Source organism: Aulonocara sp. 'chitande type north' Nkhata Bay, linkage group LG6 (assembly GCF_057382095.1).
Source record: "Aulonocara sp. 'chitande type north' Nkhata Bay isolate Kocher_YH1m ecotype deep benthic linkage group LG6, A_spYH_male_GT1.1, whole genome shotgun sequence".
NCBI classification, from domain to species: Eukaryota; Metazoa; Chordata; class Actinopteri; order Cichliformes; family Cichlidae; genus Aulonocara; species Aulonocara sp. 'chitande type north' Nkhata Bay.
This window is the reverse complement of record NC_141349.1, coordinates 12,426,394-12,497,150: the sequence shown is the minus strand read 5'-3', so window position 1 is coordinate 12,497,150 and position 70,757 is coordinate 12,426,394. Positions and strand designations below refer to the sequence as shown.

General features: G+C 41.3%; 5 protein-coding genes across 5 annotated transcripts; all 5 read left to right on the top strand.

Moving 5' to 3' along the window:
* The first annotated feature begins 12,640 nt into the window (after positions 1-12,640).
* Positions 12,641-16,019, top strand: LOC147327364 (zinc finger BED domain-containing protein 4-like). Its single transcript, XM_086297393.1, has 4 exons — positions 12,641-12,649; positions 12,878-13,068; positions 14,075-15,459; positions 15,601-16,019. The coding sequence occupies exons 1-4, from the start codon at positions 12,641-12,643 to the stop codon at positions 16,017-16,019; spliced, it is 2,004 nt and encodes a 667-aa protein (XP_086153519.1).
* Positions 16,020-22,280: 6,261 nt separating this feature from the next.
* LOC147327363 (uncharacterized) lies at positions 22,281-23,441 on the top strand. Its single transcript, XM_086294988.1, has 3 exons — positions 22,281-22,518; positions 22,823-23,113; positions 23,197-23,441. The coding sequence occupies exons 1-3, from the start codon at positions 22,464-22,466 to the stop codon at positions 23,439-23,441; spliced, it is 591 nt and encodes a 196-aa protein (XP_086151114.1). The 5' UTR covers positions 22,281-22,463.
* An 8,846-nt stretch (positions 23,442-32,287) lies between these two features.
* On the top strand, positions 32,288-47,671 carry LOC147327362 (uncharacterized). Its single transcript, XM_086294987.1, has 7 exons — positions 32,288-35,467; positions 35,725-36,020; positions 36,101-36,332; positions 36,438-36,542; positions 36,649-36,867; positions 45,695-46,033; positions 46,293-47,671. The coding sequence occupies exons 1-7, from the start codon at positions 35,413-35,415 to the stop codon at positions 46,646-46,648; spliced, it is 1,602 nt and encodes a 533-aa protein (XP_086151113.1). The 5' UTR covers positions 32,288-35,412; the 3' UTR covers positions 46,649-47,671.
* Positions 47,672-51,591: 3,920 nt separating this feature from the next.
* Positions 51,592-57,759, top strand: LOC147327361 (B-cell receptor CD22-like). Its single transcript, XM_086294985.1, has 9 exons — positions 51,592-51,718; positions 54,012-54,317; positions 54,392-54,625; positions 54,713-54,775; positions 55,011-55,223; positions 55,328-55,666; positions 56,527-56,872; positions 56,949-57,006; positions 57,127-57,759. Exons 1-9 carry the CDS (start codon positions 51,664-51,666, stop codon positions 57,259-57,261), a joined length of 1,749 nt encoding a protein of 582 aa, XP_086151111.1. The 5' UTR covers positions 51,592-51,663; the 3' UTR covers positions 57,262-57,759.
* A 4,113-nt stretch (positions 57,760-61,872) lies between these two features.
* On the top strand, positions 61,873-66,858 carry LOC147327360 (B-cell receptor CD22-like). Its single transcript, XM_086294986.1, has 7 exons — positions 61,873-61,927; positions 64,234-64,539; positions 64,614-64,847; positions 64,937-65,041; positions 65,228-65,440; positions 65,543-65,884; positions 66,509-66,858. The coding sequence occupies exons 1-7, from the start codon at positions 61,873-61,875 to the stop codon at positions 66,856-66,858; spliced, it is 1,605 nt and encodes a 534-aa protein (XP_086151112.1).
* Positions 66,859-70,757: the final 3,899 nt, after the last annotated feature.

Sequence of the window (70,757 nt, the reverse complement as noted above, 5' to 3'; positions counted from 1 at the left end):
ATTTCCTCTGCTCACTGTGACTTGCAGGCAACCTAACAGGAATTGTTTTCTTTGTGTATGTAACCAGTTGAAGGTCAGGTGGTTGTAGTGGCGTATCACTGAAGTGCTCTTTGTAGATGTGGTTAGGCAAGATAGAAACTGCAGAACCTGTGTACACAATCAGTTCAATGTCCTTAGCTGATGAGATAGGTGTGCTCACATTTATGCTGCATTGCAATCCTTTTGATGCATGCGAAGGATCTGTTAAGTAGAGGACTGTGAGTTGTGGTAAATGGACTTCCCATACATCTTTTTTCTTGGATGAGCAGCAGACACGAGCAAAATGTCCAATTTTATGACACATTTTACATGTAGCTTTGGCAGCAGGACACTGACGAAAGTTGGCTAAATGACTGTTTGAACCACATCTAAAACAGTTCTTAGTGGGTGTGGTTGCATGAGATGGCTTTGCAGGTTGAGCATTGGATTTGTGTTTCTCACTCACGCTCCTGCATGGAGTGTGAGTGAGACTGCACAGCTTGGACTGGAGTACTGCTGTCTGCAGCTATGGATTTAGCTTGTTGAACTGCAGATTCCATTTGTGTTCCCAGTGTAACAGCTTTATCTAGAGTCAAATCGGGTTCAAGCAAATTTCTTTCTCTTATGCTGGGGCTAGACACATGTTCAACTAGCTGTTCACGGATCATTTCTTCTGTCCTGTCATCAAACAAACATTTAGAAGCAAGGTCACGCAAGCTCGCCACATACTGGATAGCAGTCTTATGTGAAGCTTGTGTTCGCTTTCTGAAAGCATGTTTTTCCACAACAACATTTACCTTGGGTGAAAAGTGTTGTTCTAGGGCAGTAACAGCAGAGGCGGAAGTATCACCTGTATTTGGCATTGAGCAGAAAATCCTTTGTCCCTCTGTTCCTAAGCAGTGAAGTAAAGTAGCTCTTCTTCGTGCAAATAATTGTTGAACATACGCATCCACATGTTAAAGGCCAAAGCAGGATCTCCAGGGCAAGGCAAAGCAGTGGAGAGGCGTTTGCAGCCATGATGACAAAAAAACTAAGCAGAAAAAAACATGCACATTGAGTTATCAGTTAGCATCTTAACTTTATTCTAACTCTAAATTTTCCCGACTGCACTTTACTCTTATTTCATGACACCACCCTCTAGTGGTGCAATATGGTATAGTCATTACAGGACACGACACTTGCTTATGTCAGCTGTTAGGGAAAATATTCTAAAACACTTCTTCAGTAAAGACTCAGAGAAGAGAAACACACAGAGTTCTTGCTAGCAAGGGCAGCTCCCTACTGAGAGACTCGCACTAAGAAACTGCCCCGGTCTTTATTTATACTTCAGTGTGTGTGTGTGTGTGTGTGTGTGTGTGTGTTACTGCTGATCAAAGGGTCAAACATCCTTGGTCAGGAAGAGGGTAGCCTCCCCCTCACCCTAGATGGTTCACCCTAGATAACACGGTGAGGAAGTCCTGCAGTTCATCTAAACAAAGAGCACTTAGACTAAAACAAACGTAACTACGTTAATCCTGCCATAAAACAATAAAACCAGGTACAAGCTCTCTCGTGCTCCCAGGACATGGGGGTGCATTCCTGGGGTGCACCCCAAGCCTGCAGCCTGTTAGTGATCACACACAATTAATTATATGCCTCTAAGTATACATGGTTTAATATTTCCTAATACAAATAACTACATGCAGTATTCTACCATATGCAAACTTATATCACTAAAAGATTATACTGACTACTAAATACAATTTTCCATTGACATTCCCTCCTGTTGTCAGTAAAACTTAAAGTGAGATACCAGTTTGTAACATCTTGTTGTACATTTTCTGTCACATCGTCATTAATCACACAAAGTCTTCGTGTTCCAACAGGTCGGGGTCATTATCATCATCATCACTTGTCATGGCTATTTATGCAGCAACAGTAGAAAATATTATGCGGTTAATCATGAGTTTTATACATGGCAATATACACGTTACAAAGACACAAAATAAAAGTAAAAATATCCCAACTCCGATGAGTAGTCTTTTTAGCACCTGTAACCAGGAGCCAGTGTAAAGCCAAGAAAACCAGTCACTTGTATCACTTACATAGTCCTGATTTTGGGCCTGCTGGATCTGTCTTAAAACATTCAGGGCGTCAGTCATGTTTGATGAATGTGCGTCTTCTTTATGTAAACACAGAATGTGTTGTTGAAGAGGACACAAAGTCCCCTTTCTCTGCTAGTATCATAGAGTAGTTCTTCCCTGAGAGTTAGTCCAGGAACATATATATTGTGGGGTATGTTGCCGTGCTGGGTAGATGGGAACAGACATAACAGTCTGTATTTGCCGATTCTGCTTTTGTTCTTTCGTGGATATAACGGTACCTGGCATTGTTCATCCACGGATGAATGTGGTCTTGCGTCATATCCCTTAGGTGAGAGTTGTCGTGTGTCCATCTTCTCTGCCTTCCTCCTGGTTCAGCTGTTTCCGGCACCAGCTGGGGTCCTGTAAAAGTGAGCGTCGTAGTCAAGGTAACCAAGAGGATCCACCTTCCCATGGTTGCACACAGGTCCGTCACGCCTCGCACTTGGTTGCCCTAGAGTTGATCAGAGGCTGGAGGTTGAAGTGCGAGTTTACCCTACGGGGGCTCAATCAGCACTCTCCCCTCACCACTGAAACAACCAAGTGTGAGATTTCTCTATTGTGCTGTCTTGAGGGTGCCGGGGTTTCTTGGGACCTCGACCTCTTTGCAGTGGCTCTGATAAATCCAGGAGGATCTCTCCGCTATTTTGCAGGCAGTTGAAAAGGTCAGAAGCACTTGAATTGGCCTCTATCAACCCCCATCACCTCACTTCAGGCCTTCATCCTGCGGTAGGAATACTTATGACTCTTCTACTGTCCATCCTCTGCAGAAAAACACCTCTGTGGAAAGGGTGCTGGGTTCAGTTATCTTACTGCTGTTGTGATCCCAGCAGTCTTCAGTGTGCCATCGTATGCACAGTATAGTGGCACAGCATTAGGTGTTGTTCATAGGAAACTGCTGTCATCACCACCATGGCTTCCGGTTCCTGGGGTTTCACAGAATCATGATGCCATCCCTAGATTCCCTCTGCGCTGTCGATGGAGCTTGGCACGCTCTCTCCATCCCTCAAGTTTTCATATTCCAACGCTGTGTGGGAAGTCTCCTCTTGATCTCCCGGAAGCTCAGTAGCACAGCTCTCTGTGTGATGTCCGCTGTGCTGAAGATGATCTCTGATCCTCCTGAAGCCTCTCTCCTGGCCTCAGCTCCCATCTTGTGGACGATCCTCTCAGCCACTCCTTCTCGTCATGCATAGTCCTGATTTCTCAGGAGATTACTGCTGCACCTGTATTTCCTTGCTAGGAAGACAAACTATTTGGAGAGTATGTCAACAATCATCAAACCACATTCTTTAGTTCAGTGAACTTCACTTATAGGCCATCAAAGCCTCATCTGAACATGGGTGCACCACTTGCATAGGTTTAATATTTGTAAATAAAACGGCTAATCACACAAATCGCTGCAAAAATTATATAAAACAAAATTTAATGTTAATTCCAAAATTTAATGTTAATTCATTGTTTCATATTAGTCCTGGATCCCTTCTCTTGACACATGGACACTCCCATGAGTCAACTCATCAAAATCAGATTCCTGTCTTAAAGAAAAAGATTAGCTAGATCATATCCCAGGCAACATCAGGGCATCTCCTCCCCTGGAGCAGCACCACCCTGGACCTATAATCCTGCAATAAAAATATTAGTGTGTTTTGCATAACACCTGGCTCTGCCAGGAGCCTGCATACACACCATCATGGCCTGGAAAGCAAAATCTGGAAGTGAAATCAAACTTCACACCTATAAACACCTATAAAGTAATAAAGCATTCAGCACTAGCAGGACAAGTGTCATGTGCAGGTTTTCTCAAATCAGTAAACTACAATTATTACCATAATTTGCCTCAGACATGGATCATCCCATGTACTCAGTCAACAGTAATGTAATCAGTGACTTCTCGTAAGCAAAGTCACTCCACTCATATATTATTTATGGGCTCAAGAGTGGCCAGCAAATGAGCCCATATTAACTATTCCATAACACCGCATCTCTTATTTGTTTGTCTCATGTCACTTGTCCGCTTCTGCCGAATCTTTTACATGTAGTCTCAAAAAACAAACATTAGCAACACACATTGATCATCCTGGTGGGCAGGCGCCAGCCATCCACATTCCAGAGGTGCCATAAAAACACCATAAAGTTAGCCATCCCTAGCTGTAGAAAGAATGTCAGTCACATATAAACCCAGAAATCCTATAGTAAAAAAAAACATTAACTAATCCTCTTATAAATCACATGATCAAACACATGAAAAACTGCAATGCTGTAGAAAAGAAAATGCAAATGTTAGCGCTGCGCAGGCATATGCATACTTTGTCACCGTTACCTCTGTAAGCAACACAAGGTAGTGAATAACACCCCTGGTAGATGCACAGACACAGAAAATGGCATTTCAAAGGTTAAACCATCATGCAACCTCGAATGTTGCTGTCATCTTTCTGCTCCTGTAACAAAAACACATAAATTCATCCACCCTTGTGTCCTGTCTAGGTGGGGGTTAACCTTGAGTCGTGGTCAAGTCCTGTCAGCTTTTACCAGTCAGTCAGTTTGTTTTTTATTTCCATTCATTCATTCATTCTTTCTTTGCTGATAGTGGAAACCATCGTCGCATTTAGTTTCCACTTTCAGCAAAATGACGTCATTTCAAAAGAAAAAGAAAAAGAAGAACTTCTAGATCGGATTACCTCGCTGAATCCTTTTTAGGCAGGGACGCTCATCTAATATTGTCCCAAATAAGTAGCTTTCTCCAGAGCCCATTTTAATGTGGAGAAAACTCACTTGTAACGGCTTTCTCGACAGGTCGTATAGCACTTTCAATTCCCGACGTGCAGATCTGCTTAAAGAAAAGAAATAGTCAAACAAAATCAGTGCCTGTTCAAAAGATAAAAATGAAAAATAACCGAGGTTATCAAACCAAACTTTCAGTGCACTGTGAAAGTATCAAAATAAAAAGGCCTTGTTATAGTCATGACACAAGCTCCTCATCTCAGGAGGGTAAATCACCATTAGCATGGTTCATCATACCATCATACTAATTGGCAGGCTCAACTTCACAACAAAAGAAAAATCATCAGCTAGATTAACTCCAAACCAACCATCAGCTGCACAACACACACATAAGCCTAATGTCTTATTAGCTATGAGTTTAAACACCAGGTCTGTGCTCTTCACTCATTTAAACCACAGATCTATTTTATTCAATTTTCCTTTTTCCCTTCATCATAAAACATGTGACATGCTGTCATGCACTTCACAAAAGAAGTTTGTTCTGACATATTCAGAGTTGTGTATCTAAATACAGGATTCACTCGCACATCAAAACAGGAAACTCAGTGTTTTAGAGTCTCCACTCAACACACAACAAACATCTCATTCACTCGTGCTAGAATTCAGTCACCTTTCATTAATCTAAAACCGATCAACTAATTTGCATATCAGCTATTAACCCACTAAGTTGACAGGACGACAGAAAAGCATGTTCAAAATAGTATCACAAAAGACAATTTCCCTCATACAGTAAATTACTTGCGCTGCATCAATCAAGCAGGAAGCTTCTCCCAATTTACTATATTAACAACTAAATTTATTGTCTGATCACTGGTTGGTCAAACCAGGATCTTTTTTCCCACAAAAGTTAAACTGTTGTCCTGCAACCTAGAGAGTCAATTTTTTGCATTGGATAAATTCAGTATTTGATAACGAGTGTCTGCTAAATTGACACTATTTTAACACTGATGAAAGATAACAAGCTAATTTTCATTGCATGGGTGTTTGTGTTATTAGGCAGGTCTAATGCATGTCTGTGGAGCTGCATATCCAGCAGAGCATGTTCTTAAAAGCTGCCTTTTCTACACACTTCTCTGCTATTATTTAATCATTTCTTAACTAATGTGCTATGAGTCTTCATGAGTCATTTTGTGTTTGGAATTGTTAGTAGGGTTAATTCATGTTCTGCTTGTTTGTGTGATTTTGTATGTTTCTATTTTCACAATGTTTCAGACTCCTTCACAATTTTCCAACTTAAGCAGTCAGTTTTCTTTTCCCCAGGTTTGCTAACCCAAATTTTGATTTCCCACATTAAATAACAGCATTCCTCTGTGTTCTCACCTAGTCTTCTCACTCTGTGTTCCTCTCCCACTTTCAACAGTCCAACAGCCGGCAGTTCTTCAGCTTTGTCCTGTGTCCCACTGTCTCTTCTTGGCATTTTACTCCACAGGTGGCAAATTTCAAACTCCAACAGTTCAGTTCTCCTCAAACGTTTTCTTCACATGCACAGTGAAGTTTCAGCTTGTTTTAGACACAGTGCCATTCATCTGATCAGTCAGGATGATGGGTTTGCTCTTTTTCTCTGATGCTGTTTGTCCACATTGCTGCTGCTTTGCTGGGACTCTTTGCTCAGGACTTGCTGCTGTCTTTATCTGCCATGTTATTGCTCTTTGGAGCTGCATTCTTCAGGGAGGAGTGAGCACTTGCTTGTGAGGTTGAGAGACACATGGCGCTTTAAATAAGTCAGCCAGAAACTTGGCCTGCATGTTTCCAATGATGTTAAACTATAACTTTCTTTCGACCGCTGCATGTGGAAAATTGATTCAGGTCTGCTTTTCACCTGAAAGTAACAAACTAAGACATGTTCATTATTATCATCGCTGCTTAATCAACACACATCTCTCTCTCTCTCTCTCTCTCTCTCTCTCTGTTTTTGTGAACAGTCCTTTCTTAAAAGCAGAAAATAAGATTGTAGTTGTTCTTGGCTGATCAACACAAAACCTTTTTCCTATAATTATTTTTCATCTACAATGTAAATTTTGTCTCTTTTTCACTCTTTTTTTTATATATATATATATTTTTTAAATAGCTGGTGACCTGCAGAATCACCGCTCTCACAATCAAAGGCAATTACTTTTACACAGCGCACAAAAACACTGTGACGTCAGACACATTCACACTCACTTTTTCATCTGCGTAAATAAATCACATGGCTGATGATATGTGCCATGGTGATCCATAAATATGATCACCAGTTTATTTAACTATTTTTCAACCCAACAAAACAAATAAACAAAAACATGATGCTGATGTTATGAACACTCTACACACAAGTCAAGATGCAGGAAAACTGCTCACGGAAACGCTGCACACTCCAATTATCACAGTTATCACAGTTCTGTTTGTGTGAATTATCTGCTTTCATTATTAATACCAGTTTATAGGTTGTTATCCTTTTTATTATTAGTTTGAATGCATTAAAATTAAGTTGTAATTTAGCTTTTTGTTTATTTTACTTTATTCCTCTTGCATTTATATCTATTCAGTCGGGTCTGTTTCCAACCCTTTTTTAAACTACTTCAAACTACTGTGATCTCTAATTTTTGCTGGGTGAGGGATTATTATGTTCTTCCTAGTCTGAACTGCTCTCTTTACCTGAGCTGCTATCCTATTCTGAGTTACTGTCTTCTTTGTTTCTTACAGTCACGTACAAAATGTCCCTCTTTTCCACACCTCCAGCATGTAGTGTTAAAGCCACTGTTTGGTGTGTGTGTGTAGCCTCTACCTCTTGCTCTTCCACTATGCATTCCTCTCTCTTTCTTTTGGATTAGTCCTGCTCCGGCTTGCTGTTTTTCTAGACATTTCTCATCAGGTGTTAATTTTTCTTGTTTATCACCCATTTTCAAAGATTTTGCTGGGCCGTCGCTGGCTTGACTTCAGAGTGGTTTACTGATACGGCCTTCGACTTCACCCTAACGGTGAAGCGGTATCAGTTTTATGAGATGAAACTCAACCGTTCTCCTGTCACCAGCACGTGAGCCTCAGCAAAGAAAACAAAAATGGAAGTAGTTCAGCAGCGTATTGTGCTGTAAAATCAACTTACTTCCAGACACATACACACACATAGACAGTTGCGCGCTAATTTGTCACGAGATAATTTCAGCTACCTCTAAAACTGGTCGAAACATAGTTCCTTTTGCCAAACTTAAACCTAATTTGTCACGAGATAATTTCAGCTACCTCTAAAACTGGTCGAAACATAGTTCCTTTTGCCAAACTTAAACCTAATTTGTCACGAGATAATTTCAGCTACCTCTAAAACTGGTCGAAACACAGTTCCTTTTGGCGAACTTAGACCTTTTTTACCACATTTCTTTAAACTTTTGCGGCCGTCTTATATACCAAAATAGTGTTTCTCACCCCTGACGTCCCACTGGTGATTCAGATCATTGGACTGAATCCCACCGCCGTGGACCAGATTATAACACCGGCCCAGACCCGAATTTAACATCCTGGGGCTCTCTCCTCGTCCAAGAGGGCTGTGCACAGGCTTCGGTGCTGGCTCCCCACGGCGTCAGGAATCAGTGCTGGATCCTGGAACAGAGTCACAGATAACAATTCTGATATTTTCTGCTCCGGCTACGAAGGACCAAATAATGTTAGGGAAAATATTCTAAAACACTTCTTCAGTAAAGACTCAGAGAAGAGAAACACACAGAGTTCTTGCTAGCAAGGGCAGCTCCCTACTGAGAGACTCGCACTAAGAAACTGCCCCGGTCTTTATTTATACTTCAGTGTGTGTGCGTGTGTGTGTGTGTGTGTGTGTGTGTGTGTGTGTGTGTGTGTGTGTGTGTGTGTGTGTGTGTGTGTGTGTGTGTGTGTGTGTGTGTGTTACTGCTGATCAAAGGGTCAAACATCCTTGGTCAGGAAGAGGGTAGCCTCCCCCTCACCCTAGATGGTTCACCCTAGATAACACGGTGAGGAAGTCCTGCAGTTCATCTAAACAAAGAGCACTTAGACTAAAACAAACGTAACTACGTTAATCCTGCCATAAAACAATAAAACCAGGTACAAGCTCTCTCGTGCTCCCAGGACATGGGGGTGCATTCCTGGGGTGCACCCCAAGCCTGCAGCCTGTTAGTGATCACACACAATTAATTATATGCCTCTAAGTATACATGGTTGAATATTTCCTAATACAAATAACTACATGCAGTATTCTACCATATGCAAACTTATATCACTAAAAGATTATACTGACTACTAAATACAATTTTCCATTGACATCAGCCAACCAAAAAAACTGTCATTGAATACTGTTCGCTTCTTCTGCTTTCAACTGGAGTGCATTACCACTGAGTTACTTTGCATCTGCTCTTAATATTTGGCCAGTCACTCACCTAACCAAACTACTGCCAGGGTGAAAATGAATAATACCTTACCACTAAATCAGGGGAGAGCAAATGTAGTTTCACATTGTGTGTGTGTGTGTGTGTGTGTGTGTGTGTGTGTGTGTGTGTGTGTGTGTGTGTGTGTGTAGTGTAGAGTAGAATAGGGCTTTGGAGTTGACGTCACGCCGCAATGCATTGTGGGAGCGCAGCGCCATTTTCGGGGTCTACGAATCAAAAAAACACACTGTGTTGGAACGACGACTACAAGAAAGATGCTTAAAAGCAGCTCAAAAGAGAGTGAACTGTATAGAGACCGATTGCGTCCAGAGGCGAAGCAGCGGTACTTGCAGAAAATAGCGTGCATTGGAAATGTGGACCCGTATGAAATACGGCCGTGGAGTAGAAACCCCGAACACCTTGCGCTACTGACGTAGCCTGACATATTTTCGTACCTTGTCTGTGGAGTCAGCGCGTACAAGTCGTCATTCAAACAAAGGTAAGTCAGCTCGAGTACTGCGTGTGAAATGCGTTTGATTTCCCTGCAAACATTCACATTACTGCAGCATAAATTCATTCATGAGGGGAAATTACAGTGAGAACATGTGGAGGCTGTTAGAGGGATAACAGTGAGTTCAGTGCATTGATGTGACATTGTCCTGAAGGATTTAGTTATTCTTTATGGTTAAAGAAATTGCACTAATTTATTCATATTTATTATAAATAATCCTAATTATACATCTTGCTTCCATGTTTGTATCCTGTGTCACTAAAAATACATTTTATTTTAGTTTTATACATTGATTAATGACCTGCAGAATCTCCTTATCATATTAAGTGATTCATAATTGTCACTTTATGCTTTCCCCATCTCTAAAGTGATGACATCCTTGCATTACATACTTTAGGTTCATTCTCTGCAGGCAGGTTTCTGACAGAGAACAGACAGATTTACACTATAACATGCAGCGATAGACACATAAAGAAATGAAAAATCACATGTATGTGCTAACTTTCTAAACACTTTGTTACATTTATGATAAAGTAGATAAAACACATTTATGTCGGCCATGACTCATTAGTTCTTGTCTTTAAATGAACTTTGTCTGTGTGTGTTTCAGGTCCTGCACTCTCAAAGACTGAATGAACCAGCATTGCAGCCATGGGTCACTGTGAGCATCACAGGGAAGGTTGAAGTCGCCCACTGCAGCTGTATGGCCGGAGTCGCAGAGAACTGCAGCCATGTCGCTGCTCTTCTGTTTAAAGTAGAAGCAACAGTCTTGATCGTGGCACAAGGACTGTTACAGATGAACCTGCTTACTGGGTTTTGCTGGGTAATGTGACCAAGATACAGCCAGAGGTTGGCCATAAGATAGACTTCTCCTCTTCAGCTGCCCAAAAAAAGGCTCTTGATCAAAACATAAACAGACCATCCGTAGTGACAGGTAAAAGAAGCCGTCCTCAAAAAAGGAAAATCCCACCTGCTACTGTGGAGGAGTCTAGATGTATGCCTGTAGTGCACTGCCGTGTAAATAATTTGCATTTACTGAATATGTACTGACTGAGTCCCACTGTTCAAAAGTTGAATAAAGAAACAAACTAATTTTTGCCTCTTTTTATTTTATTTTATTAAAACCACCTTATAGAGCATCACATCAGTAACAGTGTAGAATCCATGTCATTTATAGTTTACAAATGACAAAATGTTTACACAAAATCATGAGTGTTTACATGATATCACCCACTACTAACATTACTTTATTTACTGTATCTTTTGAAAAAATAACAGCACAAGACTTAAGAACATTTAACAGGAGCAGGTTTCATTCTTCCCTGGTTTTATTATCACACTGTTCACCAAACGCAGCAAACCTTCACCATCTTATCCAGGAGGGTCACCTCTTCACCCTCACATGGAAGAAGTAATCTGATTGGCATGGTGGTTTGTTTGAAGCAGGTCCCTCGTGTAGCGCTGGGACCCAGTCACGATGTTTCATCCATTTCATAGGCTGGTTTGCTGCAATAATGCCAAATAATTAGCAACTCTATAAATAGACGGTAGTTCTGCAAAATCACTCAGTAGGATGTTTGTTCTAATTTGCTATGACCTCAGAGTGCATTGAAAATGAAACTAATAGGCTATAAAGAGTGATATGAACATATTTAGAACTTACCGGAATGAAACTGTCTGGAGCACCAACAGATATTTGGAGATGGAAGAGAACTGGAGCTCGTCTCACAGCTGCTATCCAGGCTGGACGCCTTCGTTTGCTAACATCGATACACGAGCTGCCTCATGTTGCTTCCAGGTTGGGAAAGAATGAAAAGATAAACCCTTTTCAAGCTTATTTTCTTGCTGGTCGTGCGATCGAACATTGCAGCCGACCACACAGCAAATACGAACCATGGCTGTTGTGTGTGCCTTCGCTCCCTTTTCACTTGCGCTAGACCCCCAAAATGGCGGATCGGGCCAAAATCCTTTCCACGCCCACCCCCGTGACATCACGCTCCAAAGCCCTATAGAAGAGAAAAGAATGCCTTATTTTCCCTATACAGTTGTACAATGAGATAGAGGGCATCTCCTACTCAGTACAAACATGCTGGGTGGGGACAGTTCTGCAGCACTATATACGCATGGACAGTATTAACAGAGAAAAAATATACAAAGTTTACAAATATACAAACCAGTTTTAAAAAGTAATATGTAATAAATAGTGTTATGTATATACTAGAGATGGCACATACTACTTTTTTATGTCTGAGACCGTTACCGATATCATAAATTTGGATATCTGCCAATACCAATATAAATCCGATGTAGCGTATTTTATAATCAACATAATGTTTTTTTCAAATATGTTGCTGCATTTTGTATAGGTTCATACTGAAGTTTTTAAAAAACAAAACAAAACAAAAAACACTGAAGCTATTCAGCAAAAAATACACTGCACCCAAAATATTTCATAGTTCAGCAATTCTGCTCAATCTAATAAACTTAAACCTACATCATCCTTCCTATTCTGGTATTTTAAAGAGTACTTAGCAGAAATATTAAGCAACCTAACTAATAGGTTTGCCAACTCCCAGCTAGAGTTGGATGTCTCGAGACCGGTCTTGGTCTCGAGACCACTTTTACGTGGTCTTGGTCTCGTCTTGGTCTCGTCTTGGTCTCGACGTACTTTTGTCTTGGTCTTGTCTTGGTCTCGACGTACTTTGGTCTCGGTCTTGTCTTGGTCTCGACGTACTTTGGTCTCGGTCTTGTCTTGGTCTCGCTGTCTTGCTGTCTCAGGTCAACATAGTGGTCGGGAGATTTGGAGTCAACAGTATCCATCACACACAGCGTAACGTTCGATAATGTATCATGTGGAAAAGCTTTATCTCTGAGAGCCGTGCTTAGAGAGTGCTTTGTAGTGAATCAGAATAGTCAACTCCCATTGAGCGAGAGCCGGCTCCTCAATTAATTTCCTTTCGCTGCTCAGCTGTCACACAGCGACACACAGTGGCTCAGCCATGCTCAAATCCCTCCACATTGTGGCATTTTATTATTTCGCCTTTCGCGCCCTTCACACACAACTAAATGCAACCCGTTAGATTGAGTCAGTTACAGAAATTTCAGCGACTTCGTCTGTCATAAAGTTTGCGTTCATAGAACACAAAGAGTTTTTGGTAAATGCAAAAAAGAAGCATTCGGCAAAGTGCAGGTTTTGTAAAGTCTCCTTGACCGAGACAGCCGGGACTACCTCAACCTTCACCAGGCACCTGGAGCGCAAACACCCTCAAAGGTAAGTTAGCCGGTAGCCATCTATCCATCTTCAAACTCTTCTAACTACCTTTCCAACCTCAGATGACCAGGTCATGTTTATGTAATATTGTTATTTATAATGTGTTCTTCAAACATTATAAATTATGTAGGGACAGTTTTTTTGCAACCGTCCCTGCAGACTTAACTTTAACTTAACGTTACGTTACATGCTATGTACAGGTAGCTAGCGCTAGCAGTGGCTATCAGCTACTTAAACAATTTTCATTAACTTTAGGTATTTTGGTGAATTCATTGAGCAGAAATATATCGAAACCATTTCAGTGAGCACTTTAAGGGCTGGTATGGTGCTTTGTTGTGGACTTTAATGGGCATATTTATATGGTTGCTGACTCGTAAGGACGGGCGTTTCAAGAGTGTCCCTATAACATTGCTCGGCTAACAGCAGCGTTCTCGACAGTGAAGACCAGATCAGAGCGGTCTATGGCTCTGGTCCAGATAGCACGGATCGCAAAACTGAGTCCTAAGGTTCTTAAATCGAACTTAAGGACCTTTGACTATGACTTTCTTAGGTGTTTTCTACTATGTTGCCCTACTAAACCAGTCCAGTGTGTAGGGGCTATTTTAGCATTATTAGACACAGTTATTTTGTATTGGTGTAACTTCAGACTTTATTGAGTAGTTCATTTCTTGTCAATACAGCTGTGTCTGATAGCTGACTGGCAGGAGGAGGCTTAATGCAACCTGCAAAGTTAATGCACAGACATTTTGTCTTTTGTAGATTCCATTCAACTGTTTTTCTGTTCTTCTTATTTAAGGTCTTGCAACCCTGAACACTCCAGTATTTTCATTATTACTAGTTGTGCCTAATGATCTATATGTGTCACACTGGATTAGATTAGGTTATTTTGTATGCAAAGGTCTGCCCTCATTGATAGGTTTAAAATTACTGTGCTTGTAAGATACAGTAGTTTTTGTGGTTGAATAGAAACCGATGTTTTACAGATTCCTATTTCCCTGTTTTTTAGGTACTTGGAGTACAAGGCAGGATCTGCAACATCAGTGATAGCGGTCAATCCCACACAGCCTCAATTATCATTGTTTGCTCCAAGCATCCACTTATTTTCCCCAAATTCACCCAGGCAACAGGCCATCACCCAGTCCATCTTCCAGGACCTTATAGTTGGATGCTCTCTCCCCTTGTCTATCATTGAGAATCCACATTTTAGACACTTCCTGAATGTCTTGGATAGCAAATACACTCCTGTGTCTAGAACCACCTTGACAGAGAAGCTGATACCTCACCTTGTCACTAAATTGAAGGGTGACATAATCAAAGCCCTGGAAGTCCAGCCAAATGTAGCAATAACAACAGACCTCTGGTCTGACCGGAGGCTTTGTACTTTCCTGGGAGTTACTGCTCATGCTGCCTGCAAGAACAAGGACTCTTACAGTTTACAATCATTTTTGCTTGACTGTAGGCGTTTCACAGGGAAGCACTGCGGCGAACGAATCGCCTCAGCATTTGACAGAATAGTTGAGGAGTATGGCATTGGCCATAAAATAAGCTACATTCTGACGGATAATGCATCCAATATGAAGCGGGCCTTTAAAGTCAAGATGCCAGAAGTAGAGCACCCTGAAGGTGACAGCAGTGATGACCTCGATGATGAAACAATGTGGGAGGATGCAGAAGGTTCTGATCCATGGTCAACGGGTGAACGTCTTTCTTGCTTCGCCCACTCGCTGCAACTTGTAATCAGTGATGGGATGAAAGAGGTAAAGGCAATAGCTAGAGCCATTGCCAAAGCCAGCAAGTTTACAAACCTGCTGCACAGCAGTAGTAACCACAAAGACTTGTTTGAGGCACACTTTGGCTCCAATAAGTCCATCCCAGCAGGAAACAACACCCGCTGGAATAGCACCTACAGACAGTTAAAGGCTCTGATCACACTTGACCACGGGGCCATCACTGAAATGTGCAGCAATACAGAGAATTTAGTGTTTTCAACCCGAGAGTGGGCTCAGCTGAAAGACCTTTGTGCTTTGCTTGAGCCTTTTTCTGATGCAACAGACCTTACAGAAGGTGATCATCAGGTGACTATTAGCATGGTGGTCCCCACTGTTCTGGACTTGAAGAATCATCTTATAAAGATGGAAGTACAAATGCCCCAGGCCGTAACTATAGTCAGGGCACTGAAAAGATCTTTAGAGAAACGGTTCTCTGGAATTTTCAGGCAGATTTGCATGGACGAAAAGGATCCAGAAGAGCCGTTTAGCCATCGGATCTACTTCCTTGCCACCATGCTCGACCCCCAGTTTGGACTGACCTGGGTAGATTTAGATGTGCAAAATGGTGAAACCGGACCAGCGCTGAAGAGGTTCAGAGATGACCTTAAAAAGTCATTAATAGGTTACTGTATAATAATAATAATTTATTGTTATTGTTGTTTTTGTTGTTCCACTTAATATCACTGTCTTTGGTTTTATAGCATCATTAGAAGCATCCTGTCTAATCCTGTCTTTGTATGTGTGTGTGTGCACCCTTTTCCAGACCTTTTGATCGCAGAGGTAGACAGAGACGGACCTGCAGCACCAACAGAAGAAGACACAGAATTATCAGATAGTGACTCAGCGCCACCCCCAAAACAACGTCTTCTTTCACGCTACAAGGCATTTAGGTTGCAACGCAGCACAAGCCAGGACTCGAGCACTGATGCACAAATAAGCAAGTACCTAGACGGCATAAATGACTCTGACTGTGATGCACTCACCTTTTGGTCAAAAAACAAAGAGTGTTTCCCCAGTCTACACAGTGTTGCCTTGAAGGTCCTCTCTGTCCCTGCCTCTTCTGCCCCAGTTGAGAGGGTTTTTAGTAGAGGAGGCATTCTAATGAGACCCCACCGCGCACGGCTAGGCTATAAGATGTTGCAATCTTTAGTTTTCTTGAAGTGCAATCAATCACTGTTTTAAAATGTGAACTGTTTTCTCTCACTCCTCTCTGAAAATATGCTGTTTGTTCATTATATATTTGTTCATAAGATATTTGTTATTTGTTCATAATGTCTGTGTTCTATTGTTCCTGCCCTACTGAACAACAGGCTTGATTTCATTGGCAGTGTGTTGTAATCTCATGCCACTGAAGACATCAAGATGCCAGAATCTTTTAAGCACTTGTTCTTATTCTTATTAATGCACAATTTGTATTGGTATGTAATATTTGTAGTTTGCATCTGATTCATGTGAGGTGTGCACATGTCTTTATATTGTTTGATTACAGAATTTTACTTAAAATGGTGTTGTTTGACTAAATAAATGTGACCATTGACTTTTAAATAACATCTGCATATCACTTTGTGTTGACAGGCCTTATCCATTTTAGGGAAGTTGGTATCATACAGTGTAATTTGGCTAGTACTACTACAATAGGACATGATGCAATTTCAAGTTTATAATCTTCAGTTTGATGTTACAATTTTATCTATATATAAAGTATAACTGAAACCAGTTACATATTTCATATTTTAGTTGTTGGAGGTGATCGCTGTTTTGTCAGATGACTTTGGGGCCAGTCAGTACCATCATGTCAGCCCTCAAAAGCACACAAAAGTTAGTCTTTTTTTTGTCCCGGTCTTGGTCTCGTCTCGACTCGACTTGGTCTTGGTCTCGGTCTTGGTCTCGATACCCTCTGGTCTTGGTCTTGTCTTGGTCTCGATACCCTCTGGTCTTGGTCTTGTCTTGGTCTTGGATTAGGCGGTCTTGACTACAAGTCTACTCCCAGCAAAAAAAAAAAATAGGGAACCACCCCCCACCTTCCACCTCATAATGCTTAATTGACGTAGTCAACTTTAATTTAATGCACGCGTAAGAAAATGTACAGAAATCAATAATTTTTCTACAATAATTAAATAGATTCAACATCTTTCTTCAACAAAATTGCAGACTGCACAGATGGTATCTTCCCAAAGGAAAAGGTACTACAGCTTGCTAGGTTATAAATTTGACTTAATAGTTCCTATATCAAATAATGAATTTTTATACATTTTACATCAGATGAAAACTTTGGTTGTAGGATTCAGATAATTATTTATGAAAAGCTAGACATGACAATTAGAAAGAAAATTCTGGCCCCCTGGCAAACATTTGCTGATGCACCTGTAGCACTTCCTTTAGGGAAGCAGGCTGAACATGTTGAAACCAGGGTGGAAGCCGTCGTTGATGACGTTTGCTGCTCTGTTGAGGCAGCGGGAGGAATAAATGTCCATCAGGGAGGGGAGAGGGCAGCTGATGATCTTTTGTGCTGTCATGACTACACTCTGAAGCCTCGGTCTATCCAACTCAGTGCAGCTGCCGTACCATACCGTGATGCTGTAAGTTAGCAGGCTCTCAATGCACGAGTGGTAGAGGGTCAGCAGCAGGTTGGAGTTCAGCTTGTACTTCCTGAGGGCCCTCAGGAAGTGCAGGCAACGTTGGGCCTTTTTTTTTTGTTTTTTTTTTATTTTTGCCTGTCCCGTTTGGTTCTTTTGCCATCAGAATTATTGTCTAAAGGCGAGGAAAGATGCCCAACGGATTTACTTTACCAAGTTGACCATCCCAGCCTTGCCGTAATGGTCTATTTGATTCACCTTTTATTGTTTATTTTGTTTTTTTTTTAATTTTCACTTGCTAGTTACGGGACAGACTTTAATGAGGAAAAGAAAAGGGAGAAAGGAAGAGGGGGAAAAAACTGCGGAGAAGAGGGACGGGGATAAAGGGCAAAAAAACCCAAAAACCAACTAAATAAGCAGACACACAAAAAAAAATGCATATATCAATCACCTGGATCGCCTGTTGAGAAAGAAAAAAGAAAACAAGCAGAAGAAAACGAGAGCAATACAATAAACAACATCACGATGATATATGGGAATATAACAGTAAATATTAAATATTAAACATTATTGTGCAGCACGTAATATCAACAGCGCACAGTGTGCTTTGAGGTAGGAGCCAAAAAGGGTGTCGTTTGTGTGTGTGAGCACCCGTGTGTACACCTGTGAGCATGAACACGTTTGTTTTTAAAAGGTTCCTTCATGTAATGATCTGCTAGAGGGTGTGGGGGGGCCACAGCCCCGTCCTCCAGGGCATGAAGCAGGTATGGAGGAGATCAAGACTCCAGACATCCAGAGGCCCCCAGAACACAAGAGACCAAGGAAGACCAACAGAGGGGCAGCCGCGCCACTGTCCCAGAAAGAGCTGAGGAGAGTCCCAGATGAGGGCTCACTCAGCAGCTGCGGAGCAGAAGCCAGGGGGGGTTGCAGTGATGTGCCCGTGAGCTCCGCCGGCAGCCAGCTGCGCCAGAGTGACTGAACCCCAGGCCGAGAGGCCGAGGGCACCCCACCCCCAAAGTGGCCCGAGCGAGCCCCAGGCTCCAGGCCCTGATAAGCAGCCACCAAGGAGTGAGCCGGTGTGTACCTGGGCGCCCACCCCCGGACACAAAGAACCACCAACGCGCTGATGTCTGAGGGCGTCTGCCACTGGCAGGGGAAGTGGTGGTGGGTGATAGGCCTCCATACCTTAGAGGGCCTGAGATGTCCCCAGAGAGGTGGCGTCTGATACCCGACCTGACATATGGACACAGACAAACAGGCACACACAGATACAAACATCCATTCCCACCCTCATGCTCTCATATGCACTTACTCCACACTCAACCAACGTGGAGACAGACATAAAGAGACGCTGTACACACGATCACACTCCCCAAGCGTACTCTAAGAACCTGGTCTAGGTACCTTTGCCCCTGGAGGGGGGAACTGCACCCAGACCCAGGTGGTGTTACCCTTTTTCCCTGTGGTGGCGAGAAGCAGACCGTCCCGACTCCGCAGCAGCAGGGAGGCCCCACATTCCAGACCCCAGTCGGATGGCCAACTCCTCCTCCCGGCCCCCCGCTCCAGCAGGTCGCAGAGAATGGGGGTGAGAGAAGACTCCAAAACCTCCCTCCGCCCACTCATATGTAGTGTTGATGCATGTGTGTTCTAAGGTGCATTTAAAACCCAGGAGGGCATGGAGCTACCTGCCAGAGAGCAGCAGGTAGTCCCTCCTGATAGCCCTCAGTGTCTGTATTTAAAATTGAGAGGTGGGCAACGACGCCAGGGGTGAGGTGTACACCCTGATGGTCTTTTGGAGTCCGTGTAGCGTGCCCACCCCCAAGATCCTATATGTATGTGTTATGAGAGTGTGAGTAATGTGAATGTCTAAGTTGTGAGATAAAATTAAGGCACAAGAAGCCAGAAGGGGACAGAGGGGGGGATGCCTCCCCTGCACCCTGGTGACACACCTTTACCCCAAGGACCTGCATGTGTGGGTGGTTGTGGTGGAACGGGAAGAGGGAGGCAGCTGGAGATGGGGAGGGAAGGAAGGGAGGGGCAAGTGACCCCTCCCTGGGGCCAGCTCCCCCGCTGCCCAGTAGGCACCTCCATACTCCGCAACCCGCCAGGGAAAGGGGACCCAGGCCCATCCGGACCGGGGCCCAGAACAGCAGCGCCGCCCAGCCCCACAGAGCCCGGGACAGCCCACCTGACCCCACCACAGAGAAAACTGCACCCACCCCGTCATCCACTCATCTTCCAGACTACACAAGACAATAGACGCCCAGGCTGAGATCTTCCTCCACCTCTCCTATATCTCCCCCTCCTGCAGAGTGAGTTCCTGAAGAGAGGAGAGCTCCTGCAAGGTGTAACACCCCCCCACCAGTTGAAGAGCCCCCCAGGTGGCTCGATGCACTGGCAGCACCCTGCGCCAGGGCCGGGCCCCCATACACCCACCCGCCCACAACCCCAGCAACATACCAACCAGGACCCAAGCCCCCGAGGCCCAGCCAGGGCCCCAGCCCAGAGACGGAGCGCCCCCAGAACCTCACGCCCGTCCCAGACCCACCCAGGGGCAGCCAGGCTACCAGGTCAGTAACCCACGTCCGTCAGCACAGACCCTCCCCTAGCCATGCTGCACGCAGCCACGAGGAAACCGTCACCTAAGAGCCAACAGAGCCCCTAATAGGCCATGACCGCTACCCCGGGTTGAGCCACCCAAGGAAGATGCTCCTGGGGAACCCCCCGACGAACGTTGGGCCTTCTTGATGACCACTGAGATGTTATCTGTCCAGGAGATGTCAGCAGAGATGAGGACACCAAGGAACCAGAAGGAGTGGACCCTCTCCACACAGTCCCCGTGGATGTAAAGGGGGGTGGGGGGGGGTATGTCAGTGCTGTGCCTCCTGAAGTCAACAATGACCTCTTTGGTTTTCTTAGTGTTCACTGGCATGTTGTTCTCTGAACACCATGCTGCCAGCTTCAGGACTTCCTCTCTGTAGTCTGCCTCCTCTGCCTTTGAGATGAGTCTGACTACTGTGGTGTCATCAGCAAACTTGATGATGAGTTTGTTGTTGTGGGTCGAACTGCAGTGGTGGGTGTAGAGAAAATACAGGAGGGGGCTCAGCACACAGCCCGGTGGGGAGCCAGTGCTCAGTGTGCGATTTGAGGAGACATTAGGGCCAAGTCTTACAGTGTGTGTGTCTGTGTTTGAATCCATTTCTCACCCCAACCACACACCTCACCTCTGTTTTACTGTTCTGATACATGTCCTCCAGCAGCCTCACCCTCTCTGTCCCACTGCTGTCCTCCTCATACAGTACCAAGGTTCCTTTCTTGTCACGCTATGTCCTCTTCTTCTTTTACTAAGATGAATTCCTTCTAAAGAAGGAAGGACATTTTTATATAATAACTTAACGCCATCTGTCATCACCTACAAAACAACAACCTACCTTGTTGTCATGACAGTGATTAGGCATACAAAAACAGCTGTACCATCAATGTTTCTGAATAAAGTTGAAGGATGAGGAGAAGGTTGAGGAGAGCCATGCTTTTAGAACATGTAAGCAGGAAAGCATACATGTTCTTTAAGGTTCACTTCTTTGTTTCATTTAAAAACTTTGATGTCTGCTAATGAAAGTTTCTGGTAAAGGGATGACTGGACACACAAAAAACATCTAAAACATCTATGGATTAAAAGGTCAGATAAAGCAAAGTCCAACTGGAAATGGTACACTATGCACAAGCAGGGCAACAAGTATGTTCTCTACAGACGAAACCAGGGTCGTGGGCGTGTCTGATGGCTTCCCCACACAGGTGATCAAGGATGTGAGAGAAAGTGATGCAAACATTTACTACTGCAACAAGTATAGAAACAACCAAGAACACTGCTGGGACAGGAGAGTTAAACTCATTGTTTCAGTATGATGCTTGCAAACAGTGATTATTTTATGATTATCACACCGATGAATGCATATCCTCTCAGAGCTGAAGGTAAAGGTGATTCCTGCCTAATCACGACCTGAAAACAGCTCCATCTTAGCAGTGATAGAAAATTGAAATTCAGAGAAACGCTAAAGATATTTGAGATAAAATGAATGAAAATTTTGGTTCCCACAAAATATGAATAAAACAGAGTAAAAGAGGGTACAAATATTACTGAACAGTACACACAGCTTTTAGAGGCTCACACTGCTACCATTCATATAATACCCCCCCCCCCCCCTCTCTCTCTCTCTCTCTCTCTCTCGTCCAAACATGGATGAAGTATAGACCCAGTGAAGACATTTGATGTGTTATAAAAAAAAATGTAATCGTTTTTCTTCTTTTTTCTATTTCTGTATACTAATATAGGCCAGTCACTGCATCTTTATCAGTAAATCTGCTTGGTCTGATTTTTTTAAATTTAGACTTTACAAAGGTGAGTATACTAGTAATATATAAAAACACACATGTATTTATTATATATAGCAATAGACTACCTTTACTGCTCATTTACTGAAGTATATTTACAGATGAATGAAATGAAATGATATTTTGAAAAATAAAAATATCACGCCTGTTAGTGGTTCTGGTAAGTTTCTTTTTCTGCACCACAATAACCATTAATGCCGCACCATTGTTGTTACTCTGCCAATAGTAACAACTTTGGGTTTTTTGATGAAAATGTAATGAAATGTGGTCATGTAGCATATTTAATTGGGATGCTTTGTAAATTTTAAAAATAACAAAGACAAGAAGTGTGACAATACACAAAAAACCCCACTATAAATTCAAAAGTAAGAGTCCAATAGCTGCTGCAAACATGCATGCTTCACTAGAGGGCTCTGTTGTGAAAAAAAAATTATCATAAAGGAGGAAGTGACTTTGGTCGTGTTAAAACGTGTTTGTCCTGCAGACACGCTGAAATCAGCTCTGTATTCAGGTTTTCCTCTTAGACAGCTCATGAATTTGAACATTTATTCACATTTCTGATATTTTATAAATTTTGATATTAACAGAAGTCATAGCAAGGACTAAATTATATTCACATAATCAACTTTTTGATTAGAAGAGAAAATCTACAGCAGCCATGTTGTTGGCAGAAGCTGGATGTTTGTTTCTGGGTTTCATTCTGTGTCTGTCAGGTAGGAATAATTTGTTTCTCCTCCTCATGATGACTGTGATGATGTTTCTGGAATCTAGAAAAAGATGCAGAAAGTTACAAGTTTTTCTCAGAAGTTAAATTAAAGTGAATTTCCTAAAAAAAACCTCACTTAAGAGATTTACTGTTAACATGATTTTTTCTTGTTTTGAAGTTCTGAACTGTCAAGTGTATCAAAGCACCAGATTGTGATCCTTCACAGTAACATGCTGTCATCACAGATTAGCACAGAAAAGAAAGTTAGCATAAATGTTCACCATGTTTTCTAATCACATGTTGTGTTAAAGGTGTTCAGGGAAAACCAAACAGCATCTGTGCCTTGAAAGGTTCATCAGTGAATCTGCCCTGCTCACATCAACATCCCACTGCAAGAAATGGCTGGTACACTGGACACGATACTGTCTCCAAGATAATGTTCTCAGTAGAGGAAACACATGTAAAGTACAGCATGTCAGCAGAGAGTAATTTCACTCTAACAATCAATAATCTGACAGAGAGAGATGCAAATTTTTACTGCTGCATTAAAACTGCTGACAGATCAAAGTGCCAACAAAGTGGAATTCATCTCCAAGTTACAGGTACAGTTCTTTTTACAAATGCATCATAAATGAATGAGTTTATGAATGATCAGTGTATTCATGTTGGTCATGTGACCTCTCAGAGCTGCAGGTAAAGGTGATTCCTGCTACAGAGGGACAGACAGTAACACTGATGTGCAGCAGCAGCTGTCCTCTGACTGAAAAGCCTGCAGCCTACATCTGGTACAAGAACAGAGAGTTTCTCTATGAGGACTGGTCTCCCTGGTACCAAGAGCTGCTCAGCAGTGAGGAAGCAGTCACATACTCCTGTGCTGTCAAAGGCTACGAGGATCTCAGAGCCCCTGAAGTCTCTGTGGGTGAGTCATGATGGACGCCTCCTCATCATGTTATGAGATGTTAAACACAAACACTTTACTCTTCAGACTCTAATGAATTTACGGAAAGTTGTTGGTTTTTCTCAGGTTCCATCACAGAGACCTGCTTCAGTGTGACCTATGCTAAAGGGAGAATGTGTTCTTCTCAGCAGACATCAGTGGACGAGTCCTGCTCCATCACATATCCCAGAGGTGAAGTTCTGGACAAACTGCACTTTGAAATTTCATTTTTATTTCTTAATTTATTTGACATGACAGAGATGAACTGGTGGAAAATGTGTTCATCATCTCCCAACAGAAATTCATGTCCAGAGGACTTCTGCTGAACACAGAGGTCACATCAGACTGACCTGTAACAGCAGCTGTTTTCTGACTGAGCCTCTGATTTCCTTTGTGTGGTATGAGAACAGAAAGCCTACAGTGCAGGAGGGAAAACAAATTCAGTTTTCCATCTCTCATCCAGACAGTTTGTCTTGTGCTGTAAAAGGTCTTGAGGATGTGCGCTCTGCTGACGTCTGTGAGTAAACTTACTGTCTCTCAACTTTCAAAGAACTAAAGCTTTTGTTTCTCAAAATATTATCACCCCTTCTTGCAATTAATACTAAGTCTATTAGTCATCACACTAGTAAATCCAAAACGGTTCATTCTGTTCATCTGGACATAGCATTTTCAGTAGGAGAAACGTTTCGTCATTCATCTAAGTGACTTCTTGAGTCTCAGCTCACTGCAGTTTTCCCCAACCTCATAAACTGTACATTTCCACAATGACTGAAACTAGGTCAGTTTCTTGATCATTAATGAGTGATAAATTATTTTGTAAATGTTGGTGATCACATCACAATTCTCAGCTGCAGATCCAAAACTCTGGACTCATCTCCCTCTTCAGATCTGCTCATCTATGATACTAACAGTATTCATCTCCTGACTTCTGCTCAGCTTTTTCAGTCTCAGCCAAGAGTAACTCAGTCTCTCATTTTCCTGAATATATTTCTTTTCCTGATTTATATATTTTTAATGTTATTATTTTATTCTTATAAATTATTTAGTTGATTTTGTATTTTTATCACTAATTATTACAGTAATTTAAAGTACTTTTTAGTTGTTGCGTTGTACTTTGTTGTCAGTTGTTAGCTGACCCACAACATCTGTTATGTTTAAATATATAATATAAATAAACTGATTTGACAAATTCAGTTAAAATATCTGTGTCTTATCGATATTTCAGGTGTTAATGATGATTCCTGCTGGAGTTTGAATTATGTCCACAGCAGAATCTGTGCTCTGGAAGGATCTTCAGTCAACATCTCCAGTAAACACTCACATCCTGACTACCAGCAGATACAGTCTAAATGTTGGTATAAAGTCAAGAGAAATGCTGAGGAGGACATCAGGAGGAACCTGACTGAGGATGCAGATCATGTGGAGTATGATGACAGCATGAAGAACCAACACATCCTCAGATTAAAGAAGCTGAAGAGAGATGACTCAGCAGAATACAGGTTCACCATCACAACAGAAAATGAAGAAGTGAAACAGTCTGATTTTCCTGGAGTTACTCTGACTGTCACAGGTAATTATGGTTTGTCAGTAAGCAAGAGTAAAAATATTATATTTTTCAAAACTACTAGATCTTAATAGGTACATTTTGTGTAACAAAAGAATATGAAGAGCCATCGTTCAACTGTGTCTTACATATGTAATGTAAGTCATCGCACAGATCCAACCAAATGCATGATGCAATCATCAGATTTCTCGAGCCATTCATTTCTTCTGCATATCCATTTTCAGGTTGCAAGGGCCAATCCAAGGTAGTGGCAGTGAATGTAAACAGCAGTAAAACTATAAACATCTAATCTTTACTGCCACTGTTGTGTATTTGTGAATTTTGCTCTATATATGCACTACTCATACAACAGTGATGTTTTAAGTGCTAAAAAAGGAAAATATTGTACTTCTGAGATATCTTGATTAAGGCATAATACATAATGCCTATGGTTAATTTCATCAGTTGGCCAAACCCATGTCTTTGTGAGATAGAGTACTCAGAGAGAGCGCACACAGACACAGCTCCAACATGCAGAGAGACTGAAGCCTGGATTTGAACCAGGTGTGAGGCAACAGTGCTAATCACCTTCTCACCCACTCATAAAATGTTTATGCTATGTTAATGCTGACTTAATTTTATTTCTGAACACTACCTGAGGTAGAAACTCTGCATTTCCTGTATAGCGTCTTCATGTTTTTCACCCATGCATGTTCTGATGTTAGTATGATCAGTTAGGAAAGAAAAAAGAAGAAACTATTTTAGCCAGGCAAAAATGTTTCTGCTATATTATTCTTTATTATAAAATCTGAATTAATTCTAAATAAAAAACACAATGCAGTGATTTGTAAAAATCACACAATATAAAACAGAAAACAAATCAAACATATAAGAATATATTTTTCTTATGAATTTGATGCCAGAAATGTTTCTCAAAAATGTTGGGACAGGGCAAGAGTAAAGCAAATTGGAGGAAGTTTTGCAGCTAATTAGTTTAATTGGCAACAGGTCTGTAATAAGAAATAAAAAGAACATGTACAGGTTCTTACATGTAAAAATGGGCAGAGGTTCACTAACCTGCAAAAAACTGCATGTACAAATTGTGAAAATTTTCAGAATAATGCTGCTCAGTCTGTATCAGAGCCTAGACTCTGATTGTAGAGGTGAAGAAGGTGGCTCGAATGGTGCTTGAGTGTTAGAGATGCAGGGGAGGTGGGTTGTGCGAAGGCATTTGCAAAGGAGAATGACAGATGCGCAATGAAATTTAATGTATGAAGCATGAATGCTGATTGGCCTGGAGAAGGTGACTGGACAAAACCAGTGATGGCACAGTTTGACAGTGTGGGAGAGTGGGAGTGATAAAGCTTAGATTTTGCTGGCAGCACCTGGAAGTGGACAGATGTGAGACCATAGAAACTTATGCATAATGTTCATTCAAATGTAACCTGAGATAAACAACAACACATGGCATATCTGTGCCACTATTTATTCAAAAAAAAATACTAAGCAAAAGGCAGACACTAACTCGCGATAGGGGAAATCCATGAAGTAGTCAGCTTTATTTCTGTACAATTATTATAGATGTTACTGCTACTACCTGCTACTATACTATAATCATAAAATGTTGCTAGTTTTTAACTAACTGCTTCTGCATTTTGGTTTCATTTTAGTTAAAAATAATAATAATAATAATAATACAGTGTATTGTATCATATGTTACAGGGTGGCTGTAACAGGTCACCAACTAACTGGAAGGTTGGTGGTTCAATCCTAGTCTGTCTGCATGCCAAGTATCCTTGGGCAAGATGCTAAACCCATGTTGCTCTCCAATGCATCCATCAGAGTATGAATATATGTGGATGTTAGTTATGAAGCACTGAGAAATGGTAGAAAAAAAAGTGTGAATGGGTGAATGCACAAGTTGTGTAAAGCACTTTGACTGCTCAAAATAGAGTAGAAAAGTGTTATATTGTTATATACCACTTCATTTATCATTTTGTTCTTATTCACAAATCACATTTAATGCATAAGCCACAGAGGAGATTTGCTAAAAAAGAGATTTTTTTGACCAATGTTTCTCTTTCAGAGCTGAGAGTGAAGATGAGTCCTTCTGCAGTGGTGACAGAGGGTCAGAGAGTCACACTGACCTGCAGTACCAGCTGTCCTCTGACTGAGAACACAAACTACATTTGGTACTTGAACAGTCGACCTCTGACCCCGGGAGAGGACCAGAACAAACATCTGATCCTAGACCCAGTCAGCAGGGAGGATGCAGGAAGCTACTCCTGTGCTGTGAAAACCAACAAAGATATCAGCTCTGCTCCAAAGACTCTCACTGTCCAAAGTATCACAGGAACATGGACACCAGCAGCTGCAGGAGTTTCTGCAGCTCTGCTGGGTTTAATACTTCTCACTGTCTGCTGTTTGATCAGGTGAACATCAATGTTTTGTCTCTCACATCAACCAGATTCAATCTCAAGTTCACACACTAACCTGGCCCCACCTGTCTCTATATTCATCCGTTTCACTGACCAGAAAAAAGAGGCCACCAAATGAAACAATGGAGAACTTCACGGTAAAGAAAATACATTTAATAATCTTGCTTCTGTATAGGGACAGTCTTTTCCACATTTAATCCTACCACTCCTCTTTTTCACCACTTAATTTGAAATGTTTGTTCTGTTTTGCATCACTTAAACTTTGATTTCAAGTATGAAAGCTTCTCACCTCCGCTGGCACAGGAGGAACCTGAATACAGTGAAATCTGCTTGTCCAAGAATAAAACAGAGACTCCCTACTCCACTATTCAGCCATTTCAACCACAAGAGCAGGACCATCACCCCTATGATGTCGTGGACTTGAGAAACAAGACTGCTCCTGAGTGAGTATGTTCTGTGGATATAAATCACACTTTAATTGAATGCACTAGTTTTCTTACTTTCAGGCTCAATGAACAGGCTCTGGACACCAAGAAACTTTACAACACATCAACCTAAAGAAGATAAAATATAACAACACATCTGGCTGTACAGGACTTGAGTGAATTTGTTGAGATGTTGGCTTTTTTTTCATGAGTATTTACGTGTTGTGGGTGCTCTTGACAGCATTAATGGATACGCTTATAGGAATTGAAACTAAGTGACTAGGGAGGCTGAGCAGCTCTTGATCTTGAGACGCTCGCTCTCAGGCTCTGCCTCACACCAAATAAGAGGAAGCCTCAAAACCAGTGCTTTTTGTATAGTGTGTAATTAAAAGCACTAGTCTTTCACACATTACAAAATCTCAGTTAAGTCTTGGAATTTTCCATGACTTAACTGAACTGTTTCCCAAAAATGTGCCATTTTAGGAGTTATTACTTTTTAGTATCAAACTGGGAGTCTTGTCTGTGAAGGTTCTCAGTCATCCAGGTCATCGTAGTCAAAGGAGCTTGCAAAGAAAAGCGTCTGGACTTCTTTAAGTTGCTTGAAGACGTTTCACCTCTCATCCGAGAAGCTTCTTCAGTTCTAAGGTCAAATGGTGGAGAGTCCCGGATATAAACCTAGTGGGAGTTTCCCCCCCCCAGAGGGACAAAAGGACCCCTGATGATCCTCTAATTGCCTGAGCCAAGGTGTGAAACTGGGTGTGGGTCCCAATCAGCCAGAGTTTCGGGTGAGTTCATTGTGAAACCTGGCCCGACCTTATCATGCGAATTCCTGAGATCAGATGGCCCAGGATGTGAGTGGGCGTTAAGGCGTCTGGGAAGGGATCTCAAAACTGGATTATAGATGGCAGAGAGTTGGTGTCGTAAACCACCGCCTCTGTTCAAAGATGGTCGCTCACAGTGGACATAGATGGCTTCTTTCACTCCTCTTTCAAACCATCTGTCCTCTCTGTCCAAAATGTGAACATTGGCATCCTCGAAAGAGTGTCCTTTATCCTTAAGATGCAGATGGATTGCTGAGTCTTGTCCTGTGGAGGTGGCTCTTCTGTGTTGTGCCATGCGCTTGTGAAGTGGCTGTTTGGTCTCTCCGATGTAGAGGTCTGGGCATTCCTCGCTGCACTGTACAGCATACACCACATTGTTAAGTCTGTGTTTTGGCGTTTTATCTTTTGGGTGAACCAGTTTTTGTCTGAGCGTGTTGCTGGGTCTGAAATGCACCGGGATGTCGTGCTTGGAGAAAACTCTCCTGAGTTTTTCTGATACACCGGCTACATAGGGGATGACAATGTTGTTGCGTCTGTCCTTCTTATCCTCCCTCGCTGGTGTCTGGTCTTCTTTTCTGTGCCTCTTTGCTGACTTTAAGAACGCCCGTTTAGGATAGCTGCACGTTTTGAGTGCTTCCTTTACATGTGTGTGTTCCTTCTTTTTTCCTTCAGGCTTAGAGGGAACATGTTCTGCCCGGTGGTGTAGGGTCCTAATTACTCCAAGTTTGTGTTCCAGAGGGTGATGGGAGTCAAAGAGGAGGTACTGGTCCGTATGTGTGGACTTCCGGTAAACTTCGATGTTGAGTTTGCCGTTCTCTTCAATGTGCACAGCGCAGTCCAGGAAAGGCAAACAGTCGTCCTTTGTGTCTTCCCTGGTGAACTTGATGTTTTTATCCACAGCGTTAATGTGCGCAGTGAAGGATTCCACTTCTTGTGTCTTGATTTTGACCCAGGTGTCGTCCACATATCTGTACCAGTGGCTGGGTACTCTTCCTTTGAAAGAGCCAAGAGCCTTCCTTTCCACTTCCTCCATGTAAAGGTTGGCTACAATAGGTGGCACGGGGGAGCCCATGGCACAGCCATGTTTTTGTCTGTAAAAGCCTTTGTTGTATTTGAAATATGTAGTGGTGAGGCAGAGGTCTAACAGGGTGCAAATCTGATCGGGTGTGAAGTTGGTCCTGTCCTCCAAGGAGCTGTCTTTTTGTAGTCGTTTTCTGACAGTCTCCACGGTATGCAAGTGAAGAGAGAGACGACATCAAAGGACACCATGGTTTCATCTGGATCCAGGGTAAGTTTCTGGACCTTGTCGGTGAAGTCGGTGGAGTTCTTGATGTGGTGTGGGGTGTTTCCCACGAGAGGAGCAAGGATGGTAGCAAGGTGTTTAGCAATGTTATAAGTGGCTGAGTTTATGCTACTGACTATGGGTCTGAGTGGGACAGCTTCCTTGTGGATTTTAGGAAGTCCGTAGATGCATGGTATGGCATCCCCTGGGTAAAGGCGGTGATATGTAAGGCGGTCAATAATTTTGTCCTTTTCAAAGTCTTGAAGGCAAGCTATAACTTTCTTTTTGTAGCTGCTTGTGGGGTCTCGCTTTAAGGCTTCGTAGGTATTGTTGTCACTGAGGAGAGTAGTGATCTTTGTATAGTAATCTGTAGTGTTTAGGACCACGGTGCATCTTCCCTTATCAGCTGGTAAAACAGTGATGTTGTGGTCTTTGCTCAGGGAAGCGACGGCCTTCTTTTCCTGTATTGTGAGGTTGGATGGAGGGACTTTGGCACTGGAGAGTGTGGCTGAGACTTTCATCCTGATTATTTATTAATCCGTATGGCAGATTCTGTGGCTGTGATGAGGTCCACTATGGGCAACTGTTGTGGAGAAATGGCAAAATTGAGTCCTTTGGCTAATACTCTCTTTTCAGGTTCAGTGAGATTCCTGTCTGAAAAGTTCTTAACCCATTTCTCCTGACTGACTTCAGGTGTATTTTCTTCTCTGGGTTGTGTAGGTTCAGGATGAGGAGTGTGTGTTTTTGAAAGCAAGGTGTGAAATTTCCTGCGTTGTCTTTCTTTTCCTTTAGAGTGTTGGGCCCGCTGAGCCTTGTCCACAAACTTGTAAACCTCTTCTAAGATTGGAGAGGGTAGAAGGGTTTCCAGTTCCTGCAGGGTCTGGCTGATCTTGATCTGGAGGGCATCTATGGACGCTTTTCTTTGCAAGCTCCTTTGAAAAACTGGGAGTCTTATTTAATCTATTTAACTATCATTTACTGTTTTAATCCAAACTGTTGACTAGCAGGTTTGCAAATCAGAGATGTTTTGCCAGGTTATGGTTATGTTATGCAAGCAAGTTACTCTTGTAGACTTTTAGGCATTGCAGAGATGCTACAGAAGAAAGAGACTGGTTACTCCAAGACTGCAGAGTTGACAACAGGATAAGAGGTCATAGAAACACAACTTCCAGGTGGGGGAAAGTCCAACTCCAGTCCTCTAGAGCTACTGTCCTGCAGCTTTTAGATGCATCCTTGTTCTGACACACCTGAATCAAATGAATGGCTTATTACCAGGCCTTTACCAAACTTGATGGCATGCTGAAGAGGTAATCCAATCATTTGATTCAACTGTATTGGAATAGGGATGCATCTAAAAGCTACAGGAGAGTAGCTCTAGAGGACTGGAGTTGGACACACAGGATTTAGAGATTCATAAATGACTTCCCAAGTTCCCAGATGTAATTCTGTCAAGTTTCAAGACTTGCTGGAAGCATTCTGGAGCAAGATAACGAAAATAAATTCTCAACCAACATGAAACATCTGCCGTCAGATAACATATACCCAGTTAATTGGATATTTTAATAAAATATAGTATTGGTAAGTAATTCTTTTTTCAACTTTTGCTTTTATTTAGGCTAAAGTTATGAATTTTACGTTTTAATAAGCCGGGGTCCCTATGATTTCTTTTCTACTTTTATTGTTACACATAATATGTTTTATAATATCCAAAGGTTCTCATGTGTTTTCAGTATTTGCCATAATCATGTGCATTAAGTTATTTTTTTGGTTTGTAATATGACTTCTTTTGAAAATATAGGTAATTTGACATGCACATTATCATTACAATTAATGTCCATGGTTTTTCACTTTTGTGTCTACTTTTGTCTTTATAAAAGTTGAGTTAAATTAAACCTGTGCTCCAATGTTTTTTTGATGGCCACACTTCTTAATAAAATATAGGAGTGTAGCCTGACTGGGATTATTTAAAACAAGACCAATTTCAAATGTCATTCATACATTTTATTAACATACCATTTTATTACAGGATTAAATCAGGTAAAACAGATGAATAAAAGACGAATTAAAGAATGCTAAGTAATTCCTTGCCTACTTCTTCTGCAAAAAAAGAAATCAGTCATAGGAGTGTCCCTGTAAGTGCTGGAGTGAGAATGAGGAACAAGAGAAAAAGAAAAGAGAAGGAATGCAACTCTTTTCTCGATGGTCACTTGACACTGTCTTAGACAGTATACATTTCCTCTTTACTCTGTCCACAAAAGGATAAGCTGTACAACCTTTTCACTGGTTAATGTGTTAAAAGTAAACTTGAGCAGCAGGATCATTATAAGGTGACCAGATGCTGTAAAACATCTTTAAAGAGGCTTTAGCACATCAGGTGTTTCCTGTGTTAGTTTTCCATATATACTGCTTTGCACTCAATTTCAGAGTAATAGTGAAACGAACTTTGGTTAAACTGACTCATTCAGTTGTGATTTTCTTGTGCTTTCAGTTCTCCACTAGTATTTTTCCACATACTGGAGGACCTCCCTCTTTTCATACACTACACTGCATCACTCACCTCTTCCAGCAGCACCTCCTGAGACAGCTGGGGACTCAATCTGCACACAGTGATTACTAGATAATGGAAACAGACAGTTCTTTAAAGAGAGAAAAGTGAAAGTTTGCTGGTTCACTTCCAGCTAGAGACACAAATCCCCATCGAGCTTGCATCTGGTTTAAAACTGCCAAATCCAACATGCAGAGCTACCTGCAGTTAATCCTTTTGTCACAAGACAGCAGCAAACGTTTGCTGACATTCAGACTTTGGCTAAAAGACAATTCCAAATCATGTATCATGTACGTGTATTAGGAGTGTGACAGTTAAACTGACCCAGCTGAAGTCTCTAGACCTGTGATGCTGTAAAAATATTTTGTGTGTTTTGAAATTCTGCATCATGCATGTGAGACTGCAGCATTTGGGTTCCCAGGTGTTTGTAGGAGCTGAAAAGCTTATTTTAAAATTGAAAAATGTTCACACAAACATCTTTCCTTGACCCTGCAGCGGTGAGTTCTTCCCTCCACAACACTCAAGCTGCTGTAGTTATCTTTTGATATTCAGTTTCACCTCATCATGAAACTGAATATCACATCAGGTTTGTTTTTGATTGAGTGTCATTCTGCCTGTAAACACGATAGCTCAAAAACCTGAATTAACTTAATGAGTCATTTGTTGAAAATTGACAAAAAGCATAGAAAAGTATAACTTAAACAAACTATGAACCTTACAAGTGTAGTGGGTATTGTAAACATATATAAAACCTTTATAAGGTTATAAAGTAACTTTATTTGTTAAAAGTTTTTATATTCTTCATTCTTGCTGAATGAAGCTAGGACAGCCACTGATTTTTCTTCATTAGTGACAGTTTTCTTGCGTCCACATTTTGGAAAATCCAACACTGAACCAGTTTCACGAAACTTAGCAAGCAGTTTGCTGACTGTAGAACGGGAGATGGGTGGTCTCGTAGGGAGTCTTGCATTGAAATCTGCTGCAATGACCCGGTTACTGCGTTCACCAGATATCAACACAATTTCGATCCGCTGCTCACGTGTTAACCTCTTCAACATGTCAGTGGCTGTGAACAAAGAGAAACTTACAGTAGATCAACCCAGTAGATCAACCAGTAAAAATGTGTTACCATGGCAACTGAGGCTTTATGTGGATTACCGTCTGTTGAATTCAAGGACTAGGCAGGATGCTTTTCACCTGCCTTGAATTGAGGAGTCCTTGAATGTGTTGTCCAGTGGATGCTGGTTTTTGACCTTGGACTAGTGGCTACAATCAGGGCCCTGTTGCTGAGCCGGATAACTGTACTCCTTTTGGGTTATTTGAATTTAATCGCATGCCATTTGGCTTCTGTAATGCACCAAGCACTTTCAGAGATTGATGGAGTAAATGATTTGTTCCCAGAATCACCCAGAATGTTTATTGTTGTATCTGGATGATGTAATTGTCTTTTCTGCCACAGTAGATGAGCATATCCAGTACTCAGGAGCAGTTCTGGAGACGTTGCAGATTCTAAACTTGAAAACTAAGTTGGAAAAATGCTGCTGCTTGAAGACAGAGGTAAAATGCCTTGGGCATGTGATCTCCAAGGATGGGGTAGCAAATGACCCAGACAAAATATCTGCTGTGTCTAATTGGCAAAACCCCTAGCTCTGTTGCTGTGTTAAGATCATTCTTAGGGTTTGCTAGCTATTATCACCACTTTGTCCCAAGTTTTGCCTCCCTAGCTCATTCAGAGCTTCGGGAATGAGGTTTTGCATGACTTACATAATGGGCATAGTCACCAGGGGATAGACAGAATTGAAAACTTGATACAGAAGAGATGTTATAGTCCAGGTGTGTTTAGAGGTTGAGGCTCATTGTCAGCAACACTGTGTTCAAGCTAAGGCAGTTTATTCCAGACCTAAAACAACCATGGGTCACCTCATGGCTGGGAGGCCTAATCAGATTCTAGCAATTAATTTCTAATGCCTTGAACCCTCTGTTGATGGTCATATAAATGTATTGATTCTTACTGATGTGTTCTCCAAGTTTACTCAGTCCATTGCCACTAAGGATAATTCCTATTGAAATAGGTACCTCTCCAAGGCCACATTTAGCTTTTGAAAAGCTTAGTTCAAGTTCTCATCATATTATGAGATGCTAAACACTAATACTTTACTGTTCAGACTCTTCAGAAAGCTTCTCTTGTGCTGTTAAAGATGTTGAGCATCCATTGTTAAATAACTGGATAACAAGTAGATATGAAGATTAGTATTAAAGCCAGTGTGATGTGATGATTTCAACAATTTAAACAGAAATGAAGTCACTATAAAATGGCTCCTGTGAGAGTTTAGGATGTTGGACTTTGCTTATACATCATAAAAGTATTTTTAATTAAAAAAAACACACATATATTTTGTATTTTAAATATGTAACAGCAGTACATGTATTCCGTTACTCCCCAACACTGTCAATCAAGCTGTCTTAGAAGGTTTAGAAGGCCAAATAGCACTGCTTAGACCAGGCATTCACACAGCCCCAGATTCCTGTGATTATAAAGAGGAAAAACAGCCCCGCCTACCAGAGGTGGTTCCCAGACTCAGGTCTTACCTGTCACGTTGATGAGAATTACATTAACATGAATCCAATATGATTTTTAATTTCTGCTGCAGTATATCAGTTCTACACTAGAGGTCTCTTTGTAGTAAAAGAAATGATTGATAAACAAGGAAGAGACGGTATTAAAACTGAATGCAGCTTGGAGAAACACTTAAACCAGCTCTGCATTCAGTCTATCCTCTTAGATGGCTTTTGATTGATTCTGGTTTCTGATATTTTTTCAAGTTTAATATGAACAGCGGCAGTAACGAGGCCATTAAAATATTCATACACCCAACTTTTTCTCATTAGAAGTTAAAATTAATAACAGCCATGTTATTGGCAGAAGCTGGATGTTTGTTTCTGGGTTTCATTCTGTGCCTCTCAGGTAAGAATAATTTGTTTCTCTTCATGATAACTGTAAGGAATATGTGTCAGGAATGTAGAAAAAAGACGCAGAGAGTTACAAGTTTATTTAAGAAATGAGAAAGTCTCAGTTACTTGTTCTGCTGTTCTGAACTGTCAAGTATATCAAAGCACCAGATTGTGATCCTTCACAGTAACATGCTGTCATCACAGATTAGCACAGAAAAGAAAGTTAGCATAAATGTTCACCATGTTTTCTAATCACATGTTGTGTTAAAGGTGTTCAGGGAAAAGCAAACAGCATCTGTGCCTTGAAAGGTTCATCAGTGAATCTGCCCTGCTCAGATCAACATCCCACTGCAAGAAATAGCTGGTACACTGGACACTTGAGTATCTCCAAGATATTGTTCACTACAGATGAAACACATGTAAAGTACAGCATGTCAGCAGAGAGTAATTTCACTCTAACAATCAATAATCTGACAGAGAGAGATGCAGATTTTTACTGCTGCATTAAAACTGCTGACAGATCAAAGTGCCAACAAAGTGGAATTAATTTCCAAGTTACAGGTACAGTTCTTTTTACAAATGCATCACAAATGAATGAGTTTATGGATGATCAGTGTATTCATGTTGGTCATGTGACCTCTCAGAGCTGCAGGTAAAGGTGATTCCTGCCACAGAGGGACAGACAGTAACACTGATGTGCAGCAGCAGCTGTCCTCTGACTGAAAAGCCTGCAGCCTACATCTGGTACAAGAACAGAGAGTTTCTCTATGAGGACTGGTCTCCCTGGTACCAAGAGCTGCTCAGCAGTGAGGAAGCAGTCACATACTCCTGTGCTGTCAAAGGCTACGAGCATCTCAGAGCCCCTGAAGTTTCTGTGGGTGAGTCATGATGGACACCTCCTCATCATGTTATGAGATGTTAAACACAAACACTTTACTCTTCAGACTCTAATGAATTTACTGAAAGTTGTTGGTTTTTCTCAGGTTCCATCACAGAGACCTGCTTCAGTGTGACCTATGCTAAAGGGAGAATGTGTTCTTCTCAGCAGACATCAGTGGACGAGTCCTGCTCCATCACATATCCCAGAGGTGAAGTTCTGGACAAACTGCACTTTGAAACTTCATTTTTATTTGTTAATTTATTTAACACGACAGAGATGAACTGGTGGAAAATGTGTTTATTATCTCCCAACAGAAATTCATGTCCAGAGGACTCCTGCTGAACACAGAGGTCACATCAGACTGACCTGTAACAGCAGCTGTTTTCTGACTGAGCCTCTGATTTCCTTTGTGTGGTATGAGAACAGAAAGCCTACAGTGCAGGAGGGAAAACAGATTCTAGTTTCCATCTCTCAGCCAGACAGTTTGTCCTGTGCTGTAAAAGGTCTTGAGGATGTGCGCTCTGCTGACGTCTGTGAGTAAACTTATTACTTATTGTCTGTAAACTTACAAAATAGAACAGTTATGGTATGGTACAGTTGATTGTTCTGTGTTGTTGTTAGAATATCTGACCACAAAAACAGAAACACTGTAAATTTTAATGCTACAATAATAATTTGTTAAATACAATTTTTAAGATCTGATAACGTTTTATTTTGTTAGAACAGTCACAGATGTTGTTCTTTTGCATTTTTAGGCTACAGTTGCAGGGTTTTGACTCATTATTGTATGAGGCGTGAGTCTCTGTTATAGCTATTGGCAATTGTCAGTGGTTATTTTGCAATATTTTTATATTGTTTGTAATGATTTTGTAATAATTCACTGAGGTTTTTTTTCTGAAAACAGTTTTTTTGAATCAATAATTTGCTGTATATCTTATATGTCCTGATAAAATATTTGCATAACAATTGATTAAAATTTTATGATCAAGGGAAATCATTTACATATGTGATACAAGAGCATACATAAACAGAAATGATTTGTAAATTATTTCTGTTTATGTATGTGTTACACACTGAAGGACGACAGGGTTCATTCAGGTGCACATGAAGATTTATTGCGCTGAAACACAGCAAAACAATTCAGTGTTACTGGCGGCTTCCATTGTAATAACTGGCCTGCGTTACTTTTGTGGCATTACGTGTAATGGCCACGTATTAATCAGCCCTTAACACACAGAGAAAATGACCAGTACACAATAGACAACATAACATGTACTGGCTGGTCTATTTCCTATAACTTTAACTGAAACCCGCTAACAGTTTCCTTTCACCTTACTGATGGAACAACACGGTTACAGAGATTAATGCAGGAGGCTAACATGACTTAGCTAGCGCACAAATGTTACTAGGATTACCCACAGATAACGTGAAACAACTCCCTTATTCGCTCACATTAAACACCATATAAACAAGAATTACACTCCAAACATGTTAAATAAGCATCAACTTTACATAAATGTATGTAGTTCTCGTATATTGCTCTCACCTGAAACACAGCAAAACAATTCAGTGTTACTGGCGGCTTCCATTGTAATAACTGGCCTGCGTTACTTTTGTGAAGGATTATTTTGCCAGTTACCCGTTTGGCTGAGCCGCCACTGCCACCTACTGGCGAAACTAAATATCGCCCTAACATCACATCAGGTGGGAGCAAATGAGCTTTTCGCTCTGTGTTATGATGCAAACTATTGTCACAACAAATAGCAAAAAATGATGATGGGGGGTGGGCACGAACACATAAGGAACACATCTGAGACTTGTTCTTAATGCGCATAATACTCAGGGCGCCACACCCTCCCCTACTTAATAAAAAAAGAAAGAAAGAGGGGAAAAAAAGGCTTCCGTCTATTTTTTCCTAAACTCTTTGAACATGTTTGCCGTTGTCAGTACATTTCTTGTGTACTATTAGTATACCTATCCCTGGGTAACAATTATGGTTACACATGCTTCTGACATCTGTTCAATGAAACATTGCAGTACAACAATTTGCATTCAGCAAATTAAAAGTCATGGTAGAAGCTAATCATGAATCTTGTTGTGCCAAGTAACCATTTTTTCTCCCTCAAGGTTAGTAAACAAGTTCATCATGTTACTCTGAATTTCTGACTGTAACCAGACTCAATATTCGGCCAACAATACACTAGTCTGTTACCACACTTAACTTTGTTTACATATCAAGGCATCTTTTACAGATGGTCATCATCATCATATGTTCAGCATGTGACAAGTTAGCACACACCATAAGAATGAGTGTTAGATTCTGTCCATTGTCTGTTGGTGCTATGTTTGCTCTATTCTGCTTGTCACAATGTTCATGTTAATGTCTTCATTTTGGATCAGTTTCTTATTACTGTCTCTCACACCTTGCTGGTATATCTTCAGGCCACCAAGGCCTCCACAGTCTCTGGGTGCAAATAGCTCCCATCTTAACACTGTCCATATCAGCTTGTCTGACTGTGGGTTGTCCTAATATATCATATGTCAGCATTTTGGGCTGACGTCGCTCTCTCTTGGGGTGTCTGAGGACAGGTGACAACCCTAGTTCACTGTTGGAGTCACTGTCTCCTTGCTCATCTTGTTGTTCATCCTGTGACTCCTGGTGGTTGTAATGTTGCTCTGCTGTCTGCAACTCAGGTTCGTGTATCTCTCTGTGGTCCTGTAAGAAAGGGTCGAAGTCAGCTGTTTGAGGCTCCCCCAGTTGTTGTTCACCCACCAGAGATTCCAGGGTTGGAGGGATAATGGTGGTGGTACTGTTTTGCTGTGGAAACCTCCACACAAGCTCACCCTCATCCTCACTCTCCACGTCTGTGTCTTGTTGTAGTAGCTGTTGTTGAGCTTCTACCCCTTTTTGTCTCAGGCTTTTTCTTTTTTCGTTTTGCTCCTGTCTGTGTGGTTTTTCTACAGGTAGACTGTCACATGGAAGCAACAGGTTCCTGTGTACTGTGCGGCTTTTTCCTCCCCTCTCTGGCTTGATCTCGTAAACTGGGATGTCAGGGCTTTTTTGACTCACCACCACATACACTGTATCCTCCCAGTATGACCGAAGCTTGCCTGGGCCTCCTCTCTCCTTGAGGTTGCGGAGCAGGACTCTGTTCCCCGGATGAAGTTGAGCTCCGTAGATCTTACGGTTGTAATACTGTTTACCTCTTGAAGCTTCTTTCTGGGCTGCCATAGATGCAATCTCATAGGCCTCCTTCATTCGGGATTGCCATTTTGTCACATACTCCTCGTAGCTTAATTGCTGTTCCTGTGAAGGCAAGTTGAACAAGATGTCTATAGGGAGTCTTGGAGTACGGCCAAACAACAAATAGTACGGAGAAAACCCAGTAGCCTCATTCCGAGTGCAGTTGTAGGCGTGCACCACTTTTGTCAATGATTCCTTCCAGTCTGCTTTTTCAAGGTCAGTTAGTGTTCTCAACATGGACAACAAAGTTCTGTTGAAACGCTCCACTTGCCCATTTCCTTGTGGATGGTATGGGGTAGTGTGAGAGCCACGTAAACCACAGACTTTTTGCAACTGGGAAAACATCTGATTCTCAAATTCCCTGCCCATGTCATGGTGGATTCGTGCTGGGAAACCAAAGTTCAGAGCAAAGTGATTGAAGACCTTATCCACCACTGTTTTTGCAGATTTGTTTTTTGTTGCATAAGCTTGTGCAAAACGTGTGAAGTGGTCCATCACTACCAGTATGTACTCATATCCCTGTTTACAAGTCTCAAGGTGCAAAAAGTCTATGGACACAAGCTCAAATGGGAATGTCGTTGTAATGGTGGTCAGTGGGGCCCTGGTAATCTTACTTGGCCGCTTTCTCTTGAGGCATTCGCAGGCATGCATTACAAAATGCTCCACATCGTTTTGCATTCGAGGCCAGTAGAACCTGTCCCTTATTAAACACAGAGTTCTTTCTGCCCCCAAATGTCCCATCTCTTTGTGCAGTTCCCTGAACACAGTGTCACGATGCTCTTTAGGGAGAAGAAGCTGGTCTCTGCCTCTCACTCTCCTATAGAGGACCCCATCATCATTTATGTGCACTCTGCTCCACTGCCTCAGCAAGATTCTGACATCAGGGGGTTCTGCTGTTAGGGCACGACCTTTTGGTAAGTAGTTGTTGATTTTGTGTTGTAAAAAGCGACTGATGATGGGATCTTTCTCCTGACTCACTCGGATTTCCTCGGGTGACAGAGACTTTCCAGCAGACAGTGTGACCGCGTCTTGCACTAAACTGACGGCACTCAGGCTGACAACAACAGTTTCATGCAGCAGATTCTCCCTCTGCAATACTGCACTTTCAACAGCAGCTCTAGCGACACCCTGTTTGACTTCTGATGTGCACTGTGCCATATACTGCTCAATGTTTAGTGGTAAGCGGGATAGGCCATCTGCATCAGCATTTTTCTTCCCTGGCCGGTATTTGATAGTAAAGTTGAAGTCAGCCAGTTCACTCACCCAGCGGTGGCCTGTGGCGTTCAGCTTTGCTGTCGTAAGGACATATGTCAAAGGGTTATTGTCTGTGTAGACAACAAAATGTGGGGCGTAATATAGGTAGTCCCGAAAGCGTTCACAGACTGCCCATTTTAAAGCCAAGAATTCCAGCTTTCCCGAATGCATATGATAGTTTTTCTCAGGGGGTGTTAATGTCCTTGAGCCATATGCAATGACCTTCATCTTGCCTGCTTGCTTTTGATATAACACAGCTCCCAGGCCCTGTTGTGAGGCATCACAATGGAGTACAAAGGGCTCTGAGAAATCAGGGTAACCCAGAATAGGTGGCTGTGTTAGACAGTCAGTCAACTCATTTAGGGCATTTTGATGGCTCTCAGTCCATTTAATGGGTGTGTTAGGCGGTGGTCGACCTTTCGGTTTTGTCTTAACCACTTTCCCCTTTGCCCTGGGCACTGGTGGCGGTGCTTTATCTGGAGGCAGTGTCAGCAACTGGTACAGGGGTTTTGCCACTTTTGAAAAGTTTGGGATATAGGATCTATAGTAGGACAGGAATCCTAGGACCCGACTCAGTTCCCCCACTGTGGATGGTGGTTTGTCTCTCAGAGCTTGTACAGGGACTATTTCCGCTGGGTCCATGGTATATCCCTCTTCGGACACCATCCGACCAAGGAAACGTACCTTTTTCTTGAAGATGTCACATTTCTGTGGGCTGAGTTTGACACCATGTTTTTGGTATCTCTGAAGGACGGCTCTGATGTGTTCAAGATGAGTATCAAATGAAGTAGAGTGGACTAGGTTGTCGTCCAAATATGGCTGACAGATTACATCCCGCAGTCCCCTTAAACAGTCCTCCATGCTCCGCTGAAACTCTGCTGGGGCTGAGCTGAGGCCAAAGGGTATGCGGTTCCACTGGTACAAGCCCCAAGGTGTGATGAAGGCTGTCAGGGGGCGACTTTCAGGGTCCAGGAACCCCTGATGGTATGCTTTCCCCTGATCAAGAACAGAGAACCAGGAGCTGCCATGAAGGGAATCTAGCATATCCTGAATTCTGGGAATTGGGTGTCTGTCTGGTACTGACTTCCGGTTGAGTTCCCTGTAATCACAGCACAATCTCAATTCACCTGACTTCTTCCGAACGCAGACGATTGGAGATGAGTAGGGTGACCTAGACTCTGAAATCCACCCACGGTTCAGCAGGTCTTGAAGATAGTCTTTCACCTCTTGGTGCAGAGGCTTTGGCACAGATATGTAGGTTTTTCGAACAGGTGTTGTGTCATGCAATGTGATGTGCATGTTTAAACTGGGGATGCACCCAACATCTTTATCATCATAAGCAAAAGCATGACATTCCTCTCTTAACAGCTGTCTCACCGTTTGTTGTTCATTTTCACTGAGATGGTCCAACTTAACTGGAGGGTCCCACTGAGGTGGCTTATGGCTGGAGGAGGGTGTGTTCATAACCTCATTCACCTGTATAGGAGGCTGTGATGAAATCTGCTCCACTGAGTCTTGTGTCTTTTCAGGGGTGATGGGGTACACTGCTTTTATTTCTTCCAGATGTCCCAGAACAGTGTGAGGGATTAAGTTGACATCCCGCTTGTTGGTATTAGCTATCGCGACTGGGATGTACACTGACCTGCCCTCCATTATGGTGACCAGTCCCTCTTGGATGACAAGACCCTCAGGCAACTGTGATGGTTCATTCGGGACAAATAACAGACTCTGTCCTGAAAACTGGGCTCCAATGTGTGCACGGACATATGTGGTGGTAATCTGTTCAGCAGCGAGACATAGTCCCCTCTTTCCTGCCAATACTGTGCCCACACTTTGGTTTTGGTCTGGTGACTGCAATAGTTTTAGTACTGATTTAGCAGTGTGTACTGATACTGAAAGGATTTGGCTGATTTTTCGAACGTTGCGTGAGCTTGGTTGTCGCTTGCCCCATTTACTCACAACTTCCTCTATTACATTAAATCCAATAATGGGCAGTTGTGCAACATTGGGGTCACTGGATACAAGCATTGGGACTAGAAGACAATTTTCAGGGTTACAGTCCAAATAGAATTCTGTCTCTACCCACCCATCATATGGGATTTCACTACCATTAGCTGCTAAAGCCACTAGAGGTTCTGTTCCCAACAGCTCAGCAAGTGGCCTGACAGTGCTGTGTGGTAGGTGTTGTTCTCGCCATTCATTGTTAATCAGACTTGCCTGAGCTCCAGTGTCCCACAGGGCCTCTACTGGTACCTTATCTAGGTGGCACTGAACTGTGCATCTTTTCCCAATGAGACTGATGAGCTTGGTTTGCCGTTGTGAGGGTATATAACCATTAGATGTGTCACTTGTCAATTTGTTGCTGTTTGGCTCTTTGGGGCCAGTTTCAGTGCGTGTGAAGTCATTTTGTGGTGCTTGTTGATGCGAGGTGTCTTGCCCATAGACAGGATTTACCTGGGACCTGGGTGATGAGTGGGCTACTGTGGGTCCCGGCTCAGTAGCCCCCTCCCGTTTCCCTGGGTGATCCTAGCCTGCCTGCACCCTCGGGAAAGGTGACCCTCCTGACCACAGCGATAGCAGTGTCTACACAGATCACCAAGCTGAGCCTCTCTGCACATTTGGCAACCTCTAGCACGTCTTGTTGTAGGAGAGAACCGACTGTCCATACTTGACCTTACTTTTGTTGCTTCCAAAGTCTCATTAAACATTTTCTTTACTTCAAGCACATCAGCTTTCAGGCCTTCAATCAGCTTAGCTGTCTCTGAATCCAGGCCCTTATTCTGTCCTTGCTTTTTCTTTGTGGCACCTCCTTCACCCCCCTTTGTCTGGGTTTCATCCTTTCTGTCTGGTTCACTGTTCAAAGGTGGCTGAGTGTGGTTGTGCTGTGACTCTGTGTGTACCTCATTTATCCTTGGTGTTTTTACTGTAGTATTTCTCCTCAGTTTATTTTGTCGCTCTAATTCAAGGCTGGCTGCTTCATTTATCTTCTCAATTAGAACCTCATCTGTTACTTGGTAGTTGCTAAGATAAGGCTTTAACTGAAACTTCACGGCTTCACTGAGGAGGCCAGTCTCTAATGAGCGCAGGAACTTGCGCTGAATTAAGTCTGGGCTGAACTGCTCCCCTTCATCGTCATCACCAGACTTCCAGAGCAATTTCTCTCTGAGTTCTATTGCCCTGAACAGAAAGCACTGAGCAGATTCTTTGGGGTCTTGAGATATGCTCATGAGTTGATGAAGCAGGTCAGCTGACGAGTCTACTTTGTAATGTCCCCGTAATATAGTTCTTAGTGTGGGAAGTGTGAGGTCACGCTTCACTTCCAGCAAGTCTCGAAGGTGAAGGCCAGGGCTTACTGCCTTAATCACAGCTTCAATGATTTCAGTCTCTGAGTAGCCTTTCTTAAGCCCGGAATCAATTTGGTTGGTCAAGCTAGTGAAAGATAACTTGTCTTTTTGTCCTGCTTCCCCGATCTGACCCCAGATCCGAAAGTCTTTTCTCAGAGTCACTTCTGGTGTAGTAAAGGGTGCAAGCTGACTTACTTGTTTTTCACTTATCCCAGCTGCACCTCTAAACTCGGTCCCCAACGCTTCAATTTTTTCTTCCAGAACACGTCGTGCTTCTGCTTGAGCTTGTTGGAGCTGACTGTACTCTTGTTTCAGTTTTTCTATCTCACTGAGCTCTGCTCGTTGTATCTTCACTTCAGCTACAGGATGTTCTTGTAATGACTGTATGAATGACTGGAGATCACGGATGAACTGCTGAAACACTTCAGATTCCTCTGTTTTTTCAATCTCGTCCAGAGTACTTTCTGCCAGCCGAATCAGAGCACGTCGGGACTGTCCTTTAAAACCCACCCCTGCTGGTTCGCTGCACTTAAGATGCTGGCATACCTTGGTGAGTTCGGGTTTCCCAAGTGTCCACAAGGCTGTGCTGATCTCATCCTGTAGTTGTTCCATCTTTACCAGATGTTGATTTAACGTGTTCTAGGTTCTTGTCTGGAGCAGGAAATCTGCTCCTGGCTGGTGGCTCGCCAAATTATGTTACACACTGAAGGACGACAGGGTTCATTCAGGTGCACATGAAGATTTATTGCGCTGAAACACAGCAAAACAATTCAGTGTTACTGGCGGCTTCCATTGTAATAACTGGCCTGCGTTACTTTTGTGGCATTACGTGTAATGGCCACGTATTAATCAGCCCTTAACACACAGAGAAAATGACCAGTACACAATAGACAACATAACATGTACTGGCTGGTCTATTTCCTATAACTTTAACTGAAACCCGCTAACAGTTTCCTTTCACCTTACTGATGGAACAACACGGTTACAGAGATTAATGCAGGAGGCTAACATGACTTAGCTAGCGCACAAATGTTACTAGGATTACCCACAGATAACGTGAAACAACTCCCTTATTCGCTCACATTAAACACCATATAAACAAGAATTACACTCCAAACATGTTAAATAAGCATCAACTTTACATAAATGTATGTAGTTCTCGTATATTGCTCTCACCTGAAACACAGCAAAACAATTCAGTGTTACTGGCGGCTTCCATTGTAATAACTGGCCTGCGTTACTTTTGTGAAGGATTATTTTGCCAGTTACCCGTTTGGCTGAGCCGCCACTGCCACCTACTGGCGAAACTAAATATCGCCCTAACATCACATCAGGTGGGAGCAAATGAGCTTTTCGCTCTGTGTTATGATGCAAACTATTGTCACAACAAATAGCAAAAAATGATGATGGGGGGTGGGCACGAACACATAAGGAACACATCTGAGACTTGTTCTTAATGCGCATAATACTCAGGGCGCCACATATGTATGTTATATTTCTGTTTCATCCATATTTCAGGTTTCAGTGATTCCTGCTGGAGTTTGACTTATGTCCACAGCAGAATCTGTGCTCTGGAAGGATCTTCAGTCAACATCTCCAGTAAATACTCACATCCTGACTACCAGCAGATACAGTCTAAATGTTGGTATAAATTTAAGGGAAATGCTGAGGAGGAAGCTGAACAGCTGACTGAGGATGCAGATCATGTGGAGTATGATGACATCATGAAGAACCAACACATCCTCAGATTAAAGAAGTTGAAGAAAGACGACTCAGCAGAATACAGGTTCACCATCACAACAGAAAATGAAGAAGTGATAGAGTCTGATTTTCCTGGAGTTACTCTGATTGTCACAGGTAATCATGGTTTGTCATTATATATGTAAAAACAACTGTCAACACAATATCCTCTGCAATGCTTTCAACTGAATTGACAAGAAAAAGATGCAGGAATTTTCCTCAGGTGATGATGATGTTTTATTTAGTCAAAAAGCTACAAAGAGTTTTTAATGCTTCTTGCACTCTTCAGAAGTTAGTGAAAATCCAAAGCACCAAATCCTGTTTTCTCTTTAATGAGAAACCGTTACAGTTACTGACCAGTCTGAGTGTTTTTCAGAGCTGAGAGTGAAGATGAGTCCTTCTGCAGTGGTGACAGAGGGTCAGAGAGTCACACTGACCTGCAGTACCAGCTGTCCTCTGACTGACAACACAAACTACATTTGGTACTTGAACAGTCGACCTCTGACCCCGAGAGAGAACCAGAACAAACATCTGATCCTAGACCCAGTCAGCAGGGAGGATGCAGGAAGCTACTCCTGTGCTGTGAAAACCAACAAAGATATCAGCTCTGCTCCAAAGACTCTCACTGTCCAAAGTACTACAGGAACACGGATACGAGCAGCTGCAGGAGTTTCTGCAGCTCTGCTGGGTTTAATACTTCTCCCTATCACTGTTTTCTTGTGTATTAGGTGAACATTATTGTGTTATCTCTAAGACCAGTCATGTTTAAACTTTATTTGTTTTTGTGCAACAGGACTTCCAATCCATAAACTTTACAGAATTTCAGAGACATTGCAGCAATATGAATGTCAGGTTGTGTCTTAGACTCCACCTTTCTCAGAACATCTCATGCTGCCCCAGGTGTGGGGGCCTATTTCACCCTACCATGCTCCCTGCTGGTGGCTGGTGCCCCAGCTGCTGCTTGGTGTGGCCTGGTCCCCCTGGCTGTGTCCAGGGCCTGCTCGGGTGGGGGCCCAAGGGTCTTCTCTTTAACATGAATTTATGATCACTGTCTCGTCTCATCAGATGAACCTTGATATCATTTATGAAAACATCTCAGCTCAGTCAGCAGGGCAGGATGATCATCACTACAGCAGACTGCACTTCAGTGAAAACCACACAGCTGACCTCTACTCCACCATCGAGCCACTGTGTGCTCAATAAAGAAACGTTTGTTAATATGGTGATTTTTTTCTCCAATGATAAACGTTTACCATCACAGCAAAGACACTGCAGCTTCTTGATCCATCAGTGGATTACGCTCACTTTATTGGAATATAAATTACAGGAAAAATAAGTTGAAATTGAAATCCAATTGAGATTGAAAAGCTCTAATCTTAAGCACTTTATTTTGTGTGCTTCTGATGCCATTAATGAAAACATCAAAGCCATTGTGTCTGCGGGTTTCTCTTCTGTTAGGTTTTTGTCTGTACCACAAAATAACCACTAACAGTGTCACATGTCTCTGCTCTCACTGTCAGCACTGTCAGGTTTTAGATGAACATATAATAATATGTAGCCATGTCACATGTTTAACTGAGCTGCTTTGAATGTAGTTTGTCTGGAGAAAGACTCAGAAAAATCAAATCTCTTTTCAGCCTTTCAGGTAGGAGTAATGAAAATGATGTTTCTGGAATGTAGAAATTATGCATAATTCATTAATTTATTTAAGTTTATAATGTGATTTGATCTGTATGACCTCTGAATTGTATTAAAGTACCAGATTTGTATCCTTAACACTAACGTGCTTTCTTCACACATGAAGTCCATCATTCTACAGTGAGAAAGATTATCGACAAGTGAAAAACATTCAAAACTGGCTTCTGACTATAACATGCTGCTGTGCAGTGCAACTAAGATGTCCTAACCTACCAACAACTGTACCAACCTGATTCAAGCTTATTTCAAATACAATGATCAAACAAAATGAAGTATATACATAATATGTGTAACGGGGTTCAGTAACCTTCCAGTCACTGAGGTGGCCATGGCCAAGTTATTACTGTAAGTTATTATTAATTATTAAGTTAAGGCTATCTGTCTGACAGCTAAAGCCTAGACTAAAATGAGTCATACAAAGGACAGTAACCCAAAGCTCAGCAGCAAATCTTCAACAGAATGGCTTAAAAAGAAAAGAATCAAAGTGTTGCAATGGTCCAGTCCAGTCTTTCCAGACCTTAGCCTGATGGAAATACTGTGTTGAGTCATTAAGAGGGATGTGCAAACCTCCATGAAATGAAGCAATGCTGTAAAGAAGGGTTGGCCAAAATTCTTCTGAAATGATGCAGTTTCTTATAGGAACTGGAACTAAGATATTTAAAGACTTAGCAGCTCTTGAACTTGAGACACTCTGTCTCTGTCAGGCTCTCTCACACCAAATAAGAGGAAGCCTCAAAACTTTGTCAGATTTAGCTTCATATAAAGGCAAGCAAACCAGTAAATTGTCTGAAATCAGGCGTACTAAAATCCAGGAACTTTTCACTGGACACAAATAAATGTGTTCAGTTCTAATAAATGTTCTATTTTAGGTATTATCACTTTGTACATTATTGTGGATGGAACAGAAGGTAAAAATCTTGATCCCAGACTCAGAGGACTCAAAACTAGTTCATCACCATCATCTCAGCTGCACCTAATATATTCTTGATGGTCTGGTTGTATTAAATGTTCTTTTTATTGCGCAGCTTAAGGGAAAATTTCAATGACTTGGATGCCTTTTGAAACTGCTGGAGTGAGAATGAGGAACGAGACAAAAAGAAAAGAGAAGGAATGCAACAGCCAAATGACGCTGTCACAGTCAGTATACATTTCCTCTGTACTCACAAATCACAGAAGAGTAAGCTGTAACATCTTTATTAGTTTTTTTTTTTTTTTTGAGGTGAAAACTCACACCTTGACCATCCATCCATCCATTCGCTTCCGCTTATCCTTTTCAGGGTCACGGGGGGCGCTGGAGCCTATCCCAGCTGTCATAGCGCGAGAGGCAGGGTACACCCTGGACAGGTCGCCAGTAAATGATTTAAACTCATGTTTTTGGTAGATGCACCTACGACATGAATGCCAAAATCCTATGTTGCTTCATTCTTGAGTTATCACATTCACAAACTTTGTGTCCATGCTGCCCATTTGGGGCTAAAAGCTTCTGTTAAATTTATGCATGAATATCTCAACTGGTTTTAGCAACAGTTATTTAAGCCACACTGCCATCTACTGACAAAACTGAATATTACTGCCATATCACTTTAGAGCAGGGGTGGGGAACTCCAGGCCTCAAGGGCCTGTGTCCTGCAGGTTTTAGATATCATCCTGGGTCAATACACCTGAACCAAATGATTAGTTCATTACTGGGCCTCTGGAGAACTACAAGACATGTTGAAGAGATAATTTAACCATTTAAATCAGCTGTGTTGAAAACCTGCGGGACACTGGCCCTTGAGGCCTGAAATTCCCCCACCACTGCTTTAGAGGAAGAAGTCTTAAAGATATGACAGGAAAAAACACAGTGGGTCATATATTGAATCGCTTCAATCAATATCATTTTGTAGAAAGGACCCAACACGACTCAGATATGGCTGCTTGTGCACTTTTTTCTTTATCTTATGTCACACTTTGCAGTGTTTCCTCCTCTGGCCCCGGCTGCTACTAAAACAGGAAAGTCATGATTAGATAATGCTGTGAACAACTGGCCTCCCCAGACACAACACCCTGCAAACACTGCCCCACCCATTCCCTGCAGCCGAGCCAAAAACCACACACTGCCACACATTTGTTTTCAGCTTGCACCACAGTGGCCTGCTTCAGTGTGACCTATGCTAAAGGGAGAATTTGTTCTTACAAATAGACAACAATTGTGATATTCATGAGGGTGGCTTGATGACATCTTCTAGTACCCTGCTCCATGCTCACTGCCTGGTACCATGGACTTTGTCAGGGTCCATCGTGGAGAACTCACACTCTGGACACCCCCACAAACCATCAATGGTGCTGGCAACACCAAGTTCCTGGGTGTGCACATCCCAGAAGATCTCGCCTGGTTAAAAAACATAGCAAAGCCCAACAGCGACTCTACTTCCTCCGCAAACTGAGGAGAGCAAGAACTTTAACCTCCATCATGAGCACCTTCTACACAGGCACTATTGAGAGCATCATCACCACCTGGATCACTGTGTGGTATGACTGCTGCACCGGGTCCTCCCGGAAAAAGTTACAACGAGTAGTGAGAGCAGCAGAGAGATTGTGGGTACTTCCCTTCCCTCTCTCCAGGACATCTACTATCTCACCCGAAAAGCCCTCTGCTTTACAGGTAAACCCACTCATCCATCCAACAGTTTCTTCAGTTTGCTGCTATCCAGAAGGAGACTGAAGAGCCTCCAGGCCAGAACTGAGAGATAGGCTGTGCTGAATTCTTTCCCTGCTCTGTCCCTCTCGACTCTCTCACACACCAATTCCAGACTTGCATTCCTGCCGCTTCCCGCTGAACCCCCCCCCCCCCCCCCCCCCCCGAGACATGCAAAACTCTGAACCTCCACCATCGCCTTTTCACTGACTGCCCCAACCCCACTTGCACATGAACTCTTGCCCACAAGCACTCTGATTGTGTTGGACACTGTTATTTATGTAAGATTGTATTGTATTGTATTGTGTGTACTTAAGACTTTTATTTATTTTTTAATCTTAATACTGTTTTAGTGTACACGGGGGTAATGGGAGCATTGCAATTTCAAATTCCTGTGTATGACCTGTAGATTGGGTTTTTGTCATAAAAGCTGACTTTGACTTTGACATGAGACAGATGTGAAAGAATCTGGAGAAGCTGTGGAGGATGTTATGCTGTCTGTAACATCGGGGAGTTATATCCAAGCAGGGATGCACAGACCTTACAGGCTAGGTAACGGCACCCTGACTGCCATTAGGTATCGGGATGAAATCTTTGGACCCACTGTCAGACCCTACACTGGTGCAGTGGGTCCTGGTTTCCTCCTGGTGCACAACGATGCCTAACCTCATGTGGTGAGAGTATGCAGGCAGTTATTAGAGGATGAAAGAATTAATAGCATTGACTGACCCCAACACTCGCCTGACACCCAGGATAGCATTTGTCGTGACTTCAGGAGGATGTGCTGATGTTGTCAGGCATAAAAGCATGTGGGGGCAGTACAAACTACTAAGAATCATTTTGAGTTACAAAAACAAAATTTTGGCAAAAACACCTGCTGTATCATATTTCTACTTTGATTTTTAGGGTGTGTTTGAATTCTGCCCTCTGTTGCTTGGTCATTCTCATTTCCATCACACATGGCCCAGAGTAGTGGCGTCCTTTAATTCCTTACACAGTACCCAGTCCACATCAGTGTAGAAATGACATTTTCTTTTCCACACTAAAAATTTGGGGTTTGGGGGTTTTTTTGCTGAAAAAAATAAAGTCAGGCACTTGTTTAAAAGAAAATAAAAACTATAATATTACTAAGTAAGGTGATGAAAAACATACAGAGAAAAACTGCTGCATTATGCAATTCGTTTTAAAACCCATGATGATGGAGGAAGTGATTAACTGGTGTTAAACCTTCATACAGTTTATTTTTAGATGTAGTGGTGTTCATAACTGTCAGTTCTGTTGTCAGCCTTTCCTGTGAGAACGTTCAGCTCTAAAGATCTTTTAAAGATTCATACAATCAACTTTCTGACTAAAGCTGAAATCTACAGCAGCCATGATCGTAGCAGAAGCTGGATTTTTGGTTTTGGGTTTCATTCTGTGTCTCTCAGGTAGGAATGACTCTTTCTCCTCCTTCCTCCTTACAGGTCTTAGCGTTTTAGCTTTGATGAGCTCTTGAAGAGTCTGAAAGTGCAAGATTATAATCTTTTATGGTACAATGATATCATCATTAAATGACTGGCACAGAGTAGAAAGACGTGTAAACTTAAATCTGCACACATTTGATAATGAATCTTCTGTTGTGTTTCAACATATAAAAAGATCAAAAATGGTCTCCTGTCAGCTCACAGTATGAATATGTTGATAGTATAAGAAGTATAACATCATTACTGGAACAACAATCCCCAGACTGAGATAATTATTATGAGGTGTGTTAAGATTAAAGTGCAGTCAGTATCACAGAGGTGGCTGTCTTAGTACAATGTCAGATCTCCAGCGTAACCTTTGTTGAACACATAACCTGATCTTGAGCAGGTATGCGTGTGCAGGCAAACTGGGCAGTTCTTGGCGCCTGGAGCCCAGGGGCGGCCTATGACAGATCATCTGGTCCGCTGGAACTCAAACCCTTTTGGCCATGAACCTTGGCCCAATTAAGGCCTCCCTTCCTCTCCTGCTGGGATGTACGTGCAGATATTGCCAAGATGTGTGGCCTTAGGTCTTCAGTACTTTACGGCAGTGGTCCCCAACACCCGGGCAAAAGACCAGTACCGGTCCATGTGTCGTTTGGTACCATGCCACGAGAGTTGAGGCTCAGGTGTGAAATTTATGGTTTTCAGGATTTTTATTGTTAAATTGGCTTACCTGGGTCTTTTCCCGTGTTGTAGTTGTGTGTCTTATTTTGAGAGAAATATTTCCGAGTTACCATAGCAACCAGAGAGCATTAAGGGGCAGAGAGGGGGATGTTTTTGGTGCATTTCAGGAGGATGTTGCTGATAATGTTACACAATTACACAGTGAATTCACATTTATTATTATATTTATAAAATTACACAGTTTTTGTCTTGGTTGTATCATTTTATTTTGTTGTATTTATCCGCAACACCTTTAAGGCCGGTCTGTGAAAATATTGTCTGACATTAAACAGGTGGCGCAAAAAACTTTTGGGACCGCTGCTCTACAGGGCTGCAGATGGCCCGGTTCTCCCGGATCCATCTCCGTTTGCCTCTGTCTCATGGGAGCGTTATTGTGGCATCCCATGTCATTTTTAAGTACATTTTGTGACAAAGATACACACATTCACACCCCATAAGAATATTGTTGATTTATGTACCTGTGCATTTTTTATTATTTTGTGTTGAAGCTGTTCTGTTTCTTCTTTACACGTGCATTTCTATTTGTAGGCGATCTTTTTTATTACATCTTCCTGTGTAATAAAAAATAAATAATATAAAATAATAAAAATAAAATGTGACAGAACAGCTGCTGATACAAAGGATTGCACTGAGACATGCTCATAAGAAGATGAGTATTCGTTGATGTTGTGAGACACAAAAACATGCAGGAAATCATATTGTTGTCGCCCCAACAACACTTCCATTGTGTTTTGCATGTTTTTGCAGCTTTTTGTTTCTTTTTTCCATGTTGCAGTGCATCTGACCTCTGAAGGCCACCTTATAAAATTCCTATCCCATGTCATTGTTTGTGGGGGTTTTCTAGAACACACATGCTGTGTGTATGTTAAAGCTGTTTGTGATTCCAATTACTTCCAATTACCTCTGCTTACTCTGCTGTTTACAGCAGAGTAAGCAGAGTTCATCATCACAGCTGTTCATGTTGATCGCTGATCTTCAGCCTGGAGATTCTGTTTCACTGCAGAGGTGTTACCATTATAAACCAGACACAGACAACAGTTTTAACCACTGCAGCTTCCTGCTCTTGCAAAAACAACCTCAAAGAACACGTCATTTATAATATGATGAACAAAACAGACTCAAATGAAAGAAAGAAGTCGTGTTTTGTGTGTTCGATGTGTCAGACAACTAAATACGAAACTGTCCTGTTAGCTGATGCACTTAGATTGTCTTTTTAATATTCAAGCTGTTGTATTTATTCTCTCAACTTTACATGTAAAAGTTACAACAATAACAAATGATGGGTGTCTGATACCGTGTTCAATTTGAGCTTTGCCTCTAAGATATGAGTAATTATTTAGGAGTCATTAAACATGAATAAAAAGGATTATATTATTATAAATATATTATAAATTATATAAGCTGTCTATAACTTAAAATACTCAAGTTATTTCTTACAGTGCAGTTATAACATTATTTAAAAATTCATGATATAAAAACAGAGAGTAACAAAAATAATGTATCTGTTCACTAATAAAAGTTTCTATTAAAGGTGTTAATGGAGGAGAAACCAGGATCTGTGCTCTCAAAGGTTCATCAGTGGATCTGCACTGCTCACATCAACATCTGACTTCAAGCAGCAAATGGTTCACTATAGACTGGGATGGTTACAAGTATGTTCAGAGTGAGCTCTCTGTGGATGGACAACGTGTAACGTACAACATGTCTGAAGAGAAAAACCCAACTTTAACCATCAATGATCTAAGAGAGAGTGATGCAAACACTTACTGCTGTATGAAGACTACAGACAGTCCAGGAAACTGTTCACTCAGTAATATTACTCTTCAGGTTGTTGCAGGTACAGTGACTTTTACTTATTACTTACTTTCCAAATGACATCATTGTATAAGTTGTTCTCCATCATCCTCTCAGAGCTGCAGGTAAAGGTGATTCCTGCCACAGAGGGACAGACAGTAACACTGATGTGCAGCAGCAGCTGTCCTCTGACTGAAAAGCCTGCAGCCTACATCTGGTACAAGAACAGAGAGTTTCTCTATGAGGACTGGTCTCCCTGGTACCAAGAGCTGCTCAGCAGTGAGGAAGCAGTCACATACTCCTGTGCTGTCAAAGGCTACGAGCATCTCAGAGCCCCTGAAGTCTCTGTGGGTGAGTCATGATGTTTATTGTTCTACAAAACAAACACAATGAGTCACACAGTGAATCATTTTAATCAGTATTATGTCTTTGTTTCAGATTCCATCACAGAAACCTGCTTCAGTGTGACCTATGCTAAAGGGAGAATCACATATCCCAGAGGTGACGTTTCAACAAATTATCAAATATCTTCCATCAAACCTCTAATATATATTTGTTCATTGTCATTTTCCTTATAAAAAATTAAGCTAAATATGACCTTTGTTAATTTTTTTAACAAAGGTCATATTTAGCTTAATTGACCTGATAATTTTTTTGTTAGCATCTTAAAAACAAAATTAGAATTATAAACATTATGCTACGGTTACTGATGAAAACTGTATTTATTATCTTTCAGAGGTTCATGTTCAAAGAACGAATTACACATCAGATAGTGTCACACTGACCTGTAACACCACCTGTAAGCTGTTTGACCCTCAAACTGCCTACATGAGCTGCAAAAACACAAGCGGAAACTACAAGAATCAACAATGTTTAACTCACAACAATTCAACATACAGGTTCTCTTGTGCTGTGAAAGACCACAAGTACCTTCACTCTGCAGAAGTCTGTGAGTAATAAAGAAGTCTTTTTTTTTTCTTCTAGTTAACTATAAATACAAATGTCAGCATACAGGCCATTTAAATAACTCTAAATCTTCCATCTATATTTCAGGTGTTCAGGGTAAAAATTGCCGAATTAGGAATTATGTCACCAGGAGAATCTGTGCTCTGGAAGGATCTTCAGTGAACATCACATGTGAATACTCACATCCTGATAATAAGAAGCCAGAGTTCAAATGGAGTAAAAAATGGAGAAAAGATAAAGTGGAAGTTGAAGAGCTGATTGAGGCTGCAGGTGGTGTGGAGTATCAGGACAACATGAAGAACCAACACATCCTGACCATCAACAACCTGAAGAAGAATGACTCAGGAGGATACACATTCAGATTCAAGAGAGATCATGAAGGATGGACACAGTCTGATCTGCCTGGAGTCTTTTTGATTGTTACAGGTAAATCTTAGGTAAATTCATTGTATCTGTCAGTGCCATTCACAGGTTGTTAATCTGTAGTCCCACAAAACCCCTTTACAAGAAATTGATTTCGGCTTGCTGATGAAAAAAGAAAAGTGTATCGATACATTCATGTGTTTGATTTGCAGCTGTGGCTGTTTAAGGATCAGTTCATTTTAACTACCTTACATGTATACTGTTGATTAGATTAATCTACAGTAATGAAACTCTATCTGTAAGATCACCATTTCAAATGTTGTCATTCTGTCAGATCAATGTATCTCTGAATAGTCGACTTTAAAAGGACTCAGACAACCTGCCTGTTTCTGACTGTAAAAATAACTGTTACATGTAATGTAGAAGGGTTTTAGGCTTCACATCCTTCAAGTTTTTTTCCTTCTGTAAAAAATGCATGAAGGTATATGAAGTATTTTTATAGTTGTGCTTGTGTAAGATTTACACAGTTCTTAACAACTCTACATGTACACTGTTGGCTAGATCAGCCTTCAGTGCCTTCAGTGAAATAAATCATAGGTATGAATCATATGAAAATGTAGGTATTTTATTTTATTAGGAAAATGATTCCAAATCATAGTAAAAAAAAAATGGAGAAAACACTAATTTACAAAATGGAAAAAATGTTGTGGAGTAATAATTACAATACTTTTGTGTAAGAGGATTTAGATTGAAGTTACACAAATCTGAAGTTACAAATACCTTGAATTTGCACACTTCTTTGGCAAATACCTTTCACCGCTGAACAGGACTAAAGGATCATTTTGTAGTAAAGTCATGAAACCATCTTTCATGTCTAAGCCGCACAGGAAATTTTTTGTTTTTGACCAATGTTCCTCTTCCAGAGCTGAGAGTGAAGATGAGTCCTTCTGCAGTGGTGACAGAGGGTCAGAGAGTCACACTGACCTGCAGTACCAGCTGTCCTCTGACTGACAACACAAACTACATTTGGTACTTGAACAGTCGACCTCTGACCCCGAGAGAGAACCAGAACAAACATCTGATCCTAGACCCAGTCAGCAGGGAGGATGCAGGAAGCTACTCCTGTGCTGTGAAAACCAACAAAGATATCAGCTCTGCTCCAAAGACTCTCACTGTCCAAAGTATCACAGGAACATGGACACCAGCAGCTGCAGGAGTTTCTGCAGCTCTGCTGGTTTTAATACTTCTCACTGTCTGCTGGTGTGTTAGGTAAGTGTTGGTTCACAGCAGTAGATTCAATCTCTGCTCTGAAGTCACTTATTTTCAGTTTATTCACTTCAACCAGGAAAAAGAGAACTTCTGCTCAGTCTCCAACAACAACAAGTTCTGACCACATTGAACAGGTAAAGATTAGGGTTGTAGATTGTCTAATCTTTCCAGTGGCCATTTCATTTTTGCCATCATATAGTAGAAGGAGTCAAGTTTAAAGTGCAATATAATGTAATGCTGTTTTTCTCCATCAGGTCAGCCCTGGTCCTGTGTATGAAAACATCTCAACACAACTGAAGCAGGAGGATGAAGTCCACTACAGCAGAGTGCACTTCACAAACAAACACGTGGTACCTCTTTATTCCACCTTACAGTCGGTTCAGCCCTGAAAACAGGAGCATTTCCATGATGCTGTTGTCAGTGCCTGTAACCCAGTGTTTTCTAGTTTGTGGACATTATGCTTTTTATTTTTGGAATATTCTGTGCTTCTTAGGTTCATGGTTATTTTTACATCTTCTATTAAGTTTGTTTCAGTCAGTCAGTTCTTTGTGATTTAATGAGTTGTATTTTTTGTACTTGCTGTTTTATTTTATTAGTCTTTCATCCTGTGTTCATTGTGTTCAGTTTTGCTGCCCCTGTATAGTTATGTCGGATTTGTTCCCCCTGTGTTGCCACCTGCTGTCCATCCTCTCGTTATTGTGTGTGTGTATTTAAGTCCTGAATCTCGTTCGTGTGTGGTCCACGTTCCCTTGTTTATGCCAAGTTGTAAGTTCCTAGTTGAAAGAGTCTTAGTTTCTAGTTTAGCTTTCGATTGTTTCTTTTAGTGTTTTTTATACTTCATTTTAAGTTCTGCATCTCAGCAAATAAAGCTTCCTCCACAACTTAAATCTCTTGTCTTGGATTGTGTTTGGGACAGTTGCTGTACTTAAGTCCAATTTTCAGGTATCTCTGCATTTCTTGAGTATTTTTCTGACAACTTTTTACTTTTACTCCCTTCTGTTAGGTCTGCACTCGCAGGCCTCGCTAACTCAGAGACTCACCATGAACAAAGCAAGACAATCAGAGCTCAATTGGTTTTACTTGTGCAAGGGAAGCCCAGTCAGATTCTCAGAGTTGCAAGTTCTGCTCCAAAGCCCCAGCTTCCCTTCGCAGGTTTATTGAATGAAAACAGTAACACAACCCCCCACTGTAAACCCCATATGGTGTGTCGTAGAAGCTAAGGCTATGTGTGTATATGCACGTGCGAGTATGTGAGTGAATGTGTGTGTGTGTGTGTGTGTGTGTGTGTGCCTGTATACGTGACTTCCTGGTTACAATCGTTTTAACAACATCTCTGTTCATAGAAGGGTCATCTCCCCTCACACCCCGTATAGGGCTTAACCCCTTTAATGGTCCACCATATACAAGTACAGGTAGGGATAGGTATCGTTTAGGTTTTATCCGATACCAGCACCAAACCGGTACTTTTGAGATGGTGCTGGTGCTTAAAGGTGCTTAAACGGTGCTCGAACCGGTGCTTAAAGAATGGAGAACACAAAATTGGTCCAAAAACCTCTCATGTTCAGCTGTTTTTTTGTAAAAAGATAACAATGTTAGCCTTTTCTGCAGCTATAGGGGATTTATGGTATCACTCTTGGCTGGAAGCAGTGCTTAATCAATGGAAAAAACAAACTTTGTACAAAAACCTCTCATGTTTAGCTGTTTCCCTCTTTTTCTTTGGTCATTTTAGCCTTTTTGGCCAGGGTGAAGGGAGTATCTGTCATCAAACAAGAAGACAGCCGCATGTAGCTATGATGATGTTTGCTAGTTCACCTTACATGCATTAATGTAATAACATGGTTAGCCTACTCAATGTAAATTACACACAAACAACATTAAGCTACTGACCCAGAGAAGAACGGCTGCTGCTGCCATCATCATCCGTCATCATTTCTGCTACACTGGCAGGGCTAGGGGCCAGGACTCTCCTCTTTGGGTTTTTGGGGGATGTTGCTAACTCCGGGTCCGATAACAGGCAACCCACCCGCAATAGATGTGCACGGTGTGAGGTCCCGCAGCAAGCTATCAAATACGGTGCATTTCTCGGCTTTTAACAAAATGCTATACGTCGCCAGGTGTTTCATCATATTCGAGGAGTTACCTCCTTTGCACAGCATCACCTTAAAGCACTTGTTGCAGGCTGCTGAGTTTGCATCTTTTGCTGTGAAGTACAGCCAGACTTTTTATTCTGTAGCTCTGCTCTAAAAGAACCTACGTACCTGGGCCCACCTACTATCCTCGGAAAGGTAAAATGATTGGCTAGAATCCAAAATGTATGACATCTCAGGAAAAAAAAAACACCAAAATAAAGCACCAAAATGTGCGCTGCTTTTCGGTCTGGTTACTACCGTTTATGTCAGAACCGGTGCCATTACCGGTACCCATCTCTAAGTACAGGTGAGCCCATAAAGGGCAGGAAGGGAACATTCCTAACTAAATAAGGAAACCAGAATCTTTACATGGAATGTGCCTGCAGTTAAACACTATAGCTATAGCCTCCCCCACCATCCTACATGTAGGGAAGGAGAATAAACACAGAAGAACATCTTTCATTTATAACATTTATACTGGTTACTCAGGGGGTTAAAATGGGCCCGAATTAGTTCTGGTGTCTGTAAGTTGTAGCCAGCATCTAGCTAGCACTACAGAACAGGAATCAGCTTAAAGGGAGTAGCATAACATAACGATTCTACATTTCTATCAACTCAACAAACATTAGCAAATACAAACTGTTTACTGTTAAGTAAAGCAGTTTCGCCCCTGTTCTTTTTTATTCCTCGGGCATCCAGAGATGGCACCGGACTCAGTAGTCATTTTACAAAACCTTTATTCATCCAGTTACGCATGCATCTTCTAGAAGGGGAGATGTGCAAGGCCGGTGTCCCTCTGCAGATCTTCACTTCTTTGTTTGTTACAACCAGTTTTATAGAAGCAACCCCATTGTAAAACCCCCATGGTGTGTTGCAAACTCTGTGTTTGTGTATGTATGTGCAAACACGGGAGTGCCTGTGTGTGCATGTACCCGTGTGTTTATGTGAGTACACGTTAGTGACTGTGTGTGTGTGTGTGTGTGTGTGTGTGTGTGTGTGTGTGTGTGACTTCCTGCCGGTCAAAAAAGTAATCTCCCCTCTCCCAAGCTACACCAAATTCCTCTACACAACATACAAAACAGAGTTAACAGATTACAAGCACTGAGACCCCCACTCTGCATCCACTGGGCCATTGGCCTCTTGTTGTCTTACATTTACAGGTAAGCAAGTGGAGAGTCTCCTGCAAACCTACTTCTAACTTGTGACAATTATGAGCTTTTATTAAATTCAGGTAAAAACATCAGCATCAGCATCCCCCCAACTGTAGCTTCCTGTCTCCTTTTATGACAGGCAGATCGCCAGTGTCAATAAATTCCTTTCCCTCTACACAATTACACACACTCTCAGGCCTACAGCTAAGCCAAACTAAAACACACAGACCTATTCCTCTGATCTACTGCTGGACCCTCTCATCTAAGCAAATTTAACACATCATATTGTAATAATTGTTTTCTTGTACTCACAATACTGGAATATTTCTAACATTTTGAGTTATTTTCCAGTGTTAGAAAATCAGCACTGCTCAGTGTTAGCCATTGTTAATCTTCAAAACTGACTAGGTTACTTTTAAACATATAACACTGTCAAAAGTGTTAATTTAACACTCAACAGTGTTGTATTTAACACTCAGAGGTGTGGACCCATATAGACACTCTCCAGTGTTAATTTAACACTGGAGATTTTGTTGTGTAGGCTGAGACCTCCCAGTAACTTCACCCCCTCATTTCTGAACCCCCCACCCCGCAGATGAGGAGAGCAAGAGCCTCAACCCCCATCATGAGCACCTTTTACAAAGGCACCATTGAGTATCCTCACCAGCTCCATCACTGGGTAGTATGGCTCCTGCACTGGGTCCTTCCGGAAAAAGTTACAACGAGTAGTGAGAGCAGCAGAGAGATCGTGGGTACTTCCCTTCCCTCTCTCCAGGACATTTACTATTTCACGGGAAAAGCCCTTTGCATTACATTACCTCTCGACTCTCTCACACATGAACTCCAGACCTACATTCTCCTCCTCCTTCCTCCTCCCTCCACCCCCGAGACATGCAAAACTCTGAACCTCCACCATCGCTTTTTCACTGACTGCCCCAACCCCACTTGCACACAAACTCTTGCCCACAAGCACTCTGATTGTGTTGGACCCTGACTGACATGGTACCAGGATGAAATCTTTGAACCTACTGTCGGACCTCGTGCAGTGTAGGATCCTGGTTTCCTCTTGGTGCACGACGATGCCTAACTTCATGTGGTGAGAGTATGCAGGCAGTTATTGGAGGATGAAAGAATTAATAGCATTGACTGACCCCAACACTCGCCTGACCCCCAGGATAGCATCTGTTGTGACTTCAGGAGGATGTGCTGATGTTGTCAGGCATGCATAAAAGCATGTGGGGGCAGTACAAACTACTAAGAATCATTTTTATTTACAAAAACAAAATTTTGTATCATATTTCCACTTTGATTTTCAGAGTGTGTTTGAATTCTGCTCTCTGTTGGTTGCTCATTGGTTGATCAGAGTAGTGGTGTCCTTTCACTCCTAACACATTACCCAGTCCATATCAATGTAGAAATGTAGAATGACATTTTTTTCCACACTAAAAACATTAAAAATGTTTGGGGGTTTTTTTGTTGTAAGGTGATGAAAAACATACAGAGACAAAAATACTGCATTACGCAATTCCTTTTAAAACTCATGATGATGGAGGAAGTGATTAAAAGGTGTTAAACCTTCACACAGTTTATTTTTAGACGTAGTGATGTTCATACCTGTCAGTTCTGTTTTCAGCCTTTCCCGGGAGCACGTTCAGCTCTAAAGATCTTTTAAAGATTCATACAATCAACTTTCTGACTAAAGCTGAAATCTACAGCAGCCATGATCGTGGCAGAAGCTGGATTTTTGTTTTTGGGTTTCATTCTGTGTCTCTCAGGTAGGAATGACTCTTTCTCCTCCTTCCTCCTTACAGGTCTCAGCGTTTTAGCTTTGATGAGCTCTTGAAGAGTCTGAAAGTGCAAGATTATAATCTTTTATGGTACAATGATATCATCATTAAATGACTGGCACAGAGTAGAAAGACGTGTAAACTTAAATCTGCACACATTTGATAATGAATCTTCTGTTGTGTTTCAACATATAAAAAGATCAAAAATGGTCTCCTGTCAGCTCACAGTATGAATATGTTGATAGTATAAGAAGTATAACATCATTACTGGAACAACAATCCCCAGACTGAGATAATTATTATGAGGTGTGTTAAGATTAAAGTGCAGTCAGTATCACAGAGGTGGCTGTCTTAGTACAATGTCAGATCTCCAGCGTAACCTTTGTTGAACACATAACCTGATCTTGAGCAGGTATGCATGTGCAGGCAAACTGGGCAGTTCTTGGCGCCTGGAGCCCAGGGGCGGCCTATGACAGATCATCTGGTCCGCTGGAACTCAAGCCCTTTTGGCCATGAACCTTGGCCCAATTAAGGCCTCCCTTCCTCTCCTGCTGGGATGTATGTGCAGATATTGCCAAGATGTGTGGCCTTAGGTCTTCAGTACTTTACGGCAGCGGTCCCCAACACCCGGGCAAAAGACCAGTACCGGTCCATGTGTCGTTTGGTACCATGCCACGAGAGTTGAGGCTCAGGTGTGAAATTTATGGTTTTCAGGATTTTTATTGTTAAATTGGCTTACCTGGGTCTTTTCCCGTGTTGTAGTTGTGTGTCTTATTTTGAGAGAAATATTTCCGAGTTACCATAGCAACCAGAGAGCATTAAGGGGCAGAGAGGGGGATGTTTTTGGTGCATTTCAGGAGGATGTTGCTGATAATGTTACACAATTACACAGTGAATTCACATTTATTATTATATTTATAAAATTACACAGTTTTTGTCTTGGTTGTATCATTTTATTTTGTTGTATTTATCCGCAACACCTTTAAGGCTGGTCTGTGAAAATATTGTCTGACATTAAACAGGTGGCGCAAAAAACTTTTGGGACCGCTGCTCTACAGGGCTGCAGATGGCCCGGTTCTCCCGGATCCATCTCCGTTTGCCTCTGTCTCATGGGAGCGTTATTGTGGCATCCCATGTCATTTTTAAGTACATTTTGTGACAAAGATACACACATTCACACCCCATAAGAATATTGTTGATTTATGTACCTGTGCATTTTTTATTTTGTGTTGAAGCTGTTCTGTTTCTTCTTTACACATGCATTTCTATTTGTAGGCGATTTTTTTTATTACATCTTCCTGTGTAATAAAAAATAAATAATATAAAATAATAAAAATAAAGTGTGACAGAACAGCTGCTTAAAGATTGCTGATAAAAAGGATTGCACTGAGACATGCTGATGAGAAGATGAGTATTCGTTGATGTTGTGAGACACAAAAACATGCAGGAAATCATATTGTTGTCGCCCCAACAACACTTCCATTGTGTTTTGCATGTTTTTGCAGCTTTTTGTTTTTTTTTTTTCCATGTTGCAGTGCATCTGACCTCTGAAGGCCACCTTATAAAATTCCTATCCCATGTCATTGTTTGTGGGGGTTTTCTAGAACACACATGCTGTGTGAATGTTAAAGCTGTTTGTGATTCCAATTACTTCCAATTACCTCTGCTTACTCTGCTGTTAAAAACAGCAGAGTAAGCAGAGTTCATCATCACAGCTGTTCATGTTGATCGCTGATCTTCAGCCTGGAGATTCTGTTTCACCGCAGAGGTGTTACCATTATAAACCAGACACAGACAACAGTTTTCACCACTGCAGCTTCCTGCTCTTGCAAAAACAACCTCAAAGAACACGTCATTTATAATATGATGAACAAAACAGACTCAAATGAAAGAAAGAAGTCGTGTTTTGTGTGTTCGATGTGTTAGACAACTAAGTACAAAACTGTCCTGTTAGCTGGTGCACTTAGATTGTCTTTTTAATATTCAAGCTGTTGTATTTATTCTCTCAAGGTTACATGTAAAAGTTACAACAATAACAAATGATGGGTGTCTGATACCGTGTTCAATTTGTGCTTTGCCTCTAAGATATGAGTAATTATTTAGGAGTCACTAAACATGAATAAAAAGGATTATATTATTATAAATAAATTATAAATTATATAAGCTGTCTATAACTTAAAATACTCAAGTTATTTCTTACACTGCAGTTATAACATTATTTTAAAATTCATGATATAAAAACAGAGAGTAACAAAAATAATAAATCTGTTCACTAATGAAAGTTTCCATTAAAGGTGTTAATGGAGGAGAAACCAGGATCTGTGCTCTCAAAGGTTCATCAGTGGATCTGCACTGCTCACATCAACATCTGACTTCAAGCAGCAAATGGTTCACTATAGACTGGGATGGTTACAAGTATGTTCAGAGTGAGCTCTCTGTGGATGGACAACGTGTAACGTACAACATGCCTGAAGAGAAAAAGTCAACTTTAACCATCAATGATCTAAGAGAGAGTGATGCAAACGCTTACTGCTGTATGAATACTACAGACAGTCCAGGACACTGTTGGCTCAACAGAATTACTCTCCAAGTTGTTGCAGGTACAGTGACTTTTACTCATTAATAACTTTCCAAATGACATCATTGTATAAGTTGTTCTCCACCATCCTCTCAGAGCTGCAGGTAAAGGTGATTCCTGCCACAGAGGGACAGACAGTAACACTGATGTGCAGCAGCAGCTGTCCTCTGACTGAAAAGCCTGCAGCCTACATCTGGTACAAGAACAGAGAGTTTCTCTATGAGGACTGGTCTCCCTGGTACCAAGAGCTGCTCAGCAGTGAGGAAGCAGTCACATACTCCTGTGCTGTCAAAGGCTACGAGCATCTCAGAGCCCCTGAAGTCTCTGTGGGTGAGTCATGATGTTTATTGTTCTACAAAACAAACACAACGAGTCACACAGTGAATCATTTGAATCAATATTATTTCTTTGTTGTACAGATTCCCTCACAGAGACCTGCTTCAGTGTGACCTATGCTAAAGGGAGAATGTGTTCTTACAGGAAGACAACAGTAGATGAGCCGTGCTCCATCACATATCCCAGAGGTGAAGCTTCAACAAATAAGCAAATATCTTCCATCAAACCTCTATATTAGTTTAATGTCATTTTCCTTATATAAGATAAGGCTAAATATTGCCTTTGTTAATAAATCTAGTAGCAGGCATTCTAAGAACAGAAATAAAATTTTGTACATTATTGTGTCTTATGAAAACTTTTTAATCATCTTTCAGAGGTTCGTGTTCAAAAAACCTCCTACACATCAGATAGTGTCACACTGACCTGTAACACCACCTGTAAGCTGTTTGACCCTCAAACTGCCTACATGAGCTGCAGAAACACAAGCGGAAACTACAAGAATCAACAATGTTTAACTCACAACAATTCAACATACAAGTTCTCTTGTGCTGTAAAAAACCACAAGTACCTTGAGTCTGCAGTAGTCTGTGAGTAATACACAACTCGTTTTTTTCTGTCAGTTAACTATAGATAAAAGTTTCAGCATACAGACCATTCAAACAACTCTAAATCATTCATCTATATTTCAGGTGTTCAGGATAAAAAATGCCGGATTAGGAATTATGTCAGCAGGAGAATCTGTGCTCTGGAAGGATCTTCAGTCAACATCACAAGTGAATACTCACATCCTGATAACATGAAGGCAGAGTTTAAGTATTGGAGTAAAAAATGGAGAAAAGATAAAGTGGAAGTTGAAGAGCTGCTTCAGGCTGCAGGTCGTGTGGAGTATCAGGACAACATGAAGAACCAACACATCCTGACCATCAACAACCTGAAGAAGAATGACTCAGGAGGATACACATTCAGATTCAACAAAGATCATAAAGGATGGACACAGTCTGATCTGCCTGGAGTCTTTTTGATTGTCACAGGTAAATCTAAACTCTTCACTCAGCAGACTTTACTCATTAATGTCTGAACAGGAGCAGAGGTGGAAGAAATATTCAAATGTTGTGAATATAGTATCAGCACACTGTAACACCTTGAAAGTATTTACATGTTTTCAAGAAATCAACTTAAATAAATAAAAGTTTTCCCTATCTGTGCTTAGCTAATTTTGACAGTTTTATGCACAGATTGTTTGGTATTTCAAACTGGAGTTCCTTAAATCATAATAATCATTTGTAGTTTTGCTGTCACCCGTTAATTTCTAAATATATTTACATTATTAAATTTGACTCTTTTCAGGTTTAATACAATAGTTTTAATACCAGACATAGCAAGATGGATAAATATTGAAGAGTAAAAAGTATAATCATTTGAGATGGTGGAATATAAAGTTACACAAAACTGAAAGCAAAAGTACCTTGAATTTGTACTTAAGTACACTGCTTTAATAAATAAATACTTTTCATCACTGGAGAAAAGGATTGTGTAAACCCGAGAGGTTTTTTGGTTCTTGTACCAAGGAGGTTTTGTAGTAAAGTCATGAAACCATCTTTCATGTCTAAGCCACACAGGAGATTTTTTGTTTTTGACCAATGTTCCTCTTCCAGAGCTGAGAGTGAAGATGAGTCCTTCTGCAGTGGTGACAGAGGGTCAGAGAGTCACACTGACCTGCAGCACCAGCTGTCCTCTGACTGACAACACAAACTACATTTGGTACTTGAACAGTCGACCTCTGACCCCGAGAGAGAACCAGAACAAACATCTGATCCTAGACCCAGTCAGCAGGGAGGATGCAGGAAACTACTCCTGTGCTGTGAAAACCCACAAAGAGATCAGCTCTGCTCCAAAGACTCTCACTGTCCAAAGTATCACAGGAACATGGACACCAGCAGCTGCAGGAGTTTCTGCAGCTCTGCTGGTTTTAATACTTCTCACTGTCTGCTGGTGTGTTAGGTAAACATATGTTTTCTTTCAAAATGATCCTGTTATTTTTAATGTCATGTTTCTTGACTTTTTCATTAATTTTTATGAATCAGGAAAAAGAGGACTTTCAGTCAACCTCCAAGAAGGGAAACTTCACACAACGAACAGCAGGTACTAACAGGATTCAAACAAGAACAACTCCTCATCTGTTCTATTACTGTTTATTTGAATGATCATTTATTCTCCATCAGGAAAAAAATGTTTGCGCGTGTGTGTGTGTGTGTGTGTGTGTGTGTGTGTGTGTGTGTGTGTATTGATCACACTGTACAGTATTTTAGTATTAAAGCCAATCAATTAATGTGTCAGTATTTAGCAGTGTGATCAGAACTGCTGCATAGCATTTGAAGACAGGAAAACAAAATGTTGGTTAAAAAAAAAAAGCAGATGTAAAAATTGATCAGGCTTATCAATTAAAGTTAAGAATTGATCAAGAAACTATCATATAAAGAAAATAATTACCTTATAAACATAATTCAATGATAATACTTTGTCTATGTGCAAATTTGAAATAAGGTCTACAAATAGAAACAGGTGCTCTGTTTTATTATCACATATAAATAATTACAGGCGTCAATATTCCTGGCAAGTGTCTTAAATTTTTTTGCAGCCAACAGTCAAAAGTCAAAAAATAAAGAGTCCTCTAAAAATCTGTATTCTTACTGATCCTTCTCAGGGAAATGCAAAGACTTTAGAGGCTCTTTAAAAACTTTAGACCGTACTTCTATCAAAGGAAATGTCCTAAAATAGTGATGCTATTTTCTTGACAAATGATTGTTTAGCCTGTGATGACTTCATACCTGCTGATGTCTAATCAAGAACAAAACCTGCTCCTGAGGTGGTTATGGTCATAGTGCCTTTAAGAATCATGATTACTGATGAGCATCAGTAACAAAGATTCTTCAATGCAACTTTATCCTTTGATTTTTTTTTTCCTGTCAAGTACAACTATTTGATTGTTTTTTAAGCATTGATATATCACTATAAGACAAGACATTTACACTAACCTGTTTATCATTGTATCACATTTAATAGAAACTTTACATTAACAGTTCTTACAACACAGTAGATTCATATCAGTCTCATATGTCGGTTTTGTAACTGACTGGATTAAACAGTAGTGATATAACTGATGGGAAACATCAGCTCTCTCTGAATTCAATGCCATGAAAACCTGTGATTTAAATAGTTTTTTAATAAGCCAATGAACCAACCTTTATCAGCTCAGACCTACAAACAGATATTTTATAATATTCTGATAGAACAATGAAATGTTTAATGCAGTTTAATATGAATTTATAATAACTGTCTCGTCTCCTCAGATGAACCCTGACCACATGTATGGAAACATCTCAACTCAGTCAGCAGAGCAGGATGATCATCACTACAGCAGACTGCACTTCAATGACAACCACACAGCTGACCTCTACTCCACCATCGAGCCACTGCCTGCTCACTAAAGAAAAGGTTGTTACCATGGTGATTTAAAGGGACCGTTTCCCCTTAAGGTTTTTGTGTCTAAAATGAGTTCAGTATCATAGCAGAGACATCAAAGCTGCTTCATCTGTCAGTGTTTGTACTCTCTGTACTGGAACAGAAAATACAGAAAGGAATAACAGAAATACAGAAATGTCTGAGCTTTCCCATTCAAACATGTCTGATAATGAAATACATGTGTTAAAAATTCCTGTGAAACATAACTCAAGACAAAAAAAATAGGACAACTTTATAAAAAAGAAGTGTGTTCTTGCTTTTTTTACTATCTTTTGGCTGATTTGCACTTTTAAATGTAAAACTAACTGTTTCTGGCAGAAATGAAAACACGCTATCATGTCTGCAGGAAATTATTTTATTTTATTTTATTTTATTTTATTTGGGGGGGGGGGGGGGGATGAAAATGTAATGAAATGTGGTCATATCACATGTTTAAATCCAGAGAATGTTGATAAGTAGTACAAAACAAAAACCTCAGAGGTAAAATCAGTATGAAGTGGAAAAACCACCTGCAATACATCAATTCTTCACTAGAGGGCTCATCTTCGAGAGAAAAAAAAAGATAAATGAGGAAGTGATGATGTTAAAGCTAAATGCAGTTTGTCTGCAGCCACACTCACACAAGTTGGTCATTCCTGTTAGACAGAAGTTGATTTCTGACATTTATTCATAGTTCTGATATTTTCTAATCTCTGATGAGTTTTAAGAAATATGTACTACCAGTAATCAGCCATTTATCATAATAATGTTAATCAACATACAACCTTCTTTCTCATTTAGACTAAAAACATATAGCAGCCATGATGGTGACCAAAGCTGGAGGCTTGTTTTTGTGTTTCATTCTGTGTCTTTCAGGTAAAAATAATTTGTTTCTCCTCCTCCTGATGATGTTGCTGGAATTCTGTATCTTCAATGTAAATGCAAAAGTTATGAAATTATTTTAGAAAACAGGAAGTTTACTGTTGTTTTCACCTGTTGTTTCTCTTCCTGCTATGTTCTCTCAACTGTATTAAAGTACCAGATTCTAATCCTTAACAGTAATGTTTATTATTCAAATGTTGTGTTAAAGGTGTTCTGGGAAAACAAAACAGAATATGTGCCTTGAAAGGTTCATCAGTGAATCTGTCCTGCTCAGATCAACAAGCCACTGCAAGAAATAAAGTGATCCTATAATGTACAGCATCATGGGAGCAGAGAGGAACGTCACTCTAACAGTCTAACATAGAGCAGTGAAGTTTTTTCCTGCTGCAGAGAAACTGCTGACAAATCACAAAACTGTCAGCAAAGCAGATTTTATGTGTTGCAGGTACAATGGTTTTACCAACTAACAAAATAATGACTTTAATAATCAATATATGAATGTTATTTATTTATATTTCACTGAGCTGCAGGTAAAGGGGATTCCTGCCAAAGAGATCGATCCCTGACCCTGTGTTTTCTGACGGACCCTCTGACCTTTGTGTGGTACGAGAAAAGAAAGAAAACTACACAGTTGTTTCCGTGTATTTTTGCTAGAGATTAGAGGATCTCCTTTTTTCTCATCCATTTGAGTCTCCCACAACATGTCCACCAGGACTGGTCCTCCTGAGACAGCTGGGGACTCAGTCTGCACACAGTGTAATAGAAACACCTTTAAAGAGAAACACACCTTAAAGATGGCCAAATCAAAGTAAATAAACAACACTGTTCCTAAAAAAAATATTTAAGAAATACTAATTATTTTTATGTATGTTTTTATGTATGTAATCTACATTTTTTTAAGGGGGAATTTGGCCAAGCTGAAGTCTGTGATCAGCTGTGATCCAATGGAAATGATGAGGGATTTTTTTTTTTTAATCAAAGTGTGAAACCTGGGATCCCCCATGTTTCCAGACTTAATAAAAAGAAACTCAAAAGCTTACCTTTACATGTACACCTGACCGTCTCTCCCCTGCAACGGTGGTTTCTTGCTTCTGCTATGATTACTGTGCTACTCACTCATTTATCCAATCTGTTACTGCCATCTACTGGCGGAACTTGATATTGCATCACCGCTACGTCAGGCGAGTGCAAACGTTTCTAAAGGTGCAGTCAGTCGTTTGTTTGTTTGTTTTTACAGAAAAAAGGAAGAAAATTGTTCTCATAAATATACAATCATAAATATGTTAGTGTGTAATTATTTCTTTCAAAAAGTGATTAATTCTCATAAACCTTGAAATGAACCATTAAAAATATATTGAAGTGGGTAACAGTTTGTGTAATCTGACACATCTACAGTACAGTAGCACATTGTAGTACTATGTTAATTTTTAGGCTGTAGTTGCAGTGTTTTGATTTAAATATTGTATGAGGTGCTGAGCCACTTTTACATATATCGATACTTAGTGTCATTTGTAATCTACT

Excerpts from the sequence above, each read along its gene's own strand:
- LOC147327362 (XM_086294987.1), top strand. The coding sequence starts at position 35,413 with ATGTTATTGGCAGAAGCTGGATGTTTGTTTCTGGGTTTCATTCTGTGC. Across the intron at positions 36,543-36,648 it reads CTCCATCACATATCCCAGAG|AAATTCATGTCCAGAGGACT; the intron begins GTGAAGTTCTGG and ends ATCTCCCAACAG. Across the intron at positions 46,034-46,292 it reads AGTTACTCTGATTGTCACAG|AGCTGAGAGTGAAGATGAGT; the intron begins GTAATCATGGTT and ends AGTGTTTTTCAG.
- LOC147327363 (XM_086294988.1), top strand. The coding sequence starts at position 22,464 with ATGTTGTTGGCAGAAGCTGGATGTTTGTTTCTGGGTTTCATTCTGTGT. Across the intron at positions 22,519-22,822 it reads TTTCATTCTGTGTCTGTCAG|GTGTTCAGGGAAAACCAAAC; the intron begins GTAGGAATAATT and ends GTTGTGTTAAAG. Across the intron at positions 23,114-23,196 it reads AATTCATCTCCAAGTTACAG|AGCTGCAGGTAAAGGTGATT; the intron begins GTACAGTTCTTT and ends GTGACCTCTCAG.
- LOC147327361 (XM_086294985.1), top strand. The coding sequence starts at position 51,664 with ATGATCGTAGCAGAAGCTGGATTTTTGGTTTTGGGTTTCATTCTGTGT. Across the intron at positions 51,719-54,011 it reads TTTCATTCTGTGTCTCTCAG|GTGTTAATGGAGGAGAAACC; the intron begins GTAGGAATGACT and ends TTTCTATTAAAG. Across the intron at positions 57,007-57,126 it reads GTTCTGACCACATTGAACAG|GTCAGCCCTGGTCCTGTGTA; the intron begins GTAAAGATTAGG and ends TTTCTCCATCAG.
- LOC147327364 (XM_086297393.1), top strand. Across the intron at positions 13,069-14,074 it reads GAGCGCAAACACCCTCAAAG|GTACTTGGAGTACAAGGCAG; the intron begins GTAAGTTAGCCG and ends CCTGTTTTTTAG. Across the intron at positions 15,460-15,600 it reads CCTTAAAAAGTCATTAATAG|ACCTTTTGATCGCAGAGGTA; the intron begins GTTACTGTATAA and ends ACCCTTTTCCAG.
- LOC147327360 (XM_086294986.1), top strand. The coding sequence starts at position 61,873 with ATGATCGTGGCAGAAGCTGGATTTTTGTTTTTGGGTTTCATTCTGTGT. Across the intron at positions 65,042-65,227 it reads CTCCATCACATATCCCAGAG|AGGTTCGTGTTCAAAAAACC; the intron begins GTGAAGCTTCAA and ends ATCATCTTTCAG. Across the intron at positions 65,885-66,508 it reads AGTCTTTTTGATTGTCACAG|AGCTGAGAGTGAAGATGAGT; the intron begins GTAAATCTAAAC and ends TTCCTCTTCCAG.